At 42.3% G+C, this 72089-nt stretch overlaps 1 protein-coding gene across 2 annotated transcripts; it reads left to right on the top strand.

The window, feature by feature from the left end:
- The first annotated feature begins 16447 nt into the window (after positions 1-16447).
- Positions 16448-63911, top strand: LOC137630385 (uncharacterized). Of its 2 annotated transcripts, none has more exons than XM_068361832.1 (4): positions 16448-16674; positions 20704-20813; positions 46344-46447; positions 63561-63911. In XM_068361832.1, exons 2-4 carry the CDS (start codon positions 20721-20723, stop codon positions 63835-63837), a joined length of 474 nt encoding a protein of 157 aa, XP_068217933.1. In that variant the 5' UTR covers positions 16448-16674; positions 20704-20720; the 3' UTR covers positions 63838-63911. The 2 variants fall into 2 exon arrangements, with proteins under 2 accessions (XP_068217933.1, XP_068217932.1); XM_068361831.1 differs by lacking the exon at positions 63561-63911 and adding an exon at positions 57071-57525 and having other exon boundaries at positions 16450-16674.
- Positions 63912-72089: the final 8178 nt, after the last annotated feature.

The following is a 72089-nucleotide window of genomic DNA, read 5'->3' as shown; positions in this document are numbered from 1 at the left end:
ACAGTCAGAGTATTTTAAGGGTTTTTTTATGTCATCTTTGGTGTTCCTACAGATTTTAGATCAGTGGTGCTCAAACTGGAGTCCGGTGTCCTCTGGGCATCTCAGGGGGACAGCAAAGAGTCGCTAAATCTTAATATCATTATTATTATTATTATTATTATTATTATTATTATTATTATTATTATTATTATTATCTTCACAAGTAGCCTATAATTTATATTACTGTCACCATAAGGTTTAAAATTTGATATATGCTATCAACTGTTCTTTTTCTTGTGAAATATAGTCAAAATAAAAAAAACTACTCTTTACCACCATACGTCTCACTAGTTTTCTTATGATAAATAAAATGGCGAAAGAAAAAAATAGTTACCGGTAAGTTATATGTGTAAAATGAAACTGGTAATCTTTTAAAATTTCAGGATAGTTACATGTTGAGTGGGAAACAAACAAAAAAAAATATGCATGTGAACTAATAGAGTTCCAGCAATGCCTGGTTTTCGCTCTGGTTTTGAAACTGGTTAAGTAAAAATTACTAGATATGATTGGTATGCCTTGTGCTATAAATTGAATCACACGCATTCCTGGATTTCTCCTACATGTTTTTTTCATTTTTTTTAATTCAGATTGTGCTGTATACACTTTTAAAGCATTACTCGTCAATTATACAGTACAAGTACACAAACACACCTAAATACAATGGAATGGTTAGATATGATATATAGTAACTTAATTTCTGTATTAATAAAAATATTGGATATTTTGACATTTGTAAACAATTCGGTAGCACGTATATTTTACGACACATGAAAAGTTGTGAGGATGCAGTAATGCAATGAATGAATGATTTACGGTAAAAAGGCTTTTTGTATGGATTGTTCAAAGTAAACAATTGCATTATTTGAAGGTCATTGTAGTATTCTGTTGCCCCATTGCTGCACTCACTTTATAGCCTTCTGCCGTACTTCTATTCCCGCATCTTTCTTTCGCCTCCCAGGCCCCCGTGCTGTGCCTCATGGCCTATATTCATAAATTCAAAGCAAGTAAATTGTATTTTTACTTTGTAATAGATACGTGCATATGATAATCATCCCATTATAGAGGAAAAGCAGTTCACTACAGTACATAGCACAATTTCTCTCTCTCTCTCTCTCTCTCTCTCTCTCTCTCTCTCTCTCTCTCTCTCTCTCTCTCTCTCTCTCTCTCTCTCTCTCTCTCTCTCTCTCTCTCTCTTGCATCCCAGACCATCCAAGACTGGAAGATGAAAAATGCACCGGAAGATGCATTAGCAACTCTGGTGGATATACGAGGTGCCTCACACTGAGGGACCTGGGGGAACCCAAACGTAGGATAAGGCAATAAGGCGCTCTCTCTCTCTCTCTCTCTCTCTCTCTCTCTCTCTCTCTCTCTCTCTCTCTCTCTCTCTCTCTCTCTCTCTCTCTCTCTCATTACATATGTTCGATTTCAAGTTAAAGCACAGTGGAGGCCAGTGTTGTTAACATTTTAAGCAAAATAATATAACTTTTTCTCAAGTATAGGTAGAAATTCTTTGGCAGACATAGAATGGGAAATTTAAACTTTTAATCAACTCTAAAATATCAAGTTAGAGGGTTTGTCCTACATAACATTCCAAGAAATAGATGTGCAAGTAATTTTGTAGAATATACAGTATTGCTACAGGTGATAAAGGGGTGTTCGAAATAGGTACAGTAACAGAAGTGTAGTGGAATTAATTATTTGTTCCATTTTAAATTAGTTAACAATGTAAAGGAATTGAAAAATGTACAAACTCGGGTCACTGCCTTGTCACCTGAAGAAGACACAAGAATGACCACTAACACTCACTCTTCAGTTACCATTTGTGTTCTCATCAGTCTCTATTATCCAATTGAAGTGTGTTTTATCTGAATTGCTTCTTTAGAAAGGCAACATAATTCCTTGCATGTAAAGGTCAATTGACTGATGAACATTTGCAGTTGCATCCATTACTCTATTAAATCATTATACAGTACTATTCCTCTTTAGTCTGCCATTTTTACAACTTTTTTAGAATTATATTTATTATAATGAACACTATTCTAATTCATGAATTATCACAGTATTCTGCACTTCAGTTTATTGCAATTTTTATTATAGTATCAATTTGCAAGGCTTATTAATGTTTTATTGGGCCATGCTTAACCAGCCTGCAGAAAATAGGTATCATAGAACTATTTGCATCATGAAACATGTTTACAGTTCATGTAGTATTCTGTGAAAGTTTTATCTTTTATGCCTTTACTCCTATAGGCAATATAGCAGAGAATAAAACCAATTCACTAATTCTGCATCATTTGCCTGAAATATTATTTGTTTAATCTTACCAGAATATTTCTCATGAAGATCTATTTTAACTAAAGTGTTAACATGTAGGTTATTACATAAAAGAAACTGTACCTGAATCTCTGTGTATTGACACATTTTTGTTTTTGGGATAATGGCCGCTTTCCTAGATATCGTATGAGGAAGACTTCTTCTTTCCACAGTTTCCTTAATACTGAAAACCTGACTTCATTGTTCGCTTTTTATTTGTTCTGCAATTTTGTCCTACTAAGAAGTTAAACTTACACTACATTCCTCCACTCCCTTAAGCAAGCATTATTAGAGTCTGAAATGAGATTAGATGGTTTTGTTAAACTGATATAAACAATATTTCTCATTTTATGAATTTAAACTATACATTCTACATCTCAGCTGATTGGTGGTATTGACAAAAAGATATGCTGCAAATCTTGAGAGGTCTTTAACATGCAAGCAGAAACTCGAGTCTAGATATTTTGTATTCTATAGGCGTATCCGGGCTCGAGTAGTTATCTTGAAAAGGTTACCGTAGTTTTATTACACAGTTTTAAAAGCCCACCAAGATTTTCAGGCCTAGATGAGAGTATTTCATTATATTTTTATAAAAAAATTAAGTTTTTCTAGTGAAACTGAAATGATGTAAAACTATGGTCTTTACCCCCAAAAAGATGTAATCTGTACAAATGCCATTCTTTATTTTACAGGCAGTAGACCGTGATGGAAGTGGTGAAATATCTTTAGAGGAATTCAAAATGTTTTATTCCTGCTTAGGTCTTTCAGATAAAGTGAGTACCAATCTTTTTTTCTGTAACAATAAAAGGAAAAATTTAAGAGTGTTTGCATGGCTGTGACAGTAGAGCCATGTGAAAGTTATCTGATCTTTGATGTTCAGTACAGTATAGTAGTTTCTTAAACCTCTCAATATCACCAAACATATTATAAGGGTTACTGGGGACTTTTACTTACCGGTAACTTATCTTAGCACAAAAACTTTGAGGGAGGAATATATGACTTCATTTGTATAGCTGAATGTCCCCTTTCTGTTTATGTATAGTTTTACTTTTCTGTAAAGTTTTCATGGGATATTATGGAGGAATATATAACTTTTTCCTTTGTATAGCTGAATGTCCCCTTTTTATTTATGTATAGTTTTACTTTTCTGTAAAGTTTTCATGGGATATTATGGAGGAATATATAACTTTTTCCTTTGTATAGCTGAATGTCCCCTTTTTATTTATGTATAGTTTTACTTTTCTGTAAAGTTTTCATGAGCGTATATGAGAAAATCTGGGAATTACTGAATGTAGGATTCATCCAATGGAGCCGAAAGTGTTATTGGATAATTTGTTTTTAAATATGGTTGTTTTTTTAGTGGTAACAGTGAAGCCTTTGGCAAAGTGCCTGATTTTTTAACAATATTAAATTTATTATTAAATGTATATACAGTTTCAGCATCACTGATTTTCTAGATATTTTGTCAATAGTACGTTTGTCTTCGGAAGGAATGGGGTAGAATGAATCAACAAAAGGTATGTATAGTTTTTATTTCTTGAATAAAAGGCATAACATAGTTGAAGATGGTGGAGATTGGACTGGATTGGTAACCAGAAATTAGCTGACCTAGTGTATGCTGATGATGCATACCACAGTATTTGCTATGCTTGCTTACCAGAATGCATGAAATATCACAGGAGGTTCAGCTCAAGATCAATAGAACGGAAGATGAAATATTGGAAGGAAAAAGATTAACTAAGTGGAATCATTCAAATATTTAGGAACTATGATCTCTAATACAGGATTTTAGAATTGGAGTTTAATGAAAGATTATAAAAAGCAAATCAGACAATGTCTAAATTGTAAAATTTTGAAATCAAATAGTCTGAAATTACTGTACGCATGAAAATCAGGCTATATATCAGTTTAGTGAGATTGGTGTTACTGTATGGACGTAAGTTATGTTATGACAATGAAATTACTTCAAACAGATTTAGTAGATTTGAGAACAAAGCCGTCAGAAGAATATTAGTGGTTAAATGGCAGGACAGGATTAGAAATTAAACTATGAGAAAGATTACCGTTACCAGAGTGCCATATGTAGATGGAGGTGGTTTGGGCATGCTCTTCGCACTCCCCAAGAGAGATTAGTTCACCAAATATTTAGCTGGGTTCCACAAGGTACAAGAAGAGTTGGAAGAGCCAGGCCTAAATGGCTGAAGGCTATGAAGCGTGAAGTAGATGATGAATGGAGAAGTATTGAATTATATGTTCAAGATAAATATGACTAGTGAAATCTAATAGAGGCCGTTTGAATCAATAGGCATAGGAGGAGGATGATGATGAAATAAAAGGCCTAGACATTTAGCATAAACAACTAAGCACCCTCTGTTTTGGAAAAAAGAGGAGGGGGAAGGTTCAAGGAAATGTGTAAGTTGACGATCATAAGGACCTTATTTTTATTCATTGCAGGATGCAGAAGAATCCTTTGCAGCAATAGATCTCAACAGTGATGGAAAGCTCAGCAGGAAGGAGTTTGTCAAGCTTGGGCGTGATTTCTTCCTCACTGAAGACGAGACTCGACCCAGCAAGCTCTTCTGGGGCCCATTGTTCAAGTGAACATTGGTACTTTGATAACAAACCTACATGAAAAGCACCAGCAGCTAATGCGAGGCAGCAATTGAGATTATGAAATACAAAAAAAAAAATGTGTACATATCTTGTAGGGTTCTATAGGAAAATGAGTGCCAGTGGTGAAGGAAGATTGTTATACATTTTGGGTGAAGTCTGTTTATCAGTTTTAAGTAAACAGAGCCACAGATATTTAACGTTCTGCTTGGGGTTTTGCACATAAGATGCTGAACTAATTTTATTCAATGGCAACACTGATACTCAATTGAATTTGAGATGTTAATAGAAATACTGTACATCGGTTAAGAATTTACTTCACACATTTAAAAGTGGATGTATAATGTTATTCTTACTGTTATGTTATGCAATGTTCTTGAATGTTTGTAGTGCGTGAAATGATGAATATTCATCCTTATACACCAGCTATTTTAAAAACCTTCTGAATACAAATACATTCCGGATTATAGACTACAACTTATTTTTCTAAGTAAAGTACAGTACTAAGTGTAGTCATACTTCAAAAATAATGTATCTTTTATAATAAAGTAAATATTTAATATTCAAGTCTCTTCCATTATATACTGTAATCCTTTAGTCAATATGATGTGCCAAAAGCAAATGCTGTAAATAGTTTTAAGTACAGGAGTATGTAATACAAATTGGTACAAAATTATTCTGCCCACTTTGCAAACCACTGCTCTAGGCCTTCAAACATCATTTATAAGAAGCTCAGCTCATTTCTTAACATGATATTTTTTTTATATGTAAAGTTTTTATAGAAAGCAAGTTTGGTTCTCCAATCGGTACGTCTGATCAGGCCATGGTTTCATCTGCAAGACCGAGCTGCGTGTCCCTAATGACTATGGTTAAGTCTTCAAGAGTCAAGTTGAATCCTTGGGCTGGTTAATCTCCTATTTGGTAATATTAATGTTCTAATGTGTCATACTTTTGTAAGATACCATTCCATGTAAAGTAGACTGGAATGGCACTTTGAGTGGTCTTTTGAATGAGTCGTCGTCGTCGGCGCCCACTCGTGTCCAAGTATTGGGTTCTGTCATTAGCCATCAGCCTCCTATCTATGGGGTGGGTGCTTATGCCTGATGTGGCTGTTAAGTCCTAGTCTGTGGTGGAAGAGTCGCGGACAGTGTTCACAAGGGAGGGTAGGTGGTGGGCGGGGCTGTTCTAATCGCTCTCTCCTTCTTCTCCTCCTAGCCTCCTCCTCTCCTCGAAGTCCACAGTGCCATGGTGTACTGAACTCCAGGTTTTCCTGTCCCTGGCTGTTTCTTCCCATGAGGAAGGATCGATGTCAGTTAGAGCCAGGGTGCTCTTTAGTTGATCTTTATAGTGCCCTGGGTCAGTTCTCCATAGAATATTTTCTTTGGGAGCCTAGATGGATCCATCCTATGCACGTGTCCTATCCAGCGGAGGCGGTGGTGGATGATGGTGGCCTCCACGCTGGTCAGCGAGGCACGTTCTAAGACTTCAATGTTGGTGGTGTGGCTCTCCCAGGGGATTTTCAGATCTGCCTCAGTTTCATTTGTTGGAAGCGTTCTAGGTTTTTAATATCGTTTCTATATAGCGTCCATGTTTCACATGCATATAGGAGCGTGGAGAGGACTACTGCCCTGAACACCATTATTTTGGTGGTCATTGTCAGTGCGTGGTTGTTAGATACGCGGCAGTTGAGTCGGCCAAAGGCGGAGTGGGCTGCCCTGATCCTGTTCTCCACATCCTTTTAGCTTGTGGGAGCTGATGTTAGGATGCTCCCTAGGTAGGAGAACTGGTCCACCTGTTCTAACGGTTGGTCATTCATTGTGGTATTGAAGTTTGGGAGCATCAGTCCTGGTGGATGTTGGACGAGGGTCTTGGTTTTATCTGTGTTGACTTGCATCCCAAAACGTTCGTAGGCGGAGTTGTATGCATCAGCTAACGACTGCAGGTCCTCTGCCGTCTGACCTGGGGTGGCATTGTCGTCAGCATACTGCAGTTCTCGCACTGCACACAAGGTGGTCTTGGTTCGGGCGCGGAGTCTGGCGAGGTTGAAATGAGTAACAATTTTGTAAAGGTATTGAGCCTGTAATTCTCTTATATGAAAATCTGAGGAATATAATGCATAGGTGTATTCCTTATCATGAGATAAATTACCAAATTGAAGACAAATTGGAAGAGTAATATCAGATTATTAGACTGGGAATAACTACAGTACTGTACAGCATAATGTACTTTATTTTCTCAGCGATATTATACCTCGGCTGGAAAATAATAAAATTTCACCAAAAAAATAAGCTCTTTATGGTGCAACTCGGGAATATAAATGGTGAGCTACCCTTTAACCACCATTCTGATGTAGAACTAACAGTTTTTCCTTGGTATAACCAAGACAGCTCTATCGCCCAGTCCCAAGGAAAAGGTGTCCCTTTTGTATAATGTGTTTGAAAGTATTGTAAAGAGAAACTCTATCTAATTCATTGTTGTTTTTCTGGAGCTCAATTAACTGGTTTAATTTCTTTTGACTCTGAAATCGAAACCTTTACTGGACTTTGATGATTATGGAGCTGTTGACTCAAATGGTATTTTTTAGGTTTTGGTTTTTGTATAAAGAACTAATTTCCTAGCTCCCAAGTCGTCTTGTTATTTATTACAAGTTGGCAAGAAGAGGTTATTTTTACACTTAGGAGAATTGGTAATGTCTTTTTCCTTGGATAAATGTGTTTTTGGTAGTTCTAGCCTTGTTGATTAACTGACTAGTTTTCATGACTCCCAAATTATCTAAATATTTTTAACATCATTTAGAAAAACGTCTAAATAGGTATGGTGAAGGTAATTATTTGTTCCACTTTGCAGTGACTTTTGCAAAGGCCTTGGAGCCTGTGATACAGTATCCTTCTTATGGTCAGGAAATTATAGTCAATTTTTTTTAGTGAGGCAGATTTGCACCGACTCGCAGCGGTGCCCTCTTAGCTTGGAAAAGTTTCCTGATCGCTGATTGGTTAGAATTATCCTGTCCAACTAATCAGCGATCAGATAACTTTTCCGAGCTAATAGGGCACCCTGGCGAGTCGGTGCAAATCTGCCTCGCTAAAAGAAATAGACTATAGTATGATTGCTTTGTTTTCAATCATGCAAGAAGAAAGTGGGACTTTTTAATAGCATCATTCTTTTAATTTTAAGCAACTGATTGCAGAAGATAGTAATTCATTCCACTACAGTGATTGATAGTAGTGATCTCGGCTCATTAATTTTCATACTGTAGATGCAAAATATGTGGTTTGCCCTAGAAAACAACCTTGTTGTATATGCTGATTATGCTACTCTTTGCATCAATTCCATTTCTTGTTACTGAATCTCTTGATACTGTAGAAATTATGGGGTATGAAGTGGAACCCTGTCAAAGGACCAAGTGTTATTGCAAATAAATAAGGACAGTAGCTACTCAACATTTGTAACTGTATTGACAATTTCTAACATAAACTCATTCATAATTCTATGTGTGATTCTTGAATGGGAATTTACATTTGAGAATCATCCTTCAGTTTTGTTGGTGGAACTTCAAAAATCAAATCTTAATTCATATACTCATATATTGAACAAGTTAATATTAGTCCCATTTCATCGTTTGTATATGACTTACCGTATCGATATTGATATTGTTACTAATTTTAATGTATTTCATATTTTCATTTGTCTTACACTATAGTTTATTCATTATTTTTCCATCTCATTTCCTAACTCTGCTAGTTTTTGTTGTTGCCCTTGTGCTCGCTCTATCTCTTTTTTTTTCAATTAGGATTGTCACCTGACTATTAATAAGAAAAATGGTGTATATGAGTTAGATAATTTCTTGAAATCATATTAATTTTTATATTTATTACATTAATCATTTTCAATAAGCATCAAACAATATTGGCATTAATTTATGGAGTCATAAATTGACACTTTTTCACTTATTATGGAAATGAATATTTGTCTAACCTATACAGTACTGTATTCATTAATAATTTTTGATATGTTAATTTTTATTTTAATAAAAAAGGGCCTCCCCAACACTTAGCCCAATGGCCCATATTTTCTAATACAAAGAGAAATTACTTTGATGTTACAGTTTATATCTGTGCCTCCTAAGGGTACTACAATGTGTGGAAGGAAGGTGAGTTTATAAGGTTTCAGACAGTTGATGGAGTTGAAACAATACCCTAATTTGTATTTTTTCCCTGCATCAGTTTTAAATTGGTTTAAATGTAAAAGGTTAATTAGAAGCTTCCTTAAAATCATCTAACCTCTTAACCAGATACGGTACAATACAGTATCAATGTATATATCACTTTGAGTGGAGGTACCTTAACGGATCTGTATGATGAGCCAAGCTGTTCTATAGCCAGGGTCATTCATACTGAGTTGGTTTGCTGTGAGCAATGAAACTAAAGTCCCTTGCCATCTGCAGTGGCCAGCATTGTGATGAAATGGCCATATCCCAGAAATATCTGATGCCTTTGCCCTACAGTGGACTAGAAACAGCTGCATTTCTTGTATGTATATTTTTGCGCTCGAGCCATGTCATCCTGATGGAAGTTCCTCGAAGGCAGCTTTAGAATGGGGATATTTCTGTGAGTGCTATACCAGAGAATTTTACCTGTAGAGGTATCACAGGGTTCTAACCTCTGGAGCGAATATCCCGAGAGATATCGTGCATGAAACAGGGACATGTTTAAAACAAGTCACAGTCATCCTTCCCTGAGTAGTTAGCCTTGTCTCGAAAGATATGGGATAGGATTGGATACGTGGCAGAGAGCCATTACAACTCCTATCCCAGCAGTGTATTATGTAAACATGGTCGCTGGTTTCCCATTACAGCAGTAGCCATTTGTATGCAAGATGGCCTCTCACTGAGAATTGGGAGAGGTTGAAAAGTAACGAGTGGGTCCATCAGGACGACATGGCCATTTCATCCAAAAATAGATTTTCCCTATGTCAAAATCCCCCTTTTGGGCTTGAGCTATGTCATCCTGATGGAAGTGTACCAGAGAATTAGAAATTATCAGTTGTGGCATATTGGCATTTTAACCATATAGCCTAGGTGTTCTTATAAGTCAACCCCACTAAGTAAAATTGTTCTACAATTAGTATATCTAATGATGGTTTTTTTTTACACTTCCAAATATAACTACAGTATTTGGGACAGCAGTCCAACTCCATGCATGGACTTGAAAGTTCTTGTAAACTGTTGAAATCAGAATTATCATCACAGCCCCACTCACTGTGACAAAGACATATGTAAGAACAGATACAGACTAAGAAATAGACTGTAATAAGAGGTACACGAATTTTTATATAGAAACACTTGTTCCATGTAAAGGAAACTTGAAAAGACATTGTCTAACTTGTTTCCAAGAACAAGCAAATGTAACAGAATTGGTGAAACAATATTTACATTTTTTATGCTTAAAGACAAGAAATAATTATTCCAGTAACATCTTATGGAATAGAATATCGTTCCATACGTTAAAAATAAGGTCACCTTTTGACTCTTGAAATATAAACATAGTTTATACCAATGCAGATTGGAAGAACATTCAACCTGCACTATGTACACTGTACAGTCCCAAAGTATACAATCCATAAGAGTAAGCCTTTGAAGGATATACTGGAAGTTTAAGAAGAGGCAACTTTTCTAGGATCATGACCCACTGGAATACTGTCCGGGTCAGCCCTTCTGATGAAATAAGTGAGTTCAAACCTTAGTTGTTTCAAGGATAGATTGGATACTGTTGTTTACCCCTTTAAAAAGTTGACAGTCTTTAAAAGCTTCACTCTTTGACAGGTAAGCTTTAAGGCCTTCCACAGGGCATAAAGGAGGATCTTCCTTTAGAGGGATGACCTTGCAAGGCCTCCGTTTCGTGGAGTTTGTCTTTAGCCAGGAATGAAGGATCTGGATGTGAATTTATTTCTCCCAACTCCAAGAATTCAATGTGGTCATCATCCCCTGACAGTGCTACAATCTTGCCAGTTCTAGCACGAAAAGCCATAGCTAGTAAAAAGATTGATATTTGAGCAAGATCCTTCAATGAAGTGGAATGGTTATCTATTGAGGAGGCTAAGTGCAAGACTTATCCAAAGTCCATGAAATGGATTTGTGGGGAGCATTCGGTTTCGGTTTAGCACATGCCTTAGGGATCTTGTTGAACAGTTTGCTGTTAAGCTCTGTTGAAAGCAGAGGCCAGACCCTGTTCATGGAGTGAGATAAAGTACAGTATAATAAGTAGTAGTCCATTGCAACAGAAGTGGTCTTGCGTTAATTAAACTCCACCCCTTTCTTCCACAAAAACAAATAGTCTCTTCATAGCAGAGGACTTGTATTCTTCTATGAAATCAATCCTGTCCTTCGAAACTTTCTATTAGTAGCAAGGACGAGAAAATGATGAGCCGAAGGTGCATCCTTATCCAGGAGGAAGTGAAGCCAGTCTCCTGTTGAACAGTTTGGGACAGCACTGGTGTTGGCAGTGGGATCTGACGAGTGTTGAGTTATGGAACAAGAGTGTGCAAAGTGTACCAATTGCTCTTGGGCCAATCGGGAGCCACTAGGGCAGCTGTTCCCTTGAAGGTTCGTAGTTTGTCCAGAACCTTCATGAGGAGATGGGACGGTGTGAAAAAGATAAATGCGAGTCTACTGATTCCAGTCCATTGACATCGCATCTACACCCACTGCTTCCCGATCTAGATTCTGTGCTACGTAATGGGGAAGCTTCTTGTTAAAGCACGTCGCAAAGAGATCGACTTGCAGTTCCGGGGCTTGTTCTAGATTGAAACAGAATGATTTTTAGTCCAGGGACCATTCTGTTTCCAGATACATGAATCTTGAAATGGTGTCCGCCGTCACGTTGCGAACTCCTTCTAGATGGACTGCTGAGAGATGCCAATTTCTCCTCTTCGATAAGGAAAGAATGGCCAGAATCTTGTGGTTGATCTGTGGAGATCTTGAACCCTGTCTGTTGATGCAGTGGACTGTAGTCTTGCCGTCGAGGACTAACCTCATGTGTGAGCTCCTCTTCGGGTTCAATTCCTTCACAGAAAGAAACACTGCCATCGCTTCTGGAATGTTGACATGAAACTTTCGAATTGTGCCTGACCACTGACAATGATCTCTTCAAATATTTGTTGCCTTTCTTCTCCAGACTCTGTAAGCAAACTTGAGTCTTGCTTTTAGGATGGGATTTGTAATCGCTGCAAATTGTAATGAACCTAAGGCTCTTTCCTGACGACGTCTGGTGATTGTTTTTGAATGAAGGAGACACCTGACTGTGAGCTTGCGATTCCTTTCCTCATGACCGAGGGTGTAGACCTAGCCACTGGAATTGTTGAGCTAGAGTTAACCAGGACTTCTCGAGGTTGATTCAGAAGTCCAAGGATTGAAAAAACTTCATAACTTTCAGAGCTGCTAGAAGACACTCCGACTTCGTTGCAGCCCACACTAACCAATCGTCAAGGTGTACCATCACCTGAAGACCTTTGTTCCTGAGTTGTTGAACCATAGTCTCGACGAGTTTTCTGGAAATCCTTGGAGCTATGCTGAGCCTGAAGGGCATAGCTTTGAATACGTAGGCCTTTCTTGCCAGTCAGAAATCAAGGTAGAAGTGCCTACCTATTGGAAGATGCCAAAAAGTGTCGGTAAGAAATATGGGGACAGTTTAGGCTCTCTGGGGGGGTTGTGGGTTGGAAAAACCTATTGAACAGTGATGGTTTCTGTCTCCTCTTCCAGCCTAGTCCTCTTGTGACTATGCTGTGAGCCCAAGGATCGAACTTCCATTGATCCTTGAAGTGACGTAGTCTTCCCCCTACCAGAAGCTCCTCATTGTTGTTTTGAAAGACCAGCTCCTTTATGTGATCTGCCTCTGTTTCCTCGGCCCTTAGAATCGCCACCTCTTCCAGACTTTCCCCCTCCGCTTTTACTTCTTCCCTGAGCTCCATCAGATCGAAAAATGGTAGAGGCCCATTCATAAACGGGATTGAACACTGGGGAAAGTGTAATGTACTGCTGGGAAACCATGTGCACTGTCTGGAGGATAGTGGCAAATGTGGCAGTCGTGGCAGGAAAAGACTTCTTGCCCTTAAAGGGTCTCCAAGGCTTTTTACCTTTGGGTTGTGGTCCTTCACCAGGTGTGAATTTCCCCTTAGAGGACATGCTCCATTATTGCATAAGGAGCTTGTTGATCTTTTAGGAAAAAAGATTTTTTCCCAAGATGTTAAGAGTCTATCAACTTTTTAAGCTCGTGTCTAATAGTTGCTGCTGCTAGGATGTGCTCCCTGCATGCTATCCTGACTAGAAAGAATGTGCGCAGATCACGTTGGAAGGTCGCTAAATGTGTTTTGGCCAGAATCAGGAAGAGATCGTATTTAGAGTAGTTCCCAGTAAGAATTTCCAGATACGACTGGTGCGACAAAGTTTGGCCTCCAATTCCTCTTTTAAAAGGAAATTAGGAATTCTGGCTAGTCTTTCATTAAACTACTTCCCTCCAATATCTCTGTCCAGTTTGCTAGCTGTGAAGGTATACTGGACATCTTCCCAACTGTCTGAGTCGTATGGAAGAGTAAGAGAAACAGGCTTACACTCCTCGGGTATTGGCAAGGTCTTTAACAGCCTCTAGACTCTTTGAGGCAAAGGGAAAGACAGTATCCTTTGTAAGTTCGAAACCGGTTTAAAGCCCATGCCTTCACCAAAATGAGGGTACCCTTCACTCAAAACCATTCAACCAAATGGGCTGTGTAACGCCAAGGGTTCTTTGTCGTGCATTTTCTACTGTTATTAGACTTTTATCTTTCAAAACTCTTTAAAGATTTCTTATAGCAGGATAGAAATTTCTTTCTACCCTTCAAATCCCGTAAGTCCCAATATACTTTCAAAATGTTGTGGCATGATTATGGTGAGAAGGTAATCATAGATACTAATATATATATATATATATATATATATATATATATATATATATATATATATAGAAACACGCCTTATATTTTAGCTAAAAAAAATATGCTCTTGTTGACTTGTCGCAGAATCATTGCTCTTCTAATTGGCATTACTCCTATGCAATTCCCAGGATTTTCGTAATGCTGTATTTACCAAGTGTTAAAAGGGAAAAAGAGGTAGGACACTATCCTACCTTCAAAAGAAAATCAATAAAACTTTATGGATATGAAAGTAAAGTAAAATTGCGTAAATCATTCGGAAATTCCAAATCTCGCTAAGCTGAATTGATCGTGCTGAGTGATCTTGGAATTAGGAGAAAACTTTGGTTTATAGGAGATTTATGTGGCAAAAATTGCCAAGATATTGAACAAATGATGAAAATACGATAAAATAGCCTTACGCGTTTTGGAAAATTGTATGAAAATGGGATCTGAGACTTGGTAAACCAAAGAAAACACGAGTATTACAAATAAAATAGTACCTTATGATTGACAAATACTTACAAATCGAAAAGTCAAATGAATTAACGTCTGTCTTTCTCTCCTTGCCCGTCACTAGACAAGACAAGGCCACTTACAAGCTATGGGATACGAATAGAAATTCCTGGTAAGGTCTGTTTGGCTCGGGAGTTTGTTTTATGTAACAAGAAATCTCTCTCTCTCTCTCTCTCTCTCTCTCTCTCTCTCTCTCTCTCTCTCTCTCTCTCTCTCTCTCTCTCTCTCTCTCTCTCTCTCTCATTCTTATCCTCTAATCTTCAATTCAACAGTTTCGAAGTAGGTCAACATGACCTAGCTACAGTATTATCTCAATATGACGAGGCATGATACTTCAAAAGGAAGAGGAAGAAGAAAAAAAAACGATACATCATTGAATACTAAGTTACAGCAAGGTTGCTAAGGACGAGACGAGTTTTTTCCTTTTTTTTTTCTTTTTTTTCTTTTTACAGACGTACCCTGACAGCAGGAGTCATAATTTTATTTAGTCCACCTTCCCTTTATTTTCTTTGCGTTAACGCCATTCTTTTATCAGGTAGGACTAATCTTTTGCTATTGATTTTAAGATACTCTGCCTGCAAAATTATATGTTTATATTTACTTTTATAGACCCATCGGAAGAGAGAGAGAGAGAGAGAGAGAGAGAGAGAGAGAGAGAGAGAGAGAGAGAGAGAGAGAGAGAGAGAGAGAGAGAGAGAGATGCGGTTGTATTAATATGCCCTTGCTTAATCTAAAGAAAAACACAGTATTGTTTGATTAAATGCGTTAAGTCTTTTGCGGCGTAGAAAAATGCACTGGAATATTTTTTGTGCAATTCTTAGGATATTATGACTAGGCCTAGCCTACTTAGTAATAGATGGAGTTTTTAAAGGGATCGAAGATCCGAGCAACCCATACTACCATTATATAAACCAAGAACATTGTTTTCTTATCAGTGGGCAATGGATTTATAGACAAAAACAAATCATAACACAATTATCACTGTGGACTACTCTATTGTGCCATAGGCCTACTTCTAAAAGTATAAGACATGCTTTGTCAAAGTTCCAGGTTCCTCGTTTCTTACTCCTCAACATATTCTAAAAGAGTTATTTGTATTGTTCCTAATTATATAAATCATGGTGCTTTAAAAGGGACATTTCATACATCCTCATTTGGGTTATCACTTTGAAAATTTCTCTGCGTTTACAGAGAACTTGGGTACATGACTGGCCTTTATATGTTGAAACCCAGACCCAATTACTTTACTTGTTTACTTGTTTTGGATTTAAATCCAACCCTCCACTGAAATCGAGTGAACTACTTCTCGGGCGGGTCCATATTAATCATCTAACGAAACATTTTCATTATAACTTATACAATTCTTTGATTGTAGCATCTTCCAAATCATATGATCTTGTGAAAAGTAATGTCTTTGGTTTCTTTTTAAATTCAATTGCTCCCTTTAGGTCCTTCATTTCAGTTGGCAGTTTATTATAATGTCTAGGCGCACAGTAGCTAAAAACCCTTTCACCAAATTTACTGTTTGTTCTTGGTTCAGATAGCCTATGTTTGTCACTCATGTGTCTTATGTTAACATTTGTTTCTAGTTCTAGTTTATTCAGGCATTCTTTTAGATATTTTAGTTCATTTTGGTTCAGTATCTTAAACGTTAGTAAGAGTAGCTTGTATTCAATTCTCGCTCAACGTATGTCCATGACCTTTTGAGAGAGAGAGAGAGAGAGAGAGAGAGAGAGAGAGAGAGAGAGAGATTAAAACAAAAAGCTGTTAATCCTAGCTATCGTTTAGAGAGAGAGAGAGAGAGAGAGAGAGAGAGAGAGAGAGAGAGAGAGAGAGAGATTGTTACGCGTAGACTAAATTCGGTTAAACCTGGATGTGTCTTGTAAATGATATTCCAATACATAAAGCAGATTTCAAATGAAAATAAAACATAAGATAAAAAGGAGAGAGAGAGAGAGAGAGAGAGAGAGAGAGAGAGAGAGAGAGACCAATATTCCAACCTAGCCATCGAGAAGAAGAAGAAGACTCGGCTTCGCTGTGTGTCGTGTCACCTCAGAAGTTGCTGATCTGGAGGCGGAAGGGCGTACGAAAGTGGACCGACTCTGGGGAGGGCGTGTTAAACCTGTCATTGGCCTCAGATAAGACCTACCTTTACGGCGAAGCAGACGGCCGGAATCTGTCAGATTTAGCGGAGGTGAAGAAGATTTCGACGGGCTTCCTGGCTTAAAAGACGACTGCTTTTATTGAGAAAGTTTGGTGAGAACCGTTAGATTCTTATGTTTTGTATTCGGTTTTGGAATGAAATCAGGTGGATTTTAGAAATTTTAGGCCTGAAATATGGCTGGGAAAACACCGGCTGTTTTGGATGGTCACCGTGTTCAGCTTCTGGAAGAGAAAGTTCATGGTAGATCATATATACTTTTATATAGTCACCTAAGCTACCTTTGCTGTCGTAAAAATTGATTTCTGTATCGAGTTTTGACGTATTTTAACCCCGTGATTGACAGGTATTAAGAAACTTCATATTTTCTATTTGGATGTTCAAATCTGTAGCCTAACAGGTGTTTGTGTTATGTCAGGCCTAGAGTTAACAGTTCTAAATGTCTGTTTTGGCTTACGGTAGAAGATTAAGGTTTATATAGCATATATATGTATTTTAGCTTTTCCAGCCCACCCTGGTAAATTCATTGAGGTTAATGAACTTGTATTCCTATTTGTTACTGATGAAATACTCATGTTTCTGTATTGCTCTTTACCTCAGTAATATCTGCTTTTGTTCTACTACTACTACTAATAATAATAATAATGTTAATTGGTTACCAAGGGATTGCTATAAAGCATTAATCGTAACTTTTGTTCATTGACGTTATCCTATTCAGAAGAAGGCCATTTGGTACAGCCTACCTTTACCCTCTTGCTTTGTCAAATTTGCATAACCAATAACCCTATTGTAGAAAATAAGTGTTCATGGTAAAGTTAGAGGTGTTTTTAACTACTTTGATGACAATAGCTGTTGGAAAGCCATATTTTTCACCTTTCAACAATGTTTAATAACCTAGAATTTGTGGCTGAAACTTTATCAAACATGTGACCTAACCCAAGGTTCCTTACCTACTCTAAGAAATCTGTTCGTACCCTTCCGATCCCCATAGGATTCTGTATCCTTACATTAAGGAAGGTTGTATCCTTGTGTAGGCTCTCCTTAAGAAATATAGCACTGCAGGTGTATCATCTTGTGCCACTCAACCTTATAACTTGAGAAATACGGTTTTCTGACATCAAAATTGGGGTAGTTTGTAGCGCTACGGCCAAACGTCCTAATTTGCTTATTATCGCTCCGACTGTTATCTTGTATGGAATAAAAACGTTTGGAAATGGTCTACGGATCTTAAATATGTGCTTGTAAGGGGGGGTCCGGGGGGTACAGCCCCCCTGGGTAAGGACACGGCTTTTAGCATAGGTTAGGTGGGCTTTTTAAGCTAGCTTCTCCCGTCGTACTCGTAGGTAAGGAAACTGTTGTGTAAGGGCGAAGCCCCCCTGGGTAAGGATACGGCCTAAGGAAACTGTTGTGTAAGGGCGAAGTCTCCCTGGGTAAGAATACGGCCTTTAACATAGGGTAGGTGGGTTTTTTAAGTTAGCTTCTCATGCCAAAATCGTTTTTAGTACGACGGCCACAGTTCAGAATATTCCCATTTTCTATGAATGAAAACGGATCTGGCCGTCACCCTACAAAGGCTCCCAAAATTGTTCCAAACACCTATAAATACACCAATTACACCTTATTTTCTACAAAATGGTAATGGGCGTACATTTTGGAGGTTCACAACAGCGACTTTCTTCCAGCTAAGAAACACGAAAGAACAGTTAAAAGATGCGGGAGGTAGCAGCTCTCATGAAGACGTTATAGATGGTTGGCTAAATAAGTCACATGATTATGAATACGTCCCTGAATGGTCACTTGTAAGGTAATTGGAAAGGATGACTGGGTTCTAATGGCCTAGAAAAGGGGAAATTAATGAGAAGACGATGGAAATGGGAATTTTTTCATAACAGATTCAATATCTAGATTATTGATTTCCGATTGATTGATTAGGAGTTATTTGGCATCTTGATATTAATTTCCGAGTACAGTATACGTTATATTGTTAAAAGTGTATGAAGATCTCTTACAAAAGTTCCAGTCTTGTAACTTAACCCTTTCTCCCAAAGGACGTACCGGTTCGTTCTTGCAAAATACTGTTATTTACATGTTTTTGGTAACTTTATGAGAAACTTCAGGCATTTTCCAAAAGAATGAGACCAACCTGACCTCTCTGCGACAAAAATTAAGGCTGTTAGAGCAATTTGAAAAAAATATATAGCAAAATGTGCTTGAAATTTAACCTTATGGCGGGGTTAAAAGGGTTAATATTACCACTTGCACTTGAGCCAATATGTTTTATCTGCTACCATGTCATATATTTTGTTACTAACATCAAGGTGGGCTAAATATTTAGCAATGCTTTAGTTTGTTAGTTGTAGGAAGGACAAGACCAGAGATTTCCAGGGAAATGCCAGTGTCGATAGCGACGTACAGTTCACAGGATCATCCTTCTGTAACCCAGTTTATTTGATGAATCGTGTATTTTCCGTATGTGGAGTGTGGTGGATTTTACTCTTTCAAGATATGGACTGTTGACAATGTTTTTTTTAGCAGGATTTCCACCGTACACTAATTTATTAGACGTCAAATCTATGCTGTGTGTGTTTTGGTGTAACAGTGGAAATTATGAAAATGATCAACATTTCAGAATTGTAGTTACAGTTTCATAAAATAAAGGCTTGAATTATGGGCAACTCTGTTAGATATATACCTGTTAGAGTATCTAAAATACTGAATAGGGCTGAGTATTAAACACCTTAATATAAATAAAGTGCTGGTAGCCCATAAATATTTACTTTTGACCAAATGTACCCTGTCCCTATTGGCATTGTACTGTACCGTCAGTGGACCTAGCATTTTGCACTGTTGAGCATTACAATATAATTTTTTAGTGTCTTAACTATAAGGTGCAACTGCCAGGCTTTCACTAGGTTGCATTTTAGGGCTAAAGGGCCTTCCTAACTCGGGCCATATTCATAATTCTGTTAAATTTACGAGTGGTAAATATGTATTATGATGCCAATGAATTATAGTGAAATGCTACAATACGACCTCCTTGGGTGCGGATTTGATTTTACAATGTTGAATATTTGGTACAAATGTAGAAAAATTGCTTTTAACCTCCCTTCCCCTAAAAAAAGAAAGCTAGTTATTATAATTGGGATTGTTATCCTACGCAGTACTCTAGAAGTTTTATTCCAGCTGTTACCAAGTTGTGGAATGATCTTCCTAATTGGGTAGTTGAATCAGTAGAACTTCAAAAGTTCAAAGTTGGAGCAAATGCTTTTTTGTTGACCAGGCGGACATGAGTCTTTTTATAGTTTATATATGACATATTTGTTTTTGACGTTGTTAATAGTTTATATATGACATCTGTTTTGACGTTGTTACTTTTTTTTAGATTGATTTATTGTTAATTTATTCTCTTCGTTTATTTATTTCATTATTTCCTTTCCTCACTGGGCTATTTTTTCCTGTTGGAGCCCCTGGGCTTATAGCACTTTACTTTTCCAACTAGGGTTGTAGCTTGGACAGTAATAATAATAATAATAATACTACAACGATATAAGATATACAGTACGGTCATTTTTTGTTCTGAACAGTATATTACAGTACAGTACCTGCTAATGAGGAGTTTAAAAGCCTTGAGGTTTGATAACCAATGCAGTATTTTTAAATTTCTGAAGTACTTCGCTGTTTATGAGGCACTGACGACAGTTATGTTTGCAGACTTTGTCAGAGTCTTTTCTGTAGGAATTGTTCATACATAAGAGGTGCAAATTGTTGCAGGTTCAAGTTTAAAGAATTGAAATGCGATATAATAGAACGAAGGAACCGACTAAAGCCATTATTACTAGGCAAACTATAACATTAGATGGAATAACGGATGCTACAAACTGAAAGGCTCTGACAGGGAAAGTAAGCCAGTGCATATAGGGAAAAGAAAAAGTCATAAATTATGTTTAAAATAGAGATGAGAATTGAAACTTATAAAATATATAGTATTCCAAACTTAAAAGTTTTCTGCAATATCAACTTTGTCTTTAGATACAGTATTCACACATCTATAAATACTCGTGTGAATTGTAACACTGCTAGTTGTAGGTATTTCAGTTGAATTAATTAGTACTGTCTCTTTTCAGATTTTACTACAGGCAACATGGCGAGATATAGGAAGTTACCCGAAAACTACTTCAAATTTGTCAATCCAATTATTGTCTCTCTAATTGGCGTTCTAATGTATCTTTTGTTGGTAAGTATTGACACCTTTTTGAAATATTTATACAATATTTAAGGATTAGTTTTATATTTTTATTACTATATAGGATAATCTGTCGCAAATTGTGTGATAAGAACGAAACTTGTCTTGACAACAAGTAGTTCTTATTATTTTGTTGACATTCTCAATTTATTATTTAACGGTGAACTCTTATACTGTAGTTTATATTTTGGAAATGTTGAAGCATTCCTATTACAGTACAAGTATTTACAATTAGTGATGATTAAATCTCATTACAAAGGAGCAATTATTGTGGTCCAGTACTTTATTTGGAAGACTCTTGGGGAGATGGCAAAACAAAAATATTCCTACGCATATACAAATCTTTGTCCTTCAGCAGGAGTATGTACAGTATTCGTGTAATTAGAACTTGGCTGTTATGATTTATAATGTGTTGCTAGTTACTGGCGGGTGATGGGAAAGCCCCGACCTTCTACAATTATATTGAGTAATTACTTTGTTTTCAGCTGCCATACAATACAGTCATATTCTTGAAACCCTCGACTGGCTGTTTTAATTATTCTAGTTTATGCATTAGTTTGTCAAGGGTCTTGTAGTTTCCTGATAACTATGATAGTTTCTATGTACAATACCTGCCAATATACACTTTCATTCATTGTTAACAGCATTCCTATTGTTTACTCCCTTGTAACCTTATGCTACTCTAGAGATGATAGTGCACATCGTAACTGAGTAATAAAACTTTATTACTGCTGCGATAGGAGAACTTCAAGTTATTCCTTCACGTTTGCTGCACTTTCATCTCTTAGTGCTGACACCGTATCAACTCTTTCATCAATCTTAGGGTATACTTTTGTGACTCCTACTGTTTCTCTCCCCGTGTTAGAGACACTGTTGCCCAATCCTTCACTGAGGATGAAGGAAAATATGACAAGCTTATGTGCTTCTTTGCACTTGCCTGTTTTCATGCCCCCATTAGCGTTCTACTATTATCATTATTATTACTAGCTAAGCTACAACCCAGTTGGAAAAGCAGGAAGCTACAAACCCAGAGGCTCCAACAGGGGAAATAGCCCAGTGTGAAAAGGAAAATAGAATATTTTAACAAAAGTAACAACATTAAAATAAATATCTCCTATGTAATCTATCAGAACTTTAACAAAACAAGAGGATGAGAAATAAGATAGAATAGTGTACCCTCAAGCAAGAGAACTCTAACCCAAGACAGTTGAAGACCATGGTACAGAGGCTATGGCACTACCCAAGACTAGAGAACAATGGTTTGATTTTGGAATGTCCTCCTAGAAGAGCTGCTTACCATAACTATTATTATTATTATTATTACTTACTAAGCTACAACCCTAGTTGGAAAAGCAGTATGCTATAAGCCCAGGGGCTCCAACAGGGAAAATAGCTCAGTGCGGAAAGGAAAAAAGGAAAATAAAATATTCTAAGAAGAGTAACAACAATAAATATCTCCTATATAAACTATAAAAACTTTAACAAAACAAGAGGAAGAGAAATAAGATAGGAGAGTGTGCTCGAGTGTACCCTCAAGCAAGAGAACTCTAACCCAAGACAGTGAAAGGCCATGGTACAGAGGCTATGGCACTACCCAAGACTAGAGAACAGTGGTTTGATTTTGGAGTGTCCTTCTCCTAGAAGAGCTGCTTACCATAGCTAAAGAGTCTCTTCTACCCTTACCAAGAGGAAAGTGGCACTGAACAATTACAGTGCAGTAACCCCTTGGGTGATGAAGAATTGTTTGGTAATCTGTGTTGTCAGGTGTATGAGGATAGAGGAGAATATGTAAAGAATATGCCAGACTATTCAGTGTGTATGTAGGCAAAGGGAAAATGAACCGTAACCAGAGAGGAGGATCCAATGTAGTACTGTCTGGCCAGTCAAAAGACCCCATAACTCTCTAGCGGTAGTATCTCAACGGGTGGCTGGTGCCCTGGCCAACCTACTACTACTAAAGTCTATTCTACTCTTACCAAGAGGAAAGTGGCCACTGAACAATTAGTGCTGTAACCCCTTGATTGAAGAAGAATTGTTTGGTAATCTGTGTTGTCAGGTGTATGAGGACAGAGAATATGTAAAGATTAGGCCAGACTATTTAGTGTGGATGTGTATAGGCAAAGGGAAAATGAACTGTAACCAGAGAGAAGGATCCAATGTAGTACCATCTGACCAGTCAAAAGACCCCATAACTCTTTTGGTGGTATCTCAATGGGTGGCTGGTGCACATTAGTATGCTACTACAGTATTTTACGTGCTTTTGTCTGTTCAAGACCGTGCTTCTACGGGAGTGCCACGTCTCCTGTTCACGATGGTTCGTTCCACTTGCTAATGATTGCTTGCTCCTATTAGAGTGCATGTTTATTTGTTCGCAGCCGCACGCCCTTAAGGGAACGCAATTGCTCCCTCCTAAAGGAGTGGCTTTTGCGTCAATAGGCGTAATAGGAGATGATGATGAAAGGAGTGCCACGTTTCCTGCGCACAATGTTGAGTTTCTACAGGAGCACCACTCTGCATGGTCCTGCTTGGGCACTCCCACTTTACCCGCGTTTCCTCACTTTGAGATCATTTGTCACCTCGGCTGTTCCCAAGGGAGTCCCACCTCACTTGTTTGAGTTGGCCGCTCCTGTGGCAGCACGTGCGCACTACTGATAAAGTTCTGTTTTAGAAGTGCACGCTCCCCCCAATGTCTGGCTTTTCTTTTGCGAGGGTATGCTCTCCAACAGGAATCTTGGATCACACTGTTACGTGCCCACATGCTTTAAAGTGTGGTCTTGATGCTATTAGTTCATATTCTGCAAAATGCTTGTCAGATTAGGAGATATTACACGCCATTCTTCCTAATGGATTTTTTCCTGTTTAGTCCTCTAGCACACTCAATGACTCGTGCACTCTCCCCTCCGCCTGTAAGAGCACAATCTCACTCCTGTTAGCGCTCGGTTACCTTTACTTGGTAGAAAACGAACAAACGTGTTCTCCAGTTCAAGCCTGCCAGATGGTCCATTGGCATTCACCAGATAGGGTTTTTTTCCCTGTTGTACTGACATGCACATGATTCGTACCTTAGAGGTACAATGCCCTCTCAGAATGTTGTTCAGTGGTAATCTGACTACACATGTCTAGTTAAAAGCAGACAACCTTTCTCTCTTTGAGCAGATTTCACGCTGGTGGTTGCTCATCCATGCAGCAATGTGCACTTACCCTTCAGGTAGACCACAGTCTACCAGCATTGTAGAGCGCTTTTTGTAGCTTTGATCTCATAATGTCGAAACAACAGAATACTGGTAGTCGCCGACTTATGACCTGGTTAGGTTCCTAGACTGTAGGTTGTAATTTAATCTTAGAATGTTAGATTTGTGTTGTGTGATATTTTATTAATATTTTCTTACCTTATATCGTTAATTTTTTTTAGTTCTTATTGTTTACATAGTTTGATTACCTTTGTAGTTATTGGTATTGTTATTAATTATATGCATTCTCTCTCTCTCTCTCTCTCTCTCTCTCTCTCTCTCTCTCTCTCTCTCTCTCTCTTCTCTTCTCTCTCTCTTAATACAAAATAGAAAATACATGGAACTGATTTCCAGCATATGTAGTAAATAGTAACACAGCAAACGAGTTCAAGAATAAGTTAGACAAGATCATGAAAGCTTTTTAAACATTAACACTAAATCGCTTTACCCAGGAGCAAATGGAGTCTCCCTGGATGGAATTTACAGAGACATCCAAAATCCTTATAACTCAAGAAGGTACAGTATATTATAATGCATATATACCTGTACTGTATAGCAAAAACAAAAATCTTTTTCTTACAGTGTATATTAAATACTACACACAAAATTAACATACTTTTTCCTCAATCTATTCTCATTTGTAGATTAGGGCTTTAAAACAGTATTGCAAATTCATCAGCAGATTTCCGGTGTAAGTAGACAGCAAATTTTTACATCATTAAATCTTAATATTTCTGAAGACATTATTAGAAATACTTGGTATCATTAATCGATGTTTTGATAATGGGAATGCTCATATTACTCGTTAACATATGAAAAGGAAATCTTGTAATTTTCCCGCAAACCAGAAATATGACGTCAATAGACATTTATGCTAAGTAGTACTCATGAAGGCCGAATCACACAACCCGTTTTCTTTCCGACAGGCCGGCCGTCGGTTAAACGGCGTCTAGCTTTCTTACGTGTATTCAATTGCAACTGTTCACACGACCCGTGAGGCTGACGGCGGCCCTCGGTCTTTAGCCGTCTGAGTTGGTTCGGCTTCCTTTCCAAGAAACCTTGGCCGGTTTGATGGACGTTAGCCATCCATCCCAACCAACGAGTTGTTGATGTTTCATGTGAACAATGACCTGTATCGTACCCGTTCGTTTCGTGGCCTACAACCCCGACTTTTCCTTATAGTATACTGTAGTCATAAAAATTAGAGTTAAAGTAGTTTGTTATTGACACCATGTATGAGAGTTTAACTGAACTTGTTCAAGGGTATGAGGAGATGTTTGACATGGCAAACAAGATGTATAGGAATAATTTACATACTGGGTAAGTAAAAGATATGGAAAATGACTGAAGAGGCATTAAATAAAACATTAATTTTTCATAATCTTAATATTCTTGGCATGGTGTATAAAGTATAGTGAAGTTGCATAACTTATTTTATCAACACAGTTATCAACCAACATCTTATAGTGTCAAAATTATCATAATTTACTCGATCCTCACATGACAGTGTCTAAGTAAACATTGAAAACTGCACGGGGGTAAACGGAAAGGAAACGCCTCGTGTGAATGTACAACGCTTCGACGGCGGTTAGCCACTGGCCAGCCTGTCGGAAAGAAAACGGCTCGTGTGAATCGGCCTTAACTTGTAACAGAACCTTGAAATACTTTGTATTGTTGCTCAATATTTCAATAATGGGAATACTTATATTAATCAGTAAGCTATTCAAAGGAAATGAGTCGCCTTCCCCCAGAAATTTGATGTCGTCAAGACATGATCTGAGTTCAACAGATTTTAAGACTTTTCTCAATGTATCTTTTATAAAAAAAATGGGTACTGTACTGTATATTATTTATAAAAGAAAATAAAAACTTACCAAGAGAAAATAGCTAATTTTTAGGAAAGCAATTATATTTCAAAGGAAATGTTTGTTTTATTAGTTTACTATTTCCAGCAGACTAATGATGCCATCACAAATGCTGAAGCAATCCTAAAGTCGATCAGTCGTAAGTTGACGACTACCAGACGTAGAAGAAACAAAAGTGGTTGTTTCCTTGAAAAGTCTCAATTAAATACTACACACAAAATAAATTTATACTTTACTTAAATCAATGTTCGATAGTAGGCTGGGATTAAAATACGACATTAGATTTTGTCAGCTGATCTCTAGTTTATATTAACAGCATAATGTATATGTACTGAAAGAAGTCCAAAAGAATGTTATTTTTTCAATATTAAACTTACCCGATGATCATATAGCTGTCAGCTCTGCTGCCCGACAGAAAAACCTACGGGCGGAATACGCCAGCGATCGCTATACAGGTGGGGGTGTACATCAACAGCGCCATCTGTCGAGTAGGTACTCAAGTACTCTATGTCAACACAGAACCAATTTTCTCTCTGTCGTGCCACCGGCAGGACCTACTGAATGCGCTCTTGTTTTCTGGATTGATTTTCACGTTATTTGGTGAAGTATTCATCTCTAGTTGTTGGCTGTTGCTGTGCAGAAGTTGTCTTCAATGCTCCTTGCATTCTTTTTTGGATTTGGATTGTTTGTTGGCGATACGACCAAAGGGTTCGACAGGCTTTAATCAGCGTACAGACGTACCCTCCGTGGTTTCGGACGTATCTTACCGAGATCGTCCCACCCACAAGAAGACGATTGAGCCCATTTATTCCTCGTCTGCGGAAGAGGTTTCTAGACAGAAACGATGGACCAAGGTCTCACGGCCTCTTAAACGTAAGGTCCCTTCCGAGCTAGTCCAACGGCCCAGGTGTAGCCACTGGGTCAGTTCGGACTCGCTGCAGTCCTCTGACGACGGCACACCTCCCAAGAGAGGCAAAGTGGTACCGCAAAAGGCAGTAACTCCGTCTGTTGCCGCACCCGCTGTTTTAGACCCTCAGTCACAACGGACAGTAGCTCCGTCTGTTGCCACTTTTGTAGACCCTAAGTGGTCTTTACTGCAGTCTATGCAGACTCAGTTAGCTGCGGTTATGCAGGAGTTTCGTGCGGAGAAGGTTGACACTGCTCCCGTTAGCCTACAACCTGCCACGGTTGTGCGCCCAGCACACGCTGAGGCTGCCTGCTCCCACACTCCGGCTACGGAGAAGGTTGACGCTGCACCCGTTAGCCTACAACCTGCCACGGTTGTGCGCCCAGCAGACGCTGAGGCTGCCTGCTCCCACACTCCGGCTGTGAGAGCTCCTCCACCCATGCGCAGTCGACCCTGCCAGACGCATGCTGACGCTCACAGACGCACGGAGCACTCCGTTGCCGTGCGTGAGCTACCACAACAACAAGAGGGTGGAGTTAGGCTGCCGTGTTTTGACGCGGTGCGTCAGCCTCCGCAACCCACGGTGGTCTCCGCTATCCTTCCACAGTCGGGAGTAGACTCTTTGCGCACCCACTCAGCTTTGGTTGTTGCCAGTTCTCAGACTGACCAACAGTGGCATGATGTTGGGTCCAGTGCAGCCACGCATGCACCCGTGCTGCCGGACTCAGCCGTCCAGCCCACTCCGTTGCCTCTTCCTCCTCAACATTCAGACGATGGTATCTCTGATGATGACGAAGCTGCACATCTTGACGACCAACACTCGTACATCGAAGAACCCAAGACCACGCCTCCCTCCTTAGACTTTAGGAAAGTGCTTGCGCTCTTTAAGGCTTTATATCCTGACCAGTTTGTGTCTGCAGCAACACGCTCGCCTCCCTCTGAGTTCGCTTTAGGCATGCAGTCAGCAGCTCCTGCCTTTACGAAGCTCGTACTCGCTCGCTCGTCCAAGAGAGCTTTAAGAGTTCTGGGAGAGTGGTTGCAGTCCAAGAAGCAAATGGGGAAGACATCCTTCATGTTTCCCCCGGTCAAGCTTGCTTCCAGATCTAGCGTCTGGTATGCCACGGGAGAAGTTCTCGGCTTGGGAGTTCCTGCCTCTGCCCAGGGCGACTTCTCAAGTCTGGTAGACTCTCCCCGCAGGCTGGCTATGAGACGCTCCAAGATTTGCTGGACCCCTTCGGACATGGACCATCCTATGAAGGGAGTTTTCCGCGCTTTCGAGGTCTTTAACTTCCTGGACTGGTGTTTGGGAGCATTGAGCAGGAAGACCTCCCCTTCTGATAAGGAAACTTCCATGCTCATCATGTCCTGCATGGACAAAGCCATTAGGGATGGGTCTAGTGAGCTTGCGGCTTCTTTCGTGTCTGGGGTACTCAAGAAGCGAGATCACCTTTGCTCCTTCTTGTCAGCTGGAGTCACCCCATGTCAAAAGTCGGAGCTGATGTTTGCTCCACTCTCGAAGTGTCTCTTCCCTGAAGAGTTGATCAAGGAGATTGCTGCCTCCTTGATCCAGAAAGACACCCATGACCTGGTGGCGTCATCCACACGCAAAGTCACCCCTTTGCCCTCCGTACCTAGACCTAGGATGGACACTCCAGCGTCAAGGTTCATTCCGCCCTTTCGTGGCAGAGCCTCCAGCAGAGGAGGTGCTCGTGCCGGAAATCAACGTGGGAGCAAGAAGAAGGGTTCCAAGTCCTCTAGAGGCAGAGTCTGACTGCCACCTTCTTCAGACAGCAGTGGGAGCCAGGCTCAAGAACTACTGGCAGGCCTGGGAGAACAGGGGCGCAGATGTACAGTCTGTGAAGTTACTCAGGGAGGGGTACAAGATTCCATTCTTGCGCAAGCCCCCTCTAGCAACGACTCCCATCAACCTCTCTCCCAGGTACAGAGAGGAGGAAAAGAGGCTAGCTTTACAGCAAGAGGTGTCTCTCTTACTACAAAAGGGAGCGGTAGTCATAGTCCGGGACCATCAATCCCGGGCTTCTACAACCGCCTCTTCTTAGTGCCGAAGAAGACATGAGGGTGGAGACCGGTGCTAGACGTCAGTTCTCTGAATGTCTTTGTCACAAAGCAGACGTTCACCATGGAGACGACAAAGTCGGTTCTAGCATCGGTCAGGAAGGAAGACTGGATGGTCTCGTTAGACCTAAAGGATGCGTACTTTCACGTCCCCATCCACCCAGATTCCCAACCTTTTCTAAGGTTCGTTTTCGGGAAGGTCGTATACCAGTTCCAAGCCCTGTGCTTTGGCCTAAGCACGGCACCTCTAGTTTTTACCAAACTGATGAGGAATATTGCCAAATTCCTGCATTTAGCAAACATCAGAGCCTCCCTCTATTTGGACGACTGGCTTTTAAGAGCTGCGTCAAGTCGTCGCTGTCTGTAGAATCTACAGTGGACTCTAGATCTGACCAAGGAATTGGGTCTCCTGGTCAATATAGAAAAGTCCCAACTCGTCCCATCCCAAAGTATAGTTAACCTAGGAATGGAGATTCAGAGTCAAGCTTTTCGGGCTTTTCCGTCGGCCCTCAGAATCAGTCAAGCCCAAGAATGCATCCAGTCCATGCTGAAGAAGGACCGGTGTTCAGTCAGGCAGTGGATGAGTCTGATAGGGACGCTTTCATCACTGGACCAGTTCATCGCGTTAGGGAGACTCCACCTTCGTCCCCTTCAATTTCACTTAGCTGCTCACTGGAGAAAGGACAAGACGCTAGAAGCGATCTCAGTTCCTATTTCCGAGAAAATGAAGTCGTCACTGACTTGGTGGAAGAACAACATTCTCCTCAGGGAGGGTCTGCCACTGGCTGTTCAGACCCCCGACCACCTTCTCTTCTCGGACGCATCGGACACGGGCTGGGGTGCGACGTTGGACGGTCGGGAATGCTCGGGCACGTGGAATGCGGTTCAAAGCGAGTTACACATCAACTGCAAGGAGCTGCTGGCAGTTCATCTGGCCTTGAGAAGCTTCAAGTCCCTCCTTCTAGGCAAGGTGGTGGAGGTGAACTCCGACAACACCACAGCACTGGCGTACATCTCCAAGCAAGGAGGGACTCATTCGATGAAGTTGTACGAGATCGCAAGGGACCTCCTCACCTGGTCAAGAGATCGAAACATATCCCTTGTAACGAGGTTCATTCAAGGCGACATGAATGTCATGGCAGACCGCCTCAGCCGGAAGGGTCAAATCATCCCACCAGAGTGGACCCTTCACAAGAATGTATGCAACAAACTATGGGCATTGTGGGGCCAACCCACCATAGATCTGTTCGCAACCTCGATGACCAAGAGGCTCCCAAATTATTGTTCACCGATTCCGGACCCAGCAGCAGTTCACATAGATGCCTTTCTTCTGGATTGGTCCCATCTAGACCTTTATGCGTTCCCCCCGTTCAAGATTGTCAACAGAGTACTGCAGAAGTTCGCCTCTCACGAAGGGACACGGTTGACGTTGGTTGCTCCCCTCTGGCCCGCGAGAGAATGGTTCACCGAGGTACTGCAATGGCTAGTAGACGTTCCCAGAACACTTCCTCTAAGAGTGGACCTTCTGCGCCAGCCGCATGTAAAGAAGGTACACCCAAGCCTCCACGCTCTTCGTCTGACTGCCTTCAGACTATCGAAAGACTCTCGAGAGCTAGAGGCTTTTCGAAGGAGGCAGCCAGAGCGATTGCTAGAGCTAGGAGGACATCCACTCTCAAAGTCTACCAGTCGAAGTGGGAAGTCTTCCGAAGTTGGTGCAAGTCCAAATCAGTATCCTCAACCAGTACCTCTGTAACTCAGATAGCTGACTTCCTGTTATACCTAAGGAAGGAAAGATCCCTTTCAGCTCCCACGATCAAGGGTTACAGAAGCATGTTGGCAGCAGTCTTCCGTCACAGAGGCTTAGATCTGTCTAACAACAAAGATCTACAGGACCTCCTTAAGTCTTTTGAGACCACGAAGGAGCGTCGGTTGGCCACACCAGGTTGGAACTTAGACGTGGTACTAAGATTCCTTATGTCAGCAAGGTTCGAGCCACTTCAATCAGCCTCTTTTAAAGATCTCACTTTGAAAACTCTTTTCCTCGTCTGCTTAGCAACTGCTAAAAGAGTCAGTGAGATACACGCCTTCAGCAGGAACATTGGATTTACATCTGAAACGGCTACATGTTCCTTACAGCTTGGTTTTTTAGCCAAAAACGAACTTCCTTCTCGTCCTTGGCCCAAATCGTTCGAAATTCCAAGCCTTGCTAGTTTAGTTGGAAATGAACAAGAAAGAGTACTATGCCCAGTAAGAGCTCTTAAGTACTATTTGAAACGGACTAAGCCATTACGTGGACAATCAGAAGCTTTATGGTGTGCCATTAAGAAACCTTCTTTACCAATGTCGAAGAATGCAGTTTCTTATTATATCAGACTTTTAATTCGAGAAGCTCATTCCCATCTGAATGAGGAGGACCATGCTTTGCTGAAGGTAAGGACACATGAAGTTAGAGCTGTCGCAACTTCAGTGGCCTTCAAACAAAACAGATCTCTGCAGAGTGTAATGGATGCAACCTATTGGAGAAGCAAGTCAGTGTTCGCATCATTTTACCTTAAAGATGTCCAGTCTCTTTACGAGAACTGCTACACCCTGGGACCATTCGTAGCAGCGAGTGCAGTAGTGGGTGAGGGCTCAGCCACTACATTCCCATAATCCCATAACCTTTTTTAATCTTTCTCTTGAAATGCTTTTTATTGTTGTTTTTTGGGTTGTCTGGAAGGCTAAGAAGCCTTTCGCATCCTGGTTGATTTGGCGGGTGGTCAAATTCTTTCTTGAGAAGCGCCTAGATTAGAGGTTGTGATGAGGTCCTTTAGTATGGGTTGCAGCCCTTCATACTTCAGCTCCTAGGAGTCGCTCAGCATCCTGTGAGGATTGCGAGGCTCAGTAAGGAAGACGTACTTAAAAAGGCAGAGTAATTGTTCAAGTCGACTTCCTTACCAGGTACTTATTAATTTTGTTTGTTATTTTGAATAACTGCTAAAATGAAATACGGAATACTTAGCTCTTAAGGTTAACATATATGCTGGTCTCTACCCACCCCCCTGGGTGTGAATCAGCTATATGATCATCGGGTAAGTTTAATATTGAAAAATGTTATTTTCATTAGTAAAATAAATTTTTGAATATACTTACCCGATGATCATAAAATAAAGGACCCACCCTTCCTCCCCAATAGAGACCCAGTGGACCGAGGAGAAAATTGGTTCTGTGTTGACATAGAGTACTTGAGTACCTACTCGACAGATGGCGCTGTTGATGTACACCCCCACCTGTATAGCGATCGCTGGCGTATTCCGCCCATAGGTTTTTCTGTCGGGCAGCAGAGCTGACAGCTATATGATCATCGGGTAAGTATATTCAAAAATTTATTTTACTAATGAAAATAACATTTTTTATATAAACAGGTTCATTTTAATAATTTTAGCATTGTACTTTTGTATCAGTTTAAGGTGTACATGTATTTTAGCAACAGCAATTACCGATTCTTTTTAGTTTGGTTTTGTCGTCAGCTGATCTCAAAGTGATGATGGTATTGAAAATATGGTCACATATAATTTATAGAGCATCATTGATATAATAACCTATCTTGTGCAGTATTTTTGGATACTCTTGATATAATGGTGGGAGTTTATCGGCTGATCACAACCAAAGGTAAAAAACTTGAAAAATAGAGGATAAAATTGCGCTAATAAAGCACTATTAATTTTTTTAAAACTCATAATTTTTTAGAATGTGATAACTGTCTGCTAAAACAAGAATTTTGCTGACGAATTAGCAATGCTGTGGTTTTAAGCCTTAATCTAGTTTAAGTTTATTTTGCATGCAGTGTTTAATAGACACTTTGTAAGGAAACATATTTTTGCTTCTTCTGGTATGTGTATGCATTGTAAGGCACTTTTGAGAGTGAGAGACAGAATATGTTCATATGATAGGTACAGCAATAATAATAGCTATTAACAATATATATAAAAAATATGACATGTTATGAACAAAGAAAATAAAAGAATTATTTAGTTAGAAAATATTGATGATAAAATGTGGCTAAGATTGTTACAGTATTTGTAATACAACATAATACTGTGCTGTAAATGTCCGGAAATTAAACGCAAGGTCGACATATGTCCAGATTGATTTACTATCTATATGTTGTAACCTGACCCTATCGTAAGTCAACAACCTTCTGTATGTATTTTATGGCACCTGAGAGAGAGAGAGAGAGAGAGAGAGAGAGGTATTTCTAAGTCCAAGTGATAACTAATATTGATGGCTATAAGTGTACTGTATGAAAACTATGACAGCTTAAAACATTGGTGCTGATACTGTATAGTATGTATTACTTCCGCCAACAAAATTGGGTGGAGGTCACGTTTTTGCTCCTGTTTGTCTGTTTATTTGCGAACAACTTTTTGGAAAAAATTTTACTCATAGAGTGGTGAAACTGTCAAGGATTAGTTGTTTTATTGAGAGGTAGAAGTGATTCAATTTTGAAAGCCCTAGGTCAAAGGTTAAGGTCAAGGTCGAGCAAACGGTCAAACGATTTAATCCTAGCCTTAACCCAAAGTTCGCACATGGTTGTCACAAAGACTTCAAATATGCCAACGGATTAAAAGGGTTCTAAGAAATGCAAGCTGGTTTGGAGAAATATGCTGCCATGGCGAGGTCTGCACTGTGTGCTTTTCTAGTTATGAAGATGGTTTTCATGTCTCCAGAGTGGCAGCTTGAGATCAGCTGATCACTACCAAAAGCAAAAAAAAAAAAAAAAAAAATGGAATGTTGAAATGCACCCAAAATTGGAAAAAGTTGTAAAACTGGTTTGTTCCAACACAGCGTACTTATCTTGAACTACTTTCTTAGGAGTATCTGGGATATCCTTCCTAACCGACCACGAATTTTGCATGGTTCCCCCATCTCCGTTTTCCCTTGTCGGGTCCCTCCGTGGCGGATAGATACTCGCCCTGAGGCGACCTGGGGTTAGCGCGCGAGAGTGTGCTGCTAGGTCTGAGTCGCCAGTAAGCATCTGGTTGCGGCTGGACTACTGGTCTGGCACTGATGGTCAACAACAAAAACCTGTTGGAGCCAGAGAATTGGAAAGGTTTTAATGCCCTTCTGCTTTCTGGGGCCAGAGCCCTTAAGTTCTTAGCCTATAACTCTCCCTCAGTCAACCAGTGGGCCAACTGGATCTTGAAGAGGCGAGATGCCGTCATCTTTTGAGTTACAGAAGCAGGTGCCAAAGAGAGAGAAGCTGTTCATCTTCGCAACTCCTTAATTGCTTGCTTGTCTGTTTAATGCCGAGGATATTGATACAGTAGCATAGCAATGGAGAAGGCCGAGTCGAGACTTCATTCTCCACAGAGCTGTAACATTTACTCCTCTCTCTTTGGCACCGACTGCGCCGAAAATATTACTACTGTGCAGCCAGGCTCATATAAGACGTCTGAGGAACCTTCTTGGCAGTCTACCACCAAGAAGGATTCTCATGACAGGAAGAGGCATGGGGAACGGGAGGGAAAACTGGAAAACATGGACAGCGGCCCTGCTAGGGGACCAATCCTGCCATACCACCGGTGAGAGGATGCCTGAGACACAGGTGACAGATGGAAGTTCCCCAGGGCCGAACCTTGGACAGTCAGCATCCTCCAAGTGGAGTACATGTCACGTTCATCAGCCTTCCCCCTCCGCTGATTCGTCATCCAGTAAAGTCATTGTCCTTCAAGAAGGCATCAACGATGGACATGCCATTCGGGCAAAAGTCCAGACCATGTTTCAGTAAGGCACCATCCAAGAGGTTTTCAACAGGTCCCCAGGCTGCTTCAGTTGACTCTCTTCTTGTATAGAGAAGGAGTCTGGAAACATCATAAGTCCTATACTTCTATATCTCAATCCATCCCTCATCAAAGAAGTATCTAAGGTTTGTTCTGCATAAAATGATATACTGTACCAGTTCCAGGTGCTGTGCTGCAGCCTATTGACAGCCCCACGGTTTTCACCCTATTTTCAACCTGGGCCGGCCCACGCCAACGGCATTCCTCTCTTTCAGTATCCAGATAACAGGTTGATTATAGCAGACTCTGAAGAGACCATTCTTCACCAAGACAAGTTTCTCAAATTTTCCCTTGACCTAGGGTTTGTGGTAAACTGAGAAGTCCCCTCTGCAATGATCTCAAAACCTCGTATAGAATATCTAGGTATGCAGATAGACTCCCAACTAGGAAAGGTTTTTCCATAGCAGAGCAGAATCTGATTTGAAGTATTACTACAAGCCCACCTGCGGCAATGACTATTTGGCCACCTAACATTCTTGGAACATCTGGTCCCAATGGTTGCCTTCACATTCAGTCACTACAGTAGCAGTTGAAGACCTTCTGGTCTTAGAGCTGGGACGCTTCAGAGTTGCTTATTCCGATAGTGTCAGAGCAGAAGAAAGAAAGAGTTGGTGAATCCTACATTCCAACCTTCTCAAAGTAATAGATCTTCTTTCTCCTCACCATGATGCAGCAAAAGGAGGGTGAGACCTCACCTGTTAAGACCATGTCGTGTCGGGGCTGTGGTCTGACTGTTCGGCAGTGCCGCATAAACATCCAGGAATTGAAGGCAGCCTTTCTATTCTAACCCTTCAGCATTTCCAACAGCTTCTTTTTGGCCACTGTGTAGTGTTGATGAGTGACAACACGACAGTGGTGGAATACTTGACCAAGCAAGAAGGTACTTTTTTACAGCAGCTATGCCACGTAGCTGTTGAGATTCTACAATGGACGGAAGACTATACGATTTCCCATTAGCCTGGTTCATTCTAGGCTAAAAGAACAATGTGGCAGACAATCTGATCAAAAAGACACTGTCTAAATGGTCTTTACATCCCCAGATAACCAACAAAGTCTTGACATGAAATCAGCTGATCACAACCAAAGGTAAACAAGAATAAAAATTTGATGATAGTCAATTGTTATAACAATCCCTAAATGGAAAAATAGAATACAAAAATATTTGATAAAGCATATGGTATCCTATGAACCAAGAAAATAAAATAATGATATACTGTATAGTAAAGAAATATTGATTAAGTATGACCAAGATGATTACAGCATAATAAATCAATGGAAATCATATTTTGAGTTCGGCATACGTCCAGATCGAGTTACAACCGTTTCTCGGTCCCTATCTGGATAGTTGATGATTGCATGTGGACCTGTTCACGTTTTTTAACCAGAAGCTTTCAGTGTACTGCTCACCAGTACCAAACCTACAGGTGGCCTTCCAGGATTCCTTTCAACTTATGTGGAATAATAGACGTGTCTGCTTTTCCCCGATCTACCTGATGAGTCTTCAACAAGGCGAGATCATCATACCTGTACAAACTGTCGATGACTTTGGTGGCCCCATTGGCAGCAAGCAGAATGGTGGTACCCAGACCTTCTACTTCTGGTAACAGGTTCTAAGGTAGCTTTCTCCCTTACTCGACCTTTTTTGACAACCACGTGCCGAGGACTTCCACAAGACAGTTGCATCCCTATGCCTTCATGCCTGGAGGTTATCCAGCATCTTTGAGAGGATTATTATGCCTAGTTTGTATATCTTAGGAGGTCTTCCATCGCCTTCTGTTAGGAAAAGTGGTTAATCTTGTGGTTGGTGTTGTGAAAGGGATGTCTTTCCAATATACCCCTGATTGCCGAGTTTTTATTATATCTTCTGGAGGAAAAACTCAGCTCAGTCTTGATGTTAAAAGGCTTAAACTAAGTCTTTAGACTGAAAGGGGTTGATATTTCCTCCTCAATGGAATTGTCAGTGCTCATACAGAGTTTTGCGCCACAGTTGAAAGTGAGACCACCACCGTGAAGCATAGTCAGACTACTGTATTCCTTGAAAGGAGCTCACTTTGAACTGTTAAGTCGAGTCTCTGGTACTGTGTTTACTCTAGGACTGTGGTGCCCGCTCAACAAGGGGGTTTAGCCACCTTAGCTCCCTTGTAGGACAAGTAGCAGTCAGTTGATGGTAGAGAGTACAGCAGTATAAGTCTGGGATAAATGTAAAAGAAAAAATGACTTGACTTTTCTTTCTTCTTCCCCTCTCTTGGGTGTCAGTATTTTTAGACTGCAACCCCCATTTTTGTTTTGTGGTCAGAAATATATTTAATATATTTGTCACTAACTCCTTGAGGGGTGGATTATAGTGTACAGTACATGAATGTCAACCGACTCCTTATACTTAACCTTGCTAAGGCAAAGTGAGTTTCTACTCCCTTACCATAGCTGCGCAGGCTGTCATGCCTTTAGCATTGATGGACCAATGCTGTACGAGGTCTCCAACCACTTGGAATATGACTTCCACCCACCTTAAGGTGAGTCATATGTAAAGAACGAAGGTTAGAATTCGGGAGGGAACAAATAGAAAATTTTTGAAGTAATTTTAATTTTTCCTAACTATACAAACCTGAGTTCTTTACACACACTTGTCCCCCCATCATCTTGTCCCTCAGAAGTACTGCTTGCAATCAGAAGTGGTGAGTAGCTACTAGGTGAGTGTGTGGGCTGTGGTTGGTCTACTCGTTAACTAGCAAAGGGTCGTTGACACCTCGTTAAGATTTTTATGGATAAATCAGCTCACTCAGAATGATCTCTCCTTGTTAAATTACAAAGGTTTGTAAAGTTAGGAAGAATATAAATCACTTCCAAATTTGTCAAGTTTAATCCCCTCACCTGGTGGCGGGGCCGTGACCAGTGTCATGGTAGGGCTGGGCTCAGGTCACCGGCTACCCTGGGAGGCAGGCGGAAATAGTGTTCGGACTCCATGTCTAGCCACCCTATCCCAGGGCTGATACATGGGGTGGAGCTCTGACTGTGGGTAGTGGCTTCGAGCCTGTCACACCGAAACGGCTATACGATCTTCCTCCCTCCTAAGGATAAGTCTATTAAATTACATGGATTAGTATTAATGTAGGAACTTTATTTTTCCTAAATATACGAACCTGAGTCCTTTGAGTTGTACTTCTTGCCTCAACCATCCTGTAAGTCAGGCTGAAGATCAAAGTGAGGTTTTAGTAACTACCACCACCGCGTTGAATTTTTAATGGCCTTATAAAGGTTTGTGATTTTTCATAACTATATAAACCTGAGTTCTTTTCAAGTTACACTTCCTGTCTTAACCACCCTGTAAGTCCTAAGTTAAAGTCAAAGTGGCTCCCCAGTGGAGTGTCAAGTGGGCGTGGATTATCTGCTACCTGGTGGGTAATTACCTACACCTTGTCATAAATTTTAACAACACAGTTCCAGCTCTGCTGAATCATACACCGATTAAAGGACTCCAGTTTGTATATTTAGGTGAAAAAAAATTACTTAAAAATATTGTTTTGACACATTCCCGGGAGTGGAGAGTTTGAGCATGGAAGGAAGTGTTAATTTTGCATTTGTAAACTCAAAAATGTTACGGATTCTGTTGAGAATGACATTAAATGAATTTTCACATTATATAAATGTAATGCCTTTGGTTGAAACTTTTGTTTTTTAACTTTATAGCCTAATACTCTACCTGTATTTCTATATTTGTTTGTACTGTATGGGTAACAAATCACAGTAAATTGTTATGGATTTTTGTTAGATTTGTATTAATTTTTGAAGGGATGAACTCTAGCACAGATTATGTACCCTTCATAATGATAAGGATATAGGTTTTTAAATCTTCTTCCTCACCGTTATCCCTACATTAAGGGTTCAGTTGCCTGATGCACCCTCTCCAAGGCCTTTTATGAAAGGCCTCCTTTTCCACAAAACCTCTTCTCTCCATATCCTTCATCTTATCTCACCATCTAATTCTCTGCCTCCCTCTTGATCGTTACCCACTAACAAGTTCCTCCCAAGCCCTCCTCGCCTTGCATTTTCAACATGTGCCCCCACCATCTCAGTTGTAAAACTATCATCATCTCTGTAATCTTCACCACGCCTGCCATTCTTATTTCATTATTTTCCAATCTTTCAAGCAGTGATATTCCCATAATCCAACTCGGCATTCTCTTCTCTGTTCTCTCCAGCTTTGCTTTTTGTTTTTGTCTTAAATTCCAAGTTTCTGATCTATACATTAACATTGGTCTTATTACTGTGTTATAGATCTTGACTTCTACCTTGATTGGCATGTTCCCAGATTAATAAACCTTATGCTATTTATGTGGATTATCTTTCGGCGGAGCTGTAAGGTAGCCATTACACCAAAATTGCGAGGTGGCAATCCTGCCTAACCACTATAGTGGGTAGGCCTGAGGTCTATATTTACTTGCACATCGGTGGAATACGTTACTTTTTGCATTTGGCTTGTAGAGACCGGATGTCTCCTCTCTCTCCTCCTTAGGCTGCCATTGACTTTGGTTATGCACTTTGCTTTTGACTTAGGTTCTTCCCCGACATTCAAATGCGAATGTTTTCTGGTCTTGAGGGCACTGCTTGCCGTACCTTCATGTCTTCGGTTGATAGTGACCTCCTAGTGGGAAAAAGTTTGGGCGCAGCAGGAAGGTGGCGGCTAAGCATGGTCTTTCTTCCTCCAGGGCGAGGCAAGCGCAAGCTGCTTCTTCACGCATGTCTAATCTCTTCTCGAAACTCCTCCTTGCTTACCTTCCCCCGGGGGCCGATCTAGTAGGAGTGTAGACCAGATAACTCCATGGAAACCCCGGGGGTACTGGGAGGGGGGGGTTGTTGTTGCTTCCCCTAGTGGAGCACCTTCACCTCCAGCTGGCGGGGAACTATTTTCACTTGCTGATGTGTAGCAGGTATAGCTTTCTTTGGGGGGTTCTGCTTCCCCTGTGAAGGAAGCGTTGCTGCAACTCCTTGAGCATGTTGCTAGGAAGGATCTTTCTCCCGAGTCTTTAACATCTTATGCTCTGGATGTGTGCGAGGTCCACCTCTCACCCTCTGCTGGCCCTTCCACTCGTGGATGATCGCTAGCATTCGCCCCTACAACAGCTTCCTTGGACGACAAACACTGGGCGTCCTGGGTCTTCGTCGTCTCGTAACCCTCAGCCTTCTGTTTCTCCCTACATTTATCTACCAGCTGTAGGCGATGTTGATGTTCAAGCAGCCAGCGTTCCATCTTCTAGCCATTTGCAAGGCCGAGACTCGCCATCTTCTCGTCTCCTGAACGACCTCTGCCCGAATTCGATCTTTCTATTGAACAACCCTCAGAAAGGCGTTTGGCTAAGATACCCCTAGCACCCTCTGTTGCCTATGGGGGTTTAGCTAAGCGCTCGCCTATGCGATGCTCTGACGCGTTCCACTATGGTGGCATGTTTTCCAACGCTTCGGGTCGCCCTGGTTTAGAGGCCCTCATCGCCTCCCCTAGCAAGTGTGAATGGTCCTCCAGCACATCAGGAATCCTTAGGGCCTCCCCATCCTCAGTCAGCACCTATCGCTTTTGAAATGAGCACTTCCGCTCGTGAATCGCTCCCGTTCAACACATGAATCGTCAATTTCCACGAACTATTCGGGAGTAGGATTACTGGAATTTCGAACTAGCGCGGTCCTAACACCACCACCTCTGCCTCAATCCACCTTTAGCGATAAAGCCAACACCCTTCCCTGAAGGGTTTAAGAAACCTCCATTCTTATAAATCCCGAGTGACCTCTTAGTCTTTCAAAAAAGGATCTTTTGTTGCCCAAGAGACTGTCTCCTAGGTCAACTCTGGTACCCTCTCACATTACCTTCAGAAGACGTTCCCCTCCACCTGGACTCCCTAAGGAAACCCCCAAACTTTCTGAGAGGAGGTGAGCTTCCCTCCTGGTACAATACATTGGTATCAACCCTTCAGAAGTCTTTGGGTGTGGCTCTTCCACCGCTGCAGCCCTGACTTGCTCAAGTCAGTGGTACTCCTCGAATTCCTTTAGAGAGTTCGGAGTCGGGTTGGTCTCTTCGGAGTCTTGATCCCAGAAGGAAGACTACTCAAGTTAGTAAGGCACATTGATCTTCTCCATGTAGATTTGGTGCTGAGGATAGGGTGCCTTCCACTCCAGAATCTCCTGAATGCCTCCCCTCAACCCTGATCAAGGCTAAGGATATTCTGACTAAGCGGTAGAAGCGGAATATGAGACACAACACACCACCTCATGCTGATCTCATCCAGCCTCGTACGAGTATGGATCTTGGTTCGCCCAGGGAAATCTCTATTCATACCTTCCAACTTCGGCAGGTAGAAGTGGTTACCCTGGACCAACGTCCAGTGTCTAAACCACCTACAGAGGAAGAATCCCTACTACTAGCGCGTTAAAGGTACCGCAAGCCCCTCCAAACCCTTTCATCCTGGAGGAGCATTTTCCTCCTCGGAAAGAGTCTAGACTAAAACGGTACCTAAGAACGCTAGGGCAAGGGAGGCTCGTAGGATAGAGATGTATAGTAGGTCCTCTGAGGCAGGTCCCAGTGACAACTGTGACTTACCCCAGGTTTCTATGGATAAGAGTTCGGAGGTAGATGATGGTCTGGACATGGACGAGGAATATCTTCCAAGGACAGGGAGTCCAAACTTCCATGCCGAACAGGAGCATAAGGAGTCGGAGCCTTGCTCCGGCCACCTCAGAATCAGACCTCTGCAATGACAGCTGAAGTCAGTGTGGAACCAACACTCAGACTCCCCGAACACACTAGTTCCTATTATTCAGGACCAAGTGACGGACGTGTCGTGGTGGGTGGCAGATGAAAACCTTTGCAAAGGGCAAGATCTTCTTGTCCCTCCTCCAGACTTATTGCTCAATTCAGACACATCAAAAGGGTGGCAGGCCCACTTGCTGCAAGACACATGGTCTCAGGTCTATTGTCAAAGTCTGAAAGGTACCAGCACATAAACATCTTGGAAATGGGAGCAGCCCAGCTAGCTCTCCTTCAGTTCCATCCGTTGCTGGCGGGTCACTCTGGTGTTGATGAGTGACAACACTACAGTAGTGGCTTACATAAACAAACAAGGTGGTACGTTTACACAGCCCCTATGCCATCTTGCAATAGGGATTCTAAGATGGTCAAAAGAACATTCGCTGGTGTCCTTATCAGCTTGCTTCATTCCGGGCAAGAGGAATGTGCTTGCGGACAATCTGAGTAGAGCGACTTAGTTAGTGGGCTCCGAATGGTCTTTGAATCCTCTGATAGTCAACAAAGTCCTGACTTTGTGGGGTTCCCTGACAGTGGACCTGTTCGCAACGTCCTTAAATTTCAAGCTCCCGTTGTACTGTTCACCAGTCCCGGACTCTGACTCTATGGCAGGATGCATTCCAACAGCTGTAGGACAACATCGACATGTACATATTTCCCCCATTTTGTCTGATGAGAAGACTGCTCAACAAAATCAGAGCATCCAACAATCTAATGATGACCTTTATAGCTCCGCTATGGCATCATGCAGAATGGTTTCCAGATCTACTCCTATAACCACATGCAAATATCTTTCACAAGACTGACCTGTCTATGCAACTTCATGCCTGGAGACTATCCAGCATCTCCTCTCATAAAGAGGCTCTTCCTCTGTATATCAGGCAAAGTGGACAGTCTTCTATGGTTGGTGTCGTGGAAGGAATATCTCTCCACTTGATGCCACTATTCCAATAATGGCAGAGTTTCTTGTATATTTTCGAGAGGAAGAACTCCTTTCGGTCTCGGCGGTGAAAGACTATCGCTCAGCCTTAAGCCTTGCCTTTAAAGTGAAAGGAGTAGATATTTTTGTTGCAACTTTCTTTACTCATATGGAGTTATGAGGTCACTTACCCCCAGTCAGAGATAAGACCACCTCCTTGGAACATGTTTTGAAATCCTTAAATGACCTCCCTATGAACCATAATGCCATGCATCAGACTAATCTCAGTTTGAAGACAGCGTTTCTACTAGCTTTAGCCTCGGCAAAGAGAGTTAGCGAACTTCATATCTCATACGACATCGCCCTTTCAATGGGATGGGGGGAGGCGACACTCGGCTTCGTCCCTGAGTTCTTTGTAAAGACTCAAAATCCGGGCGTACTGGACCCTAGATTCGTGCCCTTTCAGATTAAGTGTCTACGTTCTGTAACCAATGTCCCAGATCAGTAGTTACTCTGCCCAGTGAGGAGTTTGATATATTATCTTAAACGCACTGCAGCAACACTGCCCCGACGAACATCTTTATTTGTTAGCTTGAAGGATTATTTCTGCATGAATTCGCAAGGTCATAGACGGTTGAGGGCTGGGTTAAGTCTGGGATGAATGAAATTATATCTGGCTTCTTCCTTTCTTCATTTTCCCCTCTCTTGTGGTACAGCACCATGGATCCCTCTGCAAGCTGGCCTCAACCTCTGCAGGTAATAACCATTGTGTAGCCTAGTATGGTCATAAATTAATATACTTGTACATGTCCGCATTGCTTCCTACGAGGTAAGCATTGGGAAACGCCTTTGGTTTTAATTCCTATTTAAATTCTGAATATTCTTACTTAGATATTCATATGCTATCTCACATCTATTTGAGTTGCTCAGGCCACTATCAGTCTCACTCGGTATTGATAAGCGAGGTGGCAAGATTTCCCTCGATAACAGTCGAATACTGTACTAGGTAGACCTGGGTCAATGACTAAGCCAGAAGTCGAACTTTCACCCTCCTAAGGGTGAGTCATCCACATAAGTAATGTAAGGTGTGTTAGTCTGAGAACAAATGACAAATTCGGAGATAATTTGTATTTTTCCATAACTAATACAAACCTGGAGTTGTTTATATAAATTGTCCTGCCATCACCTTTCCCCCGATAAGTCCTGCTTATAAAAAAAAAAAAAGTGATGTAGTTCACATGTAGGTGGCTGGATAACCCCCAGAGTTGCTACCTTGCCTTTTTAGTGTAATTGCTACCTTCCAGCTCTGCTGAAAGATAATCCACATAAATAACTCCAGGTTTCTATTAGATAGGAAAAAATACAAATTATCCCCAAATTTGTCATTTTCCTATCACATACCTGCTACCTCTCATCACTTTCCCCATGCTGCCTTTAACCTATTCTGAAGTAAAGCCTTACATCCTCCCTCCTGATTTATAGGAGATCCCAAGTATCTAAATTGTTCTACCTGTTTTATAACTGCCCCGCTACTTTCGTGTATGGCTATCCTGTCTTGCCTTTCACCATAGCTTATCTTAGCCACATTTACCTTCAAACCACCCCTTTCCGAAGTCTTGCCACTCTACCACCCATCTTGGTAATTCTTCCTCATTTTCAACAGTTATCACCAAATCATCAGCATATAGCATCTACCACAACTTCATTTCTGATCCCTTCACTTGACACATCAAAGACCACCACAAATAAAAATGGGCTTAATGCTGACCCCTGATGAAACCCAACACTAACTTCAAAGGTTTTTGTTTCTCCAACAGCTGTTATTACTTTTGTTTGTTCTTTTGTATATCATCACCACCATTCTAACAAACATCTCCGGTACTTTCCTCCTAATTTAAAAAATAATGTAAAAACAATCTACTTTTATAGTTTTTCAGCTATTGTGCAGAGGTATTACTGTATATATCCATTTATTCTTGTAAAAATGTACAGCTGTATTTAAAGCTGAGAATTTTGATCAAACCTATACATAACTGTATCCAGTAATAAAGCACATACTGTTTTATGATAGTATCTTTAGATCTTTAGAGTATTATAAAAAATACCAATCATAGCGAATATACATCCTTTCCTTTGCTTAATATTTATAAGATCAAGACTACAGTCTGAGCTTTCTGAATCACCTGACAAGGCAGAATGCCAAAAGATTGAGCTATCATTTTTATTACTGCATGTAAAGGTATATAGTTTTTGGTAAGAAAAAATACTTTTCTCATATTTTATTTACTTTAGAGTTTTAATGGCATATTGAATTTTAGGGGTATTTCATCCCTGGTGCTGATACATATTCTTTTATAGTCTTTAGTATTGCGCCAGTCTATTACAAAGCTTAGGATATTATTAACTGCTTATCCTAATTTTTTGTGCAATTCAAATAGCCATTTCATAAACCGAATACCATCAACTAATTTTTCTTCTTTTGTTAACTCACCTTTTTGACTCTACTTACCTCTATGCCAAACAGCTGGAGCATTGTTCGTTTTCCCAGCTTCAACCTTTTGTTGCTTGAATTTAGCAGTATATTTCCTTGTCTATTTTTTCTCTCTAGCTAAAAAGGGTATAGTGTAATGTAATAATACAGTATATCAGTTATATTCTACTTAATGGTATTTATAAGAACAACGGGAATTGTTTACCATCGTGTGAAAGTTGAAATGGAGAAAAAGAGTTGTTATAAAAATTGGTTGTTCATTATGTTTTATACCTTTATCTGTTAATAACGATGTCTTTATCATTCACTTTTTTTTTTTTCATTGAACCAGAAGTTAGAATAAAAAGATGGAGGAAAATGATAGTTTATTATGATTTGGAACTTTCATGATATACAAGGCATTTAATAAAATATTTTTTCATGTGAAAATTTGTGGATCGCATGTTACACAAGTATACATGGCAGTGTCCCATGTTTTTGGGGATATTGAAGAATGTGGTATGTGCAATATCCATTTATTTGCACTTAAATTCTCTGTAAAGTATGGTGCTGTACTGTATTGTAAATGGGAGGCATGTAGTTAGGTTAATATTTGTGAAATAAATCCTGGATTAGGGTAAGTACAGAGCATAGTTATAAAGAAAATAATTGGATAAATTTCTTCCATAAATTTTAAATGCTCCATAATTTGATGCATAACCTAGATCTTAGTCAGATTTTGTGTTTAGTATATAGCCCAGTAATGATATAATGTTGCCAGTTCTTAATGAATTGTAATTTAATTGAAGCAATGGAGCTAGGTATTCAGACGTGGTCTTGACTGGGAGCCGAGTGAAAATTCAACTTGTGTAATAATACTGTATTTGTTCTAAAATGGTTGTCAAGTAACTGTACAATCATTGAGTGTAACGTTTTGTTGCAGTTGAAAGGCACAAATGGTTACACAGATAAAGTAGACTCATTGCAACAGTCTTTTTTTTCTCTCTGCCAAATTTGTAGAATTCCTTTATTTGCATACGCTACTGGATGGATGACTCCCATTTGATTAATTTATTATAACCCTTTTACCCCCAAAGGACATACTGGTACGTTTCACAAAACACATCCCTTTACCCCCATGGACGTACCGGTACGTCCTTGCAAATAACTGCTATTTATAATTTTTTTTGCATATTTTTTATTATTTTTTGAGAAACTTCGGGCATTTTCCAAGAGAATGAGACCAACCTGACCTCTCTATGATGAAAATTAAGGCTGTTAGAGCAATTTAAAAAATATATACTGCAAAATGTGCTTAAAGAAAAAATAACCCCTGGGGGTTAAGGGTTGGAAAGTTCCAAATAGCCTGGGGGTAAAAGGGATAACTATTTACATATATGATTGTTTATTTATTCTAATCACTTGTGCTTATTTTCCTTCAGATGGCATGGTTGGATCCCAAGAACATATCCTCAACATACTTTGGTCGTGTGGCAGAATTTGCAACTTGGATAGGGACCGAGAACAATCACCTTATGAAGCAGATGTGAGTATAAATCAATTTGAAATTTGTATACACTTAGTTGAAAATGTATTAGATATAAAAGAGCAATACTGTCCACTCACCCCTTTTGTTTATGTCTTGCATTATTTTTGTCTTGTTTCAGTGTGTGATTGTAGAGTGCATGGAAAAATGTCGGGATTGTTATTACTGTACTGAAACGTTCTCATTATTCACAATGCACCGCAGTTGATTAATGTTGAAAAGATAGGTTTTATAAGTATACTAAATTGTGGGGAATATAATACCGATGCTAATTGGAAATTTTGACATCTCTAGTAAAAAGTGGTGCCATTAAAAACACACACATATATGTATATAGATAGTGATAAGTAGTAGTTTAAGGTTGTTAGTTTCTTCAGTGTCTTATAATCAATCAGATAATAGCAAGAATATTGCCACAGCATTTTCATCTACTTTTACCTCTGTTGTAGTTATGATCTTGTGCATAAAATGATGCTTTTGCTAGCAGCAAAAATATATTAAGGTCCATTTTAGCATTAGTTTTCTGTCGCCTAAATAAATGATGATATAAAATGCTGTAATTGTAGAAGTGATATCCCCTTGTTGTAGTAAAATGTCTTTTGGCCTTTCTTGCACTAGGTTTTGTGTGATACTTTTCATCTTTTTCTGACCATCAAACTTCACTAAACTTTGTCTTCCACTTATTTTCACCTTACCATTCTAAATACGCCATGTTAAGTTAGTAACTAGAATCCAGAAATGAGCCAGTGCTTTGGCTAACTGATAATGCAATTGATGTTGTACCAGTAGAAAATCTTGAGGAGGGTGGATGATCTTATGCAAATCAGCCAATTGTATACTCTACAGTATTCTAAGGTTTAGAGCAATAGTAAGAAAATTAGTGCTCTTGTTGTTAAGATGAAATATTTTAACCTTTTTTAATCTATTATAAATATTCCAATGTTCTTATAGTTGAGTGTTATACAGTAATTTTATCTTCTTTCCACATTTTACGTATCGGTATTTATCACTAACTAGTAATGTCTTTAATGGCTTTGGGTATTTATAGCAGTGATGTGCTTGGTAATTAAAGTTCTGGATATTGTTTAAACTTTTCTATTGTTTTGGTGGTTTTTATGTTACAACAGTGACTGGTCCTTGCTAAAAATTCTGTATCCTCATCTATTTGATTCTTTATTTATAGTAGTCATTTTTTTTTTTTTTTTTTATGACTGGATAGGATTGATAAATGTCAAATTAACCCCTTGAATCCCATAAGTATTATAAGTGGTATCATCATCTAACCCATAGACTCGTGACATGTTAGGTATAAATTATATATATATATTTTTTTTGGTAATTGTTAATGGAAAGAATAATTCAGCTTTGTTCCGTAACCGAAATACAAACCACGCTATTTACATAGGGTATTACTTTCGGCGTAGCTGAATGACGAGCCATTAGATTTTTAACGAGGGTTAACTACCCTCTCGCTAGTTAGCGAGGGGGTAGGGGAGGGGTAGCTAGCTACCCCTCCCCCCTCACACACCGGTGAACTGATTCACTTCACTTTTGGCTCGGGTGTTGATCAGACGTGTCTGTCTCACCCTCGCATTTTTGACAGTCTTAATCTTTTTATTTTTGCTTTTTCTTGCAGCTTGTGTGTTTGGAAGTTGGCCTCTCTCTCTCTCTATCATGCGGAAGTGCCCTGGCTTTCCCGATCGCCCTTGTGGGACGTTCATGTTGGCGGTCGAGACGGACCCTCACACCTTGTGTCCGTACTGCAGATGTCAACAGTGTGAGAGGGATAAAACTTGTAGTGAGTTTAGGGATTGGTCTACTTTCCAGTGGGAGAGGTTTTCCCGGCGACGTAAGAAGTCTAGGCATGACCTTTCTCCTTCAAGGGCTTCCTTGAAGAAGGAAGGTTCCAAAGACACTTCTTCCGTTGCTGGAACCTCCTCCGAAGCTCCCACTCGATCGGTCTCTCGTGAGAGGCCGGCGAGTGGTAGCGTAGGCCTTTCTTTTGTTGACCAACCTCAGGGTTCAGGAGAGGGAGTTGTCTCCCATAGCGAGGCAGCTCCTCCTCCTCCGGGGGAGGATATTGATGACTGTTGCTAATGATGATCTTTTGCAGCTTTGGGCTTCCTTGGGGATTAAGGGCTCGCCCTCCAGGGAAGCCCTGTTTGACCTGATCTAGTTGGGTGCAACTGTCAATCAGTCGCTGGTAATAGCAGAGGTAGATTCTCTTGTCTATTGTCAACGTTGTTGTGGCAGAGGCTTCCAACGGGTCGGGTCAAACCCCTGCTGTTGTTGCGGAGGTTGCTGAAGGCTCAGTTCCCCCCTCCGAACATCCTTCGAGGGAGGAGCCGAGTCCAACCCCTTGGGGGAGTTCACTGACAGAGACTACTCTTCGGAGGACTGACGGTGGTGTTGCTGCCCCTCGAGGTCGTCTTAGCCGTAAGGCTCGCCCTCCTCTTCGCCGTAGAGGTCTTTCTTCTCCCTACAAGGGAGTTAGGAGGCGCCTCTTCGGTTCATCGCCTTCGACGTCCCCCGCAGAGGATCCTCCTCAACGTGAGCAGACCGTTGCAGCTGCATCTCTAGACCTCTCAGCAGATCGTTCTCAATCTCCTACGCCTGCCAGACCTGGGAGTTTTCCTTCTCCGTTCCTGGACGCAGATGCGCAGTGGGCGCCAACGCACCCCGTTATCCAACGGGCACCGGTCCCTTTGGGGCAAAAGGGCTTATCTCACAATGTTAGTATGTCCCTTGAGTGCCAGGTTTTACCTGCGCGCCCACGATCGCGAGCGCGCAGTGGCGCGCAAGCGCTCTCCTGCTGTAGCTGAGGACCAGCCCTCTTCGGACTCAACGCGCCAGCGATCTCCTGTAGCTGAGTCATCTCGCCGTAGATCTCCTGCTCGCCAGCGCTCACCTGCGCGCCCTGTTGCCGCGTTCTCCTGAGCGCCCACGATTGCCTACTAGCCAGCGCACATCTGCTCGCCCTGTTCCTGATGCGCGCCCACGATCTCCGGATCTGGGTGCAGGCAAGAAGATTCTTCCTTTTGCTTCCTCGCCTACGATCACCTGCACGCCCTCAGATCTCGCCCAGCGCCAGCCATCGCCTGCGCGCCATCACACGCACTCACCTGTACGCACTTCTAGCGTGGAATGAGACACTGCGCGCCCGCGTGCCCACGAGAAGTCTCCTGTGCGCGCTACTACTCCTTCTGGTCCTGCGCCCCAGCTGTTTTCTCCTGACCGCGCACCTGCGCGGCAGCGATCTCCAGCGCGCAAGCACTCTCCAACGCGCCCACACTTCTGATCGCCGAAGGTCTCCTCCGCGCCCACGCGCGCTGTCTCCTGTGCGCAGTCTGTCACCTTCTCGCCCTACGCGCCATCGCTCGCTAGCGCGCCGTTGTTCTCCCGGCCGCCAGCGCTCGCCCTTAAAACCGCGCGCCCACTTGCCCTCTACCTGCGCGCTCCCTCGCCCACGCGCACCCGCGCTTTTATCTCCGCGCTACCCTGCGATTTTACCATCGCGCGAGCGCCAGCGCGATCTCGATTCCCGCTGGGTTTCGCAGCACGGGCAACCTTGCGAGTCTTCAGGAGCGCGTACTTCCAGATCATCGTCTTCACGACACACACACACACACACACACACACACACACACACACACACACACACACACACACACACACACACACACACACACACACACACACACACACACCCGTAAGTGCAGAACAGCACACTTGCAGGAGGAGGAAAAATTTTCAGAGAGGTCTAGGCAACACTCTTCATCTTCTTTTCAGGCAGGCCCTGTGGTTTCTACTCCAAAGGATCGCCCGATCCCCTTCCCTCCAGCGGGAGTCGCTAACACTGCGTCTGTCAGCCGTCGGCCATGGTTTGGGTCCCTGATAAGAGCGGTCGTCCAGGCTGTTGAGCCGGCCCTCGCTGATCTGGGCCTCAAACCAACGGCAGCCTCGTCCCCGCTGAAGAGGAAGAGAGGAGTAGACTTCATGGTGACTTCTCCTAGGGTTAAACTGGCTCCTAAGAAGTCCGTCAGGAAGGCCCCTTCCCCCGTCTGACGTTTTCTCCTTCTCGTGGACGAAGCCTTTCCGTCCTCAGGAGAATCCAGCGAGGTGAGACATTCTCCCACGGCACCAATGGGAGGAACCCCACCTCGAGTAGGAGAATTGTCCCGTGTGGGGGCAGAGAGGAGTCCTCAGACTTCTTTACTGGAGTCCTGTATCTCTCCTAGGAGGGAGCCCAAGGACTCTAAGACCGTCCCAAAGTCGTCTTCCTGGATTCGGCCAGAGCCAGCAAGACCCTAGGAGAATGTCCACTTGTCCCCCCAATTAGAGCAGTTGGGGACAGGAGAGTTTGCTGCCAGTCCACCAGGAGGAGAGCAGCATGAGGCGGAGCATGCCTTCTGGCAGGTCCTGAATCTGATGAGGCAACTCAACAGGTTCAATGACCCGGAGACCGCCCCTCGCGAAGGCAAGGATACAGTCCTGGACCAAGTCTACGGCACTCAAAAACCCTCGAAGGCAAGCGCGGCTCTGCCCTGGTCCGGGGGGGGGAGGGGGGTTAAAGAGTGCCAGAGACAAGGTTGAGGGCCAAACTCCTCCCACCTCCTCGTATACAACAGAGGAGGTACTTCGAGATCATGGGGGAGCCTTGTTTAGCTCTTCCTCTCTATCATTCTGTGGAAGAGCTTACCAGGGGAATTTCTCTTGAGAAACTCTCCGCTCGGCAGGTGACATTCTCGGCTACAGAGATCTTGAGCTAGGAGAAAGTCGCAAAATGTGCCATGCAGGCCACTTCGTGGCTGGATGTCTGGCTGGGGTCTCTGGGCATCCTGTTGCGAGGGGGGAGGGGGGGGGGGGTAAAGAGCGCCAGAGACATGGTTGAGGGCCAAACTCCTCCCACCTCCTCGTGTACAACAGAGGAGGTACTTCGAGATCATGGGGGAGCCTTGTTTAGCTCTTCCTCTCTATCATTCTGTGGAAGAGCTTACCAGGGGAATTTCTCTTGAGAAACTCTCCGCTCGGCAGGTGACATTCTCGGCTACAGAGATCTTGAGCTAGGAGAAAGTCGCAAAATGTGCCATGCAGGCCACTTCGTGGCTGGATGTCTGGCTGGGGTCTCTGGGCATCCTGTTGCGAGGGGGGAGAGGGGGGGGGGTAAAGAGCGCCAGAGACATGGTTGAGGGCCAAACTCCTCCCACCTCCTCGTGTACAACAGAGGAGGTACTTCGAGATCATGGGGGAGCCTTATTTAGCTCTTCCTCTCCATCATTCTGTGGAAGAGCTTACCAGGGGAATTTCTCTTGAGAAACTCTCCGCCCGGCAGAGGACATTTTCGGCTACAGAGATCTTGAGCCAGGAGAAAGTCGCAAAATGTGCCATGCAGGCCACTTCGTGGCTGGATGTCTGGCTGGGGTCTCTGGGCATCCTGTTGCGAGGGGGGAGGGGGGGTGGGTAAAGAGCGCCAGAGACAAGGTTGAGGGCCAAACTCCTCCCACCTCCTCGTGTACAACAGAGGAGGTACTTCGAGATCATGGGGGAGCCTTGTTTAACTCTTCCTCTCCATCATTCTGTGGAAGAGCTTACCAGGGGAATTTCTCTTGAGAAACTCTCCGCCCGGCAGGTGACATTCTCGGCTACAGAGATCTTGAGCCAGGAGAAAGTCGCAAAATGTGCCATGCAGGCCACTTCGTGGCTGGATGTCTGGCTGGGGTCTCTGGGCATCCTGTTGCGATCCGAGGACTTGTCCAAGGAGAGCACCAGGAAGGCCATGGAGACTTTCCTCCTCTTGGGCACACGCACCATCAAGTTTCTGGCTCACCAAGTTACGAACTTGTGGGCAAACTCGATCCTGAAGCGTCGTGATGCGGTGACCGAGAGGTTCCACTCGAAGGTCCCAGCCGTGGATGTCTGCAAGCTCAGACACTTCTCCATCCTTGGAAGGAGCCTGTTTGATCCCAAGGATGAGGAACGGACAGCTGAGAGGTGGAGGAAATTGAATCTCGATTCTCTCCTCCAAAGGGCTCTTACATCCAGACCCTACAAGCCTCTAGCACCTCAACAACAACAGCCTCATCAGTCTAGGACATAGAAACCGGCTCCGGCAGCAAAGGCAAAGGTGTCCAAACAGCAGCCCTTTCCTGTCAAAGACAAGAAGGGCGGAAAGTCCCCCAGGGGAGGCAGGAATCCTAGAGGGAGCGGCCGAGGCTGCAGACGCTAGGATTGGCAATCCCCCTGCATGTCCACCAGTGGGGGGATGCCTGCAAACTTGTGCGTTCAGGTGGCAGCAACTCGGGGCCGATTCCTGGACGATCTCTGTGATCAGCCAAGGATATTGCGTCCCGTTCATAACATCTCTCCCTCCCCTGTCAGCGAATCCAGTGTCGTTGAACTCCTATGCCATGGGATCGGCAAAGGGGCTAGCCCTTCGAGCAGAAGTCGAGACCATGCTCAAGAAGGATGCTCTCCAAGAGGTCGTCGATGGCTCCCCAGGCTTCTTCAGTCGACTCTTTCTTGTAAAGAAGGCGTCTGGAGGCTGGAGACCCGTCATCAACCTCTCAGCCCTGAACAAGTTTGTCAAACAAACTTCGTTCAGTATGGAGACAGCAGACACGGTCAGACTTGCAGTGAGACCGCAAGACTTCATGTGTACAATGGATCTGAAGGACGCGTACTTCCAGATCCCAATCCATCCGTCTTCCAGGAAGTACTTGAGATTCAGCCTAGACAGCAAGATCTACCAGTTCAAGGTGCTGTGTTTCGGTCTCTCCACAGCACCACAGGTGTTCACCAGTGTTCACCCTGATATCTTCGTGGGCACACAGGATCGGCATCCGTCTCCTTCGCTATCTGGACGACTGGCTGATCCTAGCAGACTCGGAGTCGACCCTTCTTCGACACTGAGACAAGCTTCTGAGACTTTGCCAAGATCTAGGGATCATGGTAAATCTCGAAGTCTTCTCTGCTTCCATCTCAACGACTGGTATATCTAGGCATGATATTGGACACCAATCTCCACAAAGCCTTTCCATCAGACGACAGAATAGCAAGGCTGAGGAGGGTCGCAGATCCTTTCCTCAGACGAGAAGAGCTTCCAGCCCAATCTTGGTTACGTCTCCTAGGTCTCCTGTCTTCCTTGGCCCGTCTAGTTCCAAACGGCCGCCTCAGGATGAGATCCCTGCAATGGCGGCTCTTAAGTCCCAGTGGAATCAAGGCAACAATTCCCCGGGCATTCTGGTCCCTATGGGGCCTGCGGAACGGACGGACCTGCAGTGGTGGTTGGCCGACGAAAACCTTCGAAAGGGAGTGGATCTTCTTGTCCTGCCCCGGATTTGATGCTGTTCTCGGGCGCGTCAAAAGAAGGGTGGGGACCCACGTTCTAAACCACAGGATCTCAGGCCTATGGTCAGACTCAAAAAAGTACCTCCACATGAATCTGCTAGAAATGAAGGCTGTATATCTGGCTCTTCAACAGTTCCAACAGACCCTGGCGGGTCACTCAGTCGTGGTAATGAGCGACAACACCACAGTAGTGGCTTATATCAACAAACGGGGAGGTACCTTTTCACAACAGCCAACCCATCTTGCAGTAGAGATACTGAGATGGACCGAAGTCCACTCGATTCCACTATCAGCTCGCTTCATTCCGGGCAAAAGGAAATGTGCTCGCCGACAGTCTGAGCAGAGCATCGCAGATAGTGAGTACTGAGTGGTCTTTGGATCCTCTAGTAGCCAACAAAGTCCTGACAGTGGACCTGTTCGCGACAGCCTTGAACTTCAAGCTGCTGCTGTACTGCTCCCCAGTCCCGGACCCCAAGGCACTCTGGCAAGATGCCTTCCAACAACGGTGGGACAACATAGACGTCTACGCCTTCCCACCGTTCTGTCTGATGAGAAGGGTGCTCAACAAGATCAGACTATCGGTCAACCTGTCAATGACCTTGATAGCTCTGCTATGGCATCATGCAGAGTGGTTCCCGGACTTTCTGCAGCTCCTGACGGAACTCCCGAGAGAACTTCCCCCACGACACGAGCTACTCAAGCAACCACACTGCAACATCTTCCACAAAGCCGTAGCATCGCTTCGACTTCACGCCTGGAGACTATCCAGCATCTCCTCACAGAGAGAGAGGCTTTTCGCAACAAGTTGCGGAGAGGATGTCTCGACACCTGCAAAAGTCATCTGCAGGGGTCTACCAGGTGAAGTGGAGAGTCTTCTGTGGTTGGTGTCGTGGGAGGGGTATCTCTCCCCTCGATACCACTATTCCAGCATTAGCGGAGTTTCTTGTTTATTTGCGGGTGGAAATGCGCCTTTTGGTCTCGGCGGTGAAAGGCTATCGCTCAGCCTTAAGCCTGGCCTTCAGGCTGAAAGGAATAGACATTTCTTCCTCGCTGGAACTTTCTTTACTCATACGAAGCTACGAACTTACCTGCCCTCAGTCGGAAGTGAGACCACCTCCATGGAACGTGGTTCGGGTTCTCAGGGCTCTTAAGAGACCCCCGTTCGAACCATTACGCCAGGCTTTTGATCGTCACCTGACTTGGAAGATGGTGTTCCTGCTCGCCCTGGCTTCAGCCAAGCGTGTCAGTGAACTTCATGGTCTCTCGTACGACGTCGCCCATTCAAGGGGATGGGGGGAGGTAACGTTCAGGTTCGTCCCTGAGTTTGTAGTTAAGACTCAAAATCCTTCAGGATTTCGAGTCTTCGTTCTGTAACAGATGACCCAGACCATCTCCTACTATGCCCAGTAAGGAGTCTGAGGCATTATCTTAAAAGAACAGCTGCAGTTCGTCCTCGTGTGCAAGTCCTGTTTGTGAGCACAGGAAGGACGAAGAGGAGGGTCACCAAGAATACCATCTCAGCTTGGATTCGAAGGGTCATCCATCATGCCCTGAATCCAGACCCTCCTCCGTCAGGTCGCCCTAGAGCACACGATGTCAGAGGCATCGCAACGTCCCTGGCATTCAAGAGAAACTTCTCTGTGACGCAGGTTCTACAAGCTGTGATCTGGAAGCGTCAAACGATCTTCACAGCCCACTACCTGCAGGACGTGACCCACAGGAATCTCGATATTTTCTCTATCGGCCCTGTGGTGGCTGCACAACAGCTGGTCTAACCTTTGGCTCCTTAATGGACAGGTAGCAGATGGTTGAGGGCATTGTTACCCGGTTTTAGACTGCATGAATGAAAAAGTATGTCTGGCCCTTACTCTTTTCTTCATCCTCCCCTCTCTTGGGGAAAGCAGCATCCTGGGTTCTCTGCATAGCTGACCTCAAACCACTGCAGGTAAACCATGCTTCCTTGTGTTCCTAGTATTAATATAATACTGTTGCGTCCCCCATACCCCTGACGAGGTGGTATTGGGAACGTCCTAGCCTAGAATTCCATCTAAAGGACTTCAGGTCAAGTTCCTAGGACGAGTCACACTTCATTCCTTCACACACAAGCTTATGTAGGCCGCACGTTCCTTGCTGAGCAAGGAATTTGCGAGGTGCAGGGACTTCTTTTCTCGAGTGCTACTCACTCGGATTCTGAGTCCCCGGGCAAAAGCCAAAGCCCATAAAGCCTGGGACTTTCCACCCTACCTAAGGGTTAAGTCACCCTATGTAAATACTGTAGCGTGGTTTGTATTTCGGTTACGGAACAAATGACAGATTCGGAGATAATTTGTATTTTTCCTAACCATACAAATCTTAGCTATTTACACACAATTGCCCGCCAGCCCTGTCCCCCGTGAAGTCCTACCTCTAAGCGAAGTGAATCAGTTCACCGGTGTGTGAGGGGGGAGGGGTAGCTAACTACCCCTCCCCTACCCCCTTGCTAACTAGCGAGAGGGTAGTTAACCCTCGTTAAAAATCTAATGGCTCGTCATTCAGCTACGCTGAAAGTAATACCCTATGTAAATAGCTAAGGTTTGTATGGTTAGGAAAAATACAAATTATCTCCGAATTTGTCATATAGAATAGTGCTGATAGTTTTTGTATGAAAACAAGTTCTAAAAAAAGCGGCCTGGGACATAGGTGATAAATTTATTTGTGGGGAGCTTGCGAGTGCAGTTGAAAAGGTATCTAAAGAGCTAATTTCAATGTACTAGTATTTGTTACAAAATAGCAGAGCAGAGTTAATGCATATAAATATTCACACTTAATTTTTTAGCTGTAGTCATGTATTAGAGTATGGAGATTGAGCCGAACATGCCGAGATATGTAGCCCCACTAACATAAATCCACTGACCAGTTGTTTGTGTATAAAAGAAAATAATGAACTTAAGTGTTCATCACAGTATTGCACATGTTCACAATACTGTATTCGAAATAGAGCAGTCTGTTGAAAAACCAGTAGCCTGTGATAGCAAACTTTCAAGAATTTTTTTTTTTCTAAAGTACAGGTAGTGTACAGAGTTGGAAGAAGTCTAATCGTATAGAATATGAAGTACTGGACTGTAATTTTAGACTATTGATACGGAGGGTAACTAATGAAAGTAGCAATAAAGTAGATCATAGTATGCTTTTCACTTGCTATGATTTTTGTTTGATATATGGGCAAGTAGTCGTTTGTTTTTTGTCCCCGTGTCTTGGGTCTCTGTGGGATTAAAGTGTGCTTTGGTCTATTTTCAGACTGTTGTGTTTGCTGGCCCTCAACATAATTCAGGCTCTGGTTGGGGTATATTTATGTCAGAAACACAGGCTTGGTTCCTTAGTTACCATTGCCTGGACTTTACAGAACCTCATTCTGGGTTTCCCATCCCTTTATTATCTTATTTGGCCACAAAAACCCCGAAGGAGCTCCAGTAGTGGTAAGAAAGAAGAGTCTAACAAGAATTCCAACAAGTCTAATAAGGAGTCAAAGAATGCCAATAAGGGAAAGGAAACAAAAAATTCAAAGTCCAAAGAAAAGAATCATGCAAAGTCCAGAAAAGACAAATAAGTGACATGGTTGGTTAAATCATAACTACTCCTTCAGTAGCCATCTGCGTCGGAGATGACTGTTGGAATAAAAATATAAAAAAAAAATTTTATATGGAGTTGTGGTTCAACATTGTAACTTGGTAAAATAAAACCCTTTTTAAATATATGTGGATTTCATTCTTGCTTGGCGTTCACACTTGAAATTTTACAATTATGAAAATATTTTTCTCAATTATGAAATATTTTCCATGTTTTTACTGCATGCAAGATTGGGAATATTTTATGACCAATTACACCATTTCCTGTTTACAAAAATTCAGAACAGGTTATGTAAGCAAAAATTAGAATACTACATGCATGTGCTTCTTCCTTTTTTCTTAAACTGAGGCTTCAATGAAAATTGTATGTTATAGTACTTATGAAATTTATTTAGTTTTAAATTAAATAATCCACTAGTACATGAAATGACTCATGAAAGTACAGTATTATTCATAATTTTGCAGATTTCTGTAATCCCTTTTAAGTAATGTCTATCATCTTTAGTAAATATATTTGTTACAAACTATACTTTGCATCTTGTGTATTTGTACAAATTAAGCTTAATTTGCTTTGTGAAAACATTGTTTGTTCCAACACGAAGTACTCACCTCGAACTACTTTCTTAGGAGTATCTGGCATCTCCTCCCATCCGACCAGAGTTTTGTGTAGTTTACCCTAAACCCATTTTCTATGAGGGGCGACCTCAGGCAGAGTGATACGCGCCCTGAGGCTAACCCCAGGTCAGAGAGCATGCTTGCTTAGGTCTCGACCTCCAGTAAGTTCTCTGGTCGCGTCGCGATATCATCTCGCCGCTCTCCTTATCCCAGCGTGACTTGTGTGTCCCCGACCCTTTGTGTCCCACGCGCTTCACACGTGGTCCCTTTGTGCTTTCTCTGTGCACGCTTGTGTCTCGTAGTGCTTCTCCTTCATCATGGAGCATCCTCGCCATTGTCCTGGGCCTATGGCCTGCAAATCGAGTGGAGCGTTCCTTTCGAAACCAGAAGTGGACCCGCACTCCTTGTGTTCATCGTGCTGGGGCAGCGTGTGTTCCCCTTCCGACACGTGTCCGGAGTGCGAGTCGTGGAACGAGGTGCAGTGGGTGCGGTATAGCACCAAAAAGAAGGCAGCAGCGAAGAAGTCGCATAAGAAGACCAACGTCCCTTCCCCCTTACTTCGACGAGTGCCTCGGCGGTCCGAGCTTCTCTTCCAGCCTCCCCTACCCAGAGTAGGGGATGAGGTAAGTCCGTTGGACCCAGGAGTCTGATCTTCATGACAGTTGGGTTGTGGCGTCTTTTCAGGCGAGTGAGGGGCGGGAGCGTTTTCGGGAGATGGTGACCTGGTGCCTGCTGGTCACGTCTCCTCTGATGACCCCATGTGGGGTAATAATGCTTCTAATTTCTCCCCAGCCTCTTGGGAGTGCATTTCAGGTGGTTCAGCAGCCGAGGGCGACATCGAGAAGGAGCATTCCCCGCCGTCGGACCCCACTGCTTGGGTTCCCCATAAGACGCCCTTCAGGTCCCCGATAAGGATGGAGGATGACTTCGGGACCTGAGCTCCCACGGGACAGTCTCCTCGCTCCCCCCAGTGCCGTCGGCTGTCTACCCAGAGGTTTTTCTGCAGGCGTCGCAGGAATCCTCCTACATCACAGCGGGAGCCGAGGCCTTCGAAAAGGTCCTATAAGTCGTCGGTCTTATCGATGGAGGATCCTTCCTGCTCTTCGGAGGATGAGGCGCTGAGGAACCTCAGGAGGCGAAAAGGGAAGTCCCGCAGGAAGTTGTCGCGTTCCCGCTCCCCCTCGAGGTCGTGCCACGAGAGTCGGCACCCAAGATCCCCTAAGAACAACGAATGGGTGATGGTTCACCGAGACAGACTTCTGGAACTAGCTGCGGCCCCAGGCCCCTCAGGTTGGCGTCCGAGGACGGCCTCCCCGGATAGATACTCCTCCGGCACCAGCGGCACCAGCGGCACCCGACGGAGGGATTCCTCATGGCAGGTTCCAGTTGACAGGCATAAGACCGCGAAGGTTCCGACTCCATCCGCCCAGCGGTGAGAGTCGCCCCTTCGGTCTGGCAGCCGAGTCCTGACCTCCAAGAGCCACCTAGCTCGGCACGAGCGCAGCCCTCGGCCTTCCTCAACGAGCAGGCCCGTAGATTCGAAGACCTCCAGAAGAGACGTTAGGCCCAGGATGGAGGCCCCCGTTCCGACGGAGATGCCCGTCCTTCGTCGGGAGCCCCCGCGGGAGTGTCGGTCCAGGACTCCCCCACGTGCCGAGGTCCTCCATCGGGGTACCCTCGTCACTTGCACTAGCACCCCCGTCGGAGGAGCTCGACGACCATGGAGAGGGGTCAGCAGCGGAGGTATCGGTCTATCGGAGGGTGATAGGCCTCATTATTAGGACACAACATGTTAACAATCCCCAGTCACTGGTGACCCTAGGGCCAATACAAAGTAAACCTAGAGTGGTGATTGGAGCAGCAAACCTGAGGAAAGGAGTCATGTTATTAGTCCCTCCTCCAGAGTTTCATCCGTTCACAGACGATTCAAAGGAGGGCTGGGAAGCCTATCAAGACCATCAGGTGGTATAGGAGTGTGGCCAGACCAGGAGCATAAAGACCACATAAATATTCCAGAGCCAAGGGCAGCATGGCGCTAGTCCTACAGCACTTCTATCCCATTCTTAAATGCTGCTCGGTAGTTGAGGAGCGACAAAACCTATGTAGTAGCCTTCATTTGCATACAAGGAGGAACAAAATCTCTTCTGTAGTGCCATGTAACAATCAGGGGAAAAGAACGTGGTGGCAGACAAACCAATTCAGAAGACACACCTAGCTTGCTCAGAATGATCTTCATGTCCTCAGATTACAAGGGGGGATCCCCATCACATCCTTCAACAACAAACTTCTGATCTACTGCTCATCAGTCCTGGACCCAGCAACAGTGTTCGAAAAAGTTTCAACATCCATAGGGCAGTCAGACACCTACACCTTTCCCCAGTTCTGCCTTCTAAGAAGGGTACTGAACAAGTTCCTGACATCTCAAAACTTAGTTATGACTCTCGTAGCTCAATTGTGGCCTTACATGATGGATTTGTACCCGGACATACTCCTCCTGTTGACAGAAACATCAAGAAATCTCTCTCCACGCCCCGACCTGCTATGCCAGCCTCACATCAGCATTTACCACCAAGTGGTGAAGTCTCTATATCTTAACATGTGCAGGTTGTCCAGCATATCTTCTCAAAGAAAGGTTTTTCTCAAGAGACAGCACAACAGATATCTGTATACCTCCGCAATTCCTTGTTTGTGGTCTAGCAAACCATGCGGGCAATCTTCTGTGGTTGGTGTCGTGGAAGGGATTCACATCTTGTAGCATCTGTACCAATAATCACCAGTTTTTTACTTTACCTCTGTAAGGTGAAAATCTATCCCATTTCTGCAGTAAAAGGATATCGCTGAGCCTTGAGCCAAGTCTTTAGACTTAATGGAGCATACATTTCTTCTTTGGAAGAACTTTTTGCTCATTCAGAGCCTCCAGTTGAGGCGAGTCCACCATCTTGGAACATAGTTGTAGTGGTATATTCTCATAAGATGGAATTTTGCAGTGTCAGATAGGGATCTAACAATAAAAACGGTTTCTGGTTCTGTAAGCGATCCTAGGGTTTTGTTGCTTCAGGTAGCAAGTCTCTGAAGAGTGACCAAAGATCCTTGTCAGCTGTTATTCTGCCCTGTAAGGGCATTGAAAGCTTATCTCAAACACAATAGATCCGCTAGACCTTGCCTGCAGCATCTTTATGTTAGTGCTGAAAGAAACAAAAGAGATCACCAAGAGCACCATTTTCTTTTGGTTGAGGTTAGTAATTTCACTTTCCCTTTTGTCTCCAGCTGGAAATGGAATACAAATAAAGGCTCACGGCATAGGTGTCAGTACCTGTTAAGCCTTTTCAAGCAATTTCTCAGAAGCACATGTACTTCAGGCGGGCGGAAGTTTTCGCTCTATTCTTACTCCTAAAGTAAATGATTCAGGTTTGTATACTATAGTTATTAGGATAAAACATTATTTTAAAATTTGTCTTTTTTTGTACTTTATAAATCAGACGGTTGCCATAAAGTTTAATTTCATAAATCATATAAAAAGGGCTAGTACAGTAAATTTGTGAATTTCTTTCTGAATCTTTTTTAAAGAAACCTGCTGCCAGAGTTATTTGGTCCTTTGACTGGGCAGATAGTACCACATTAGATCCCTCTCTGGTTATAGATCATTTTTCCTTTGCCTACACAAACAGAGTACTCAAGAGATATTCTTTACACATTCTCCTCTTTTCTCATTCCCCTGACAACACTTAAAGATAACTGAAATATTCTTCTTCACTCAAGTGGTTAACTACTGGACTGTAATTGTTCAGTGGCTACTTTCCACTTGGTAAGGGTAGAAGAGACTTTGGCTATGGTAACAAGCACTTCTCAGAGGACACTAATAAATCAAGCCATCATTCTCAAGTCTTGGGTAGTGCCATAGCCTCTGATCATAGATTTCCACTGTCTTGGGTTATAATTCTCCTGCTTAAGGGAACACTCAGAAACTATTTCTTTCCTTATTGGGCTATACTCCCTATTTGAGCCCTTGGGCTTATAGCATCCTGTTTTTCTAACTAGTGTTGTAGCTATAGTTTTCTTCCCTATGGGAATCTACACCTTACGGTGATATTTACTGTAAATCTACATTAATGGGCAGATTTTGTCTATCTCATAAAATGTTATGGTAAACTAGTGAATTACCTACAGTACCTATTGCCTGTATTTTACTCTATTTTATAATGTGTGGGTGGGTTACTTATCACTTATGAAATAAATCAAATTAGTCACTACCACCTTCAACTGTACTATTCAAATTTTTACCTTTTATAAAAGGAAATTCATTGGCTAGTATAACTTGAAATAAAAAAAAAAAAAAAAAGACTGACAACATATATTTGACACTTGATTGTAAATCATAAATCATTCCTTATTATATCATTATTATCGGCTAAGTTACAACGCTAGTTAGAAAAGCAGTCTGCTATAAGTCCAAGGGTTCCAACGGAAAATAGCCCATTGAGGAAAGAAAATAAGGAAACAAATAGAATAGTGTGCCCGAGTGTAACCTCAATCAAGAGATCTCTAACCCAAGATAGTGAAAGCCCACGGTATAGAGGCTATGGCACTACATAAGACTCGAGAATAATGGTTTGATTTTGGATTGTCCTCCTAGAAGAGCTGCTTTCCATGACTGAAGTCTTTTCTACTTGTACCAAGTGGAAAGTAGCCTCTCAACAATGACAGTACAGTAGCTAACCCGCTGAGTGAAGAATTTTTTGGTTATCTTGGAGTTGTCTGGTGTATGTGCAGGCAAAGGAATAACGAGCTGTAATCAGAGAGGTTCAATGTAGTACTATCTGGCCAGTCAAAACACCTAATAACTCTCTAGCTTTAGTATCTCAATAGGTGGCTGGTGCCATGGCCAACCTACTATCTAGCCCTATATACTATATGTTTAGCCAGAAGCTATACTTTACCTGTTCCCACTTGCATTTAAACGTTTAAACTGCACCTGTGCTACACCTTTGCATTGAATGGTGGCTTCCCCAAGCCTCAAATTCCTAAGCTTATTCATCCTGTTGGTCTGCTTTATGTATCAAGAACTAAACTGTTTAGCCCGTGTAATTGAATTAAGTTAAGTTAGAGTATAATTGGCTTTCACTCTTATGAAAGCTAATGGCTTTAAATCTATCCAAGATTCTTTAAGCAACACTGCATAAGAGGATTGCTACAAATGTTTAAGTTGTGTCTTTAAAAGGTGAGTACTGTATGGCATTTCCTTCATCTTGCAAAGTATTAAATTCATCAAAGTATTCTATTAGTTACCGAGGTAAAGTTTGCTTGAAAATCTACAAAACATAATTTTGCTTGCAACAAGTCACTAAATATTCCTCTACTATGCATTCATACAATTTTAGATGGCATTCAGAATACCTGCCAAGTACATATATATAAAAAGAAAAAAAAAATCAGAACCCTTGTATAATGAACACTAATTCTTCTAGACTCACAATATCAATAAAAATATGAATAAAAAAAGTTAATCTGTACTTCCCTGTACACTAAACAGATACTTCTTGTTTCAGCATCCTGGTCGTACTTGCCGTCCACATCTGCGAAGCAATGGTTGCCGTCTATTTATGCTACAAGAGGAAACTTGGTCCCTTAGCAATAAGTGCCTGGACTTTACAAACACTAGTGTGTGGAATATTTTCTCTGTACTATCTCATGTGGCCAACTAAAACTCCAAGACCAGCCAAGAAGGATGATAAAACAAAAAAATCTAGTAAGAAATCAAATGAACAGAAGAATTCAAATGCACAAAAAAGCAAAAAAAAATCTACAGCTAAAAAAGAGAAATAAATTTTTATAATACAATGTATACATACTGTTCTGTATTGAAATTTTGTGAATTACAGTTTACAACATACGTATAACTACTTTTTAAGTACATGCCTATTCATTCTAAGGTTAAATCTGCAATAATTATATATGCCAGAAAGTAAAAGTAAATAATGCCATTGTACAACACAGTTAACCGATGGTTCACCATAAGGACCCACAAAATAATGTTTATTTTTGTTTCACATAAAGTCAATAGATGTTTTATAAGCTAGTAATAAATTTATAGATTTTGTAATATTCAAGTAATTGGCCCTTCAGGATGATTGTGAGTTTAATAAGAATCAGATTCTCGGACATATTTGAATTCAAACAAAACCGGTCAATTGCTAAATTAGTTTTTAGGTGTAACTAAGAACCACCCTCAAAAATGGTCATTCAAATATGACAGGAGAAAAAAAACATATGCGACAACCTTATTTTGAACAAATTCCAAACATAACGAGCTGATCACAAAACTAAATTAGAAGCAAGTTGCTAAAGGTTAATATACTGTAAATAAGATTTTGAAAAGAAAGAAAAGGAATATTGACAAGAAACATACATACATATACCAAAGGCACTTCCCCCAATTTTGGGGGGTAGCCGACATCAACAAGAAACAAAACAAAAAAGGGGACCTCTACTCTCTACGTTCCTCCAGCCTAACCAGGGACTCAGCCGAGTTCAGCTGGTACTGCTAGGGTGCCACAGCCCAACCTCCCACATTTCCACCACAGATGAAGCTTCATACTGCTGAGTCCCCTACTGCTGCTACCTCCGCGGTCATCTAAGGCACCGGAGGAAGCAGCAGGGCCTACCGGAACTGCGTCACAATCGCTCGCCATTCATTCCTATTTCTAGCACTCTCTCTTGCCTCTCTCACATCTGTCCTCCTATCACCCAGAGCTTTCTTCACACCATCCATCCACCCAAACCTTGGCCTTCCTCTTGTACTTCTCCCATCAACTCTTGCATTCATCACCTTCTTTAGCAGACAGCCATTTTCCATTCTCTCAACATGGCCAAACCACCTCAACACACTCTAGCCGCTAACTCATTTCTTACACCCGTTCTCACCCTCACCACTTCGTTCCTAACCCTATCTACTGGAGATACACCAGCCATACTCCTCAGACACTTCATCTCAAACACATTCAATTTCTGTCTCTCCATCACTTTCATTCCCCACAACTCCGATCCATACATCACAGTTGGTACAATCACTTTCTCATATAGAACTCTCTTTACATTCATGCCCAACCCTCTATTTTTTACTACTTCCTTAACTGCCCCCAACACTTTGCAACCTTCATTGACTCTCTGACGTACATCTGCTTCCACTCCACCATTTGCTGCAACAACAGACCCCAAGTACTTAAACTGATCCACCTCCTCAAGTAACTCTCCATTCAACATGACATTCAACCTTGCACCACCTTCCCTTCTCGTACATCTCATAACCTTACTCTTACCCACATTAACTCTCAACTTCCTTCTCTCACACACCCTTCCAAATTCTGTCACTAGTCGGTCAAGCTTCTCTTCTGTGTCTGCTACCAGTACAGTATCATCCGCAAACAACAACTGATTTACCTCCCATTCATGATCATTCTCGCCTACCAGTTTTAATCCTTGTCCAAGCACTCGAGCATTCACCTCTCTCACCACTCCATCTACATACAAGTTAAACAACCACGGCGAAATCACACATCCCTGTCTCAGCCCCACTCTCACCGGAAACCAATCGCTCACTTCATTTCCTATTCTAACACATGCTTAATTAGAAATCCATGAAGGTAAGATCCACACTTGCTGCATGACCTCACATAACACGTATTGGATTATTAACAGAGCAATTATGTAGTTCCAGCTGAGGAACTTGACACTTGGTCAATACAAAATGTACTAATAAATGCAAGGGTAATAGAAGCTTGGAACAAAATGCATAGAAATAAACAACCTAACCTACTAGACCTGTATGAAGTGTAATCATGACCTGCAAGGCATTAAGATTCACAGGAGAAATAGGCAACCTATGAATCGAAAGGAAAACATATATTGATGTATTTTAGTTAGTCATACGCTAAAAATATTTGCATAACACAGTTGGCCCTTCAACTTTACGAAGAACAATAATTCGTGAACAGTATAATTGGTGCCCTAAGGCGATCGTTTAGAACGGCCCGTGGCAATTGGCTCTTCATGCCCCGTTCTCAGAGGGCATGTTGACAATAGCAGGTGGTGGTCCCCGTCCGGTATTAGATTTTGAATGGTATCCACCAGGTTTACAATTCATCTTCCCTTGATAGGAGCGCCAAGCAACCTCGGTCCGACTGGGTCCGGACTTTAAATGAGTGGGACTGTGTCAATACCAAGTTAACCCCTCATAAGAATACATACACTATGTTTGAGGTGGACGGGCAAACCCCGACACCATGTACCACCAAGGTAGTAGGCCTTACCTTACAGGTGGATATGGAAGGCAAGCCCACGCCGCAACTATGGAACTAACTTCCCTGTTGTTCCCAGGAGGCCAAGAATGATGGATCGATACACCAGCTACTTTCACGGCAGGGTCATTGTACTGTACTAGGACTGTGCCACCACACAGTTTAGTGAACGCCTCCCCGGACTTCCAGACTCTCTGGTTAAGATAGAATACGGTGCAAGAACCAGGCTGGGTAGATCTATCAACTCAGCCACGATGACGGAGATGACTTTGTTAGTCTACGAGAGGAGCCACTTTTTAACCTGTTAAGCGTCACCCACGTGATAAACCGTTCACCACGATCTACTCGGTACCCGCCTTCAACTGCATATTCCGTTCATGACTTTAACTGCCTTTATCAAGTCGTCAGTCTCGTGATAATACGTTTACTCGTATAGTAAGTATAGGATCACCAATTGGCAACACTCTCAGCATATGGGGGCTGTAAATAGAAACTTATATGATGTCTGGCAACTATTTTTCTGAAGGTAGCTTGATGTTAGAAAACTGGTTTCCTTTCATTTCAGTGCGCTTCGGGCGTTTATGAGGATAAGGTTATTTGTTGTTCCTTTTACAATAAGCGGTCTAATGGTGAAGGTTATTTGTTAGATGAAATAAATGATATTCTTGTTGAGGAATCTGATAATGATAACCTGTTTGATAAGGAGAGCACTAGTTCTGAATCCTCCATTGATGAGGATATTGAAGAAACAAAGTTTTCTTTCGATGCCGAGCGAAAAAAATTACTTCTCATTGCCGAATGACTGGACAACGAGATGTCACAAAACTATATAGGAAAGGAAACGCCGAGAGAGAGAGAGAGAATAAAGTGGATAAATAATGTACAAATGAATGACGAACATATTTGAAAACTATACAGGAAACGAGAGAGAGAGAGAGATAGAGACTGACTTGTCCCTTTGCTTTTATTGCTGATCCTGGCGTAAGATTTACGATTGAAGATAAAAAGAACCCATTAGTGCATTCAGTATTATGTAGCCTTTTGAAATGAAATATTAGTAGTATTAATTGTTTTTTTATTCCACCATTTAATTAATATCCCTACTTTTAACTATAAATATGAATTATAAGCATAAAGAAATGATATCTTTGAAAAATTATCATTAGTGAAATGACCGCTCAGGGCAAAAAAAGCGTGACGGTACATTAGCGGCAACCTGTTCCAGGGGGGACGCTTAACAGGTTAAGATCCTGACAAAGTCTTTGCCTCACGCACTACAGTGTGATACATATGACTTTGCAGGGGTCCGTCTCCCTTGCCAGAAGCTCGTCTTACTTGAGGACTCCTTTAGGCATGAGCCTAACAGGTTACTTAAGGCCTCGATCTGGGGAGCGGACTTCTTCCCGGAGGACGTGGTAAATAGCGCCCTCGGAGAAGCAACTGGAGTCAACCAAAGCCTCAGAGTCCGGTGGGGTCTAATTAAAAAAAAAAAAATTCGAGCCCACTGGACCGCAATCACGAGGCAGGAGATAACCAAGGAAGTTTCAGTCCTTCCAAAGGCCACAGGCTCAGGATATGCTACAGGCAATGCCAGTATCCCAGGTGAGCCAGCCTTCCACCTCAAGAACCCAGCCACAAAATCAATATGTGTGGGTAAGTCAACCGCCACTATTCCATTTATTGCGTCTCTGGCGTATCATCCTTCCTTCAAAACACAGGGAGTGTTTCTCGGATATAATATGCATACGAGAGGTAGTAGAGCTAGGGGAGCCTTCCTGCATAGAGGACTCCCCAGGTAGGAGGAAGGCTGTACCTCTTTTGGAGCCGTTGGGCGTTCAGCAATTGGCATACAACGTCGTAATGAAAGATCTGAGGTAGAGATGGTTGAAATTAGCCCCCTCCACCAAGCAGTTTTTATCAGATTCCTACGGCAGACTTTACACAGGAGATCTTCTGAAGAAAGCAATAAAAGAGGTAATATGCTTAAAAATTTCAAGCAAGTTTGTTCAGAGTGCCTAAGAAAAACTCGGACAAACGAAGAGTAACCTAGATCTGTCCCTTTTGAATACATATATTCAATGCGACTAGTTCCTTATGCTGACCGTCTCACAGGTGAGGACCTTTTGTCCCTGTGGGGCCGTCACCACCTCTATAGATCTTACAGGTGTTTATTTTCATGTTCCGATAGCAAGGCTTTTTCCTCCTTTCCTAGGATTCAAGCTAGGCAAACGAGCTTACACCCTCAAGGTGATGCCATTCGGACTCAACATAACGACCAAGTTATTCATTAAGTTGAAGGAGACAGTAGTCCAAGAGATGAGGACTCAAGGAATACAGTTAGTGGCCTACCTAGACGGTTGGTTTATCTGGGCCAACAGCGTCAAGGAATGCCACAAGGCGTCGGGCAAAGTAATAAAATTTCTGGAATACTTAGATTTCCAAATAAAATTCAAAAAGTCCCGTCTTTCTCCAGCAACGTGCTTCCAGTGGTTAGGTCTTTAATGGATCCTGACCACACACAAGCGGTCGATTCCACCACAGAAGTGGATGGAGATACAGTAGTAAGAAACACAAGAGGATCTCTCAAGGACAAACTAACGACCCGAAGAAACCAAGAAAGAGTCCTAGGTTTACTCCAGTTTCCCTCAGTAACAGACACATTACTGAGAGTCAATCTAGAAGATATCAATCGAGTTTGGTGGTCCAAGAGAACGAGAAATATCGAGTCAAAATTTCTCGGGTTCCACCTACTCTAGGGGAAAAAACTTCAAAAATGGACGAAGGTGAAAAACCTAGCAAAATCAGTACCTTTACGATTCCCAGCGACAACATTGGTGGTCCATTTAGATGACTCCCTAAGCGTTTAGGGAGGCTATTCCCAATACGAATAGGTCCAGGGGTTGTGGACATTGGCACTCCGTCAACATCAATATCTTAGAAGTCAAGGAAATGTTCTTGACTTTAATAGGTCTTTCCCCGTCACAGAAACAACATATCAGTCTAATTTTAGACAGCCAAGTGATAGTCCACTGCATTAACAGGGGAGGTTCCAGATCAAGTCACGTAAATTAAGTGATGGTAGCTATCTTTTCAATGGCAACAGGGAACCTTTGCCACCTGTCAGCTGTTCACCTGGCGGGAGTAAGAAATGTGGTTGAGGATGTTCTACCAAGGACATCTCCGCGGGAGTCAGAATGGTTCTTGGCCAAAAAGTCATTTAACTGGACCTGTCAACAGGTTACGGGTCCCCAAGGAGACCTATTTGCCACGGAATCCAATCACAAGCCCCAATGTCATGTGGCCCCCAACCTGGACCCTCTGGCCTATGTCACAAACGGCATGTCCATAGATTGGAACAACTGACGGAGGATTTACCTGATTCCACCTTGAACCATGCTATTGAAAGTCCTGGACATGCTCAGGACTTTCAAAGGTTGGATTGCCCTCGTAGTCCTCAATTGGCCAATGCAACTGGTTCCCTATCTTGATGGAACTAGGACTCCGATCTCGGCAGATTCCCGAACCAAGTTAGCACGGATGGTACTATCTCACAGTGTGTCTGCTTCCTCACGGATTCAGAGTGCCTTCACTTTATGGACTATCTGAGTTTTGCAGCACAAAGAGATGCTGAGATTGAGCCTTTTAACACATTGTCCCTAGTGTCAGGTATATGAGATTCTACCCTTCGGGAAAATGATTCTGATGTAAGAAAGTTAGCCAATTTCTGGAAGACTCAGAGGTTCGGACGCTGACTACGAATCTGGCAGTTACCTTTTTCAGAACCTTCTTGGAAAGAGGTCTAGCCAATAATACTATTACTATGGTTAAATCTGCTTTAAAGAAAATATTTCAGATCGGGTTCAATTTTAATCTTACAGATTCGAATTTTTTGTCTGTTCCGTGAGCCTGTACTAGACTAAAACCAGTAACTCGCCCTCACGCGTTTCATGGGTTTTAGATGATGTCCTTGATCTAGATTATCTCTCTGATATTGACTCATGCACTTATATAGCGCTTCTTGGGAAGACGTTATTTTTGATAAGGTTAGCCTCAGGAGCCAGAATATCTGAACTCTCAGCATTATCTAGAGAACCAAATCATATTGATTTCTTTCTTCTGGTGGAATTTTATTCTCTCTAGATGGAAAATTCTTAGAAAGGAATGAGGGTCCACAGAATAGATGGTCCCCATGGAAGATTGTCCCACTTCCACAGGATCTATCTCTGTGCACAGTTATCACTCTGGGAAACTATTTAAATAGACCTTCAGGACATTTGTTTATTAGAAAGGATGGAGGAACCATTTCCCTGAAAGGAATCAGACAAAAGATTCTGTATTTTATTAAAAGAACCAAGTCGGAATCTGTACCACATGGCCAAGATTAAAAAGATATAGTGGTTCCTCCAGATTTAACACAACCATTATAACAGGGTCCTATCTTCATATATATTTTCCCTCTTAGTGCCTTGTCTCCTAATAAGGAGCTGGGCAGCACCTGCCTTCCCTTTCCCCCCTACCTTAACCTTAACCTTGATTTGGGGTGTAATTAAGAGATTGGTATATCAAAGATTTTAGTAAAACACGCTTAATTGAATTACTCTATTTTTAATTCAGTTCATTAACTTTTTGTGTATTACCAAGCTTATGGGACCAATTCTCTGTTACTATTTCACGGAGCGACACAGGTTGAGCCCAGAAAAGGAATTTTGATGAAGGAAAAATCTATTTCTGGGCGAGGGACCTGTGTCGCCCAGTGAACCCTCCCTCCTTTTTCCTTACCCTAGGCTGGCCCAAGCTTGGGGTGCTAATAGGAATGATGGGAGAAGGATAGGTAGTGGTGGTGGTGGGGGTGGGGGCAGTAGCTGTAGTGAAGGACACCTCGTAGTAACGGGGGATTTTGAGGAGGGAGAAGTCTAATTGGAGAGGGATCTCTGGTAGTGGTATCACTCGCCCCAGTTTTAATACCGACACCCTTTAGGGGTGAGCGAGCTGGATATATTCCTAGCATTCCATGCAACTTTTTTTCTCTGGTATATTTAGTAGTATTTATACCTTTGAAATGGTGCCTTAAGGAGCATTTCACTGGGCGACACAGGTCCCTCGCCCAGAAATAGATTTTTCCTTCGTCAAAATCCCTTTTTTCTTACGTCAAAATCCCTTTAATTAAGAAGATTTGGCAACACTGATTTCATGTAAACACCACTTGAAACTCCAAATGTGTAGTTGAGGTGGCAACTATAACTGGTTTAGTGGTTTCTTATATGAAGGTAATAAAATTGGGATAATATTAACTTAAACATTTCATAATACACTCAAAATATAAAAATTTACTGCGACAGACAAAAATCAAACGAATTGCTGCTCAGATTACTTGTAAAATACTCAAGTTTCCTTTTTTTTCCCCAAAAAACTGCTTTGCTAATTTAAGGGTGTGTCTTACCACTTGTAGTCTTATGACACAGGAAATATGGCAGATAGAATAGTGCCCCCGAGTGAACCCTCACGCAAGAGAACTCTTAACTCAAGACCGTGGAAGACTATGGTATAGAGGCTTATGGCACTACACAAGCTAAAGAACAATGGTTTAATTTTGGAGTGTCCTAGAAGAGCTGCTTACCATAGCTAAAATGTTTCTTCTACTATTACCAAGAGGAAAGTAGCCACTGAACAATTACAATGCAGTAGTTAACCCCTTGGGTGAAGAAGATTTGTTTCGTAATATCAGTGTTGTCAGGTGCATGAGGACAGAGGAGAATCTGTAAAGAATAGACCAGACTACTC

This window comes from Palaemon carinicauda, chromosome 38 (assembly GCF_036898095.1).
Source record: "Palaemon carinicauda isolate YSFRI2023 chromosome 38, ASM3689809v2, whole genome shotgun sequence".
In the NCBI taxonomy this organism is placed as follows: Eukaryota; Metazoa; Arthropoda; class Malacostraca; order Decapoda; family Palaemonidae; genus Palaemon; species Palaemon carinicauda.
Note: the sequence above shows the minus strand (reverse complement) of the source record. Positions and strands in the feature narration are given on the sequence as shown.

Coding starts and splice junctions, on each gene's coding strand:
- LOC137630385 (XM_068361831.1), top strand. CDS start 20,721: ATGGCGAGATATAGGAAGTTACCCGAAAACTACTTCAAATTTGTCAAT. Junction 20,814..46,343: donor TTCTAATGTATCTTTTGTTG/GTAAGTATTGAC, acceptor ATTTTCCTTCAG/ATGGCATGGTTGGATCCCAA. Junction 46,448..57,070: donor AATCACCTTATGAAGCAGAT/GTGAGTATAAAT, acceptor GTCTATTTTCAG/ACTGTTGTGTTTGCTGGCCC.